This window comes from Pinus tabuliformis, chromosome 6, assembly GCF_031772625.1.
Source record: "Pinus tabuliformis cultivar Carrire ecotype Pingquan chromosome 6, CPIR1, whole genome shotgun sequence".
Lineage (NCBI taxonomy): Eukaryota > Viridiplantae > Streptophyta > Pinopsida > Pinales > Pinaceae > Pinus > Pinus tabuliformis.
This window is the reverse complement of record NC_142292.1, coordinates 680,877,992-680,950,080: the sequence shown is the minus strand read 5'-3', so window position 1 is coordinate 680,950,080 and position 72,089 is coordinate 680,877,992. Positions and strand designations below refer to the sequence as shown.

Here is a 72,089-nt window from a genome sequence, read left to right as displayed (position 1 = left end):
TATATCTGCAAATGCAAAACAATTTTGTTACTTTATCGTAATAACATCACCAACGTCGAGATTGAGCTCATGCCTCAACTGCTATGGATACAAGCCCACCCAAGGTCATTCATGAGATGTTTGTAAAACAATCAGCCAGACAATTCCAAAAATATTTGTGTCCACATTACCTATTGCAGTGCCATTTAATATTCCCAATCAGACATTAGGTTTTTCCTGTGCATTGAAACCCATTCATCAGTTGTTTTATTTTTATCGCAGCATTTTTTTTAAATCATAGCAATGGTTAACTTAATTAATAAATAGCTTTTGCGGCAATATCTTCTTTGGCAGGCTTCATAATTTTGATCCTTGAATGTTATCCTACGTTACAATCTCGTCTTGTGGAAAGAGAGTTCTCACGCAGTATGTCAAAGCTTACGCATGCTTACATTGACGAACAAATAGCCTTCTGGAATAGATCTGATACATTTCACAAATTTGAGGAAACATTCAGGATACTAATATCATGCTCATAGCTACAATTTTTATAATTTGAACTCTAAATAAATCTGATATTAACATATCCAATTTGCTCCCCCTTATTTAGATGAACAACCCATGCAAAGGAGGAACAATAACATCCCAACGGAAACAAGAAGGATAATGGTTCTAGTGCTATATCTCACTGCACAGAAATCATAATTACAGGAATTAATTGTAGATGTTGAGAGTCCCATCCATGACCATGGTGTGGATATAGAGCAATTTTGTCCCATCCATATAATCAAGGCTATAGATGAATATCCAGACTCTCTATGGTTCTTGTATTGAAGCATGTGAAATGAGAGCCAACAAGAGCTCATACAGTTTCCACAATTTTTGGGACAACGATATAATCAACCCACAATGAAAATAAAACAAGGCTCTGGTGAATCATAGTATTCAAGATAAGCAGCTCGGTGAGACTGAGAAATGATGTTATGCTATGTTATTTGAGACTGAAATTAAACATGAATTCTGATATGTGATAAACTTTATTTGTTGAGATTTACGTATAGGAGATTATGCTGAACTTCAATTGAAAAGACAGAGTGAGCAGAGAGTGGGTTTATTTTGATCTTACATAGATGGCCTGCCAAGGATGGTAAACCCAAGTCACGGCCGAGGTGGATACAAGATCACCAAAGAACATGCATCCCAGACGTGTCTGAGTAGGTTGAAACTCTAGATGACCAACTTAGTCTGTAAAGTCGAACATAAAATAAAGATAAAGATAGACATTGTGTATAATCTGAAGCTTAAAATGACCATGGTGTGGATAAATAGGAATTTTGTCCCATCAATATAATCAAGGTTATGATGAATAACCGTGTTCATACTCTCTGAGTCTCTATGGTTCTTGTATTGAAGCATGTGAAAGGAAAGCAAACAGGAGCTAATACAGTTTCCACAATTTTTGGGACAATGGAATAATCAGCACAGAAATGAATTCAAAACAAAAAGGCACTGATGAATCAGAGCATTCAACAAAAGTAACTCGGTGAGACTGACAAATGATTTTACGTTATGTTCCTTCAGACTGAAATTAAACATGCATTCTGATATGTGACAAGCTTCGATTTGCCAGCAATATTTGTTGAGAAAGGTATTCAGGAAATTATGCTGAACTTTCAATTGAAAAGACAGAGCAAGCAGATAAAGTGGATTTATATTGATCCTACATAGATGGTCTACCAAGCATAGGTAACCAAGTTATGGGTGAGGTGGATACAAGATCGTCACCAAAGAATATGCATCCCCATCTCGTCCTCCACCAAAAATACAGTGACATCTCTTGATGAGGCATTGCTTTGCCCATTGAGATGGAAGACTCACCATACCACTGACATACCCAAAACACCATCCATGAGTGCAGGGAGCTTTTCTGAAGATCCCCGCTGGTCATATTCACACCTGTCATATCACCTCAATTTATTTTTATGCCCACCATGACCAGTGAGGTCTTCAACTGAAACACCTTTTCCATTTTCTTTTCCTACATCCCCATACCAGGGAGGAGGGGTCTATCAGGCCTTGTTAAAATATGAAGTCACATTTTCGTTATCTATTATCAGATTCCATAATTCAATAATTTTCACAGTTCTAAAAGTTGTTTTAAATAAATGATTTCCACTTTAAAGTTTACACAAACAAATTAATTAAAAGAAGCATCACATACCCAAAACAACAGAATTTGCTGTCAACCAAGTTTGAGTGCTTAGCCAGACCCAAACAAAGTCTCTAACGAGGACTCCTATAAACGACCTATGATCGGCATACTCAAACATTGAGAAGCTCGTTTATGGTTGTGATTATGGACACTCCCTGCCTGCACAGCAGCACACGGAAGATCCTTGTGTGGCACCAAGGAATATTTCTTTGGCTTGTACAAGGGATGTGGTCCCTGCACAGAAGACATAGCCCTCTCATGTTGTCTCAAACTGCAAAATCCATGATAGATTGACTTGAGGAAATAATAAGTGTCCACTGATAACCGAAAAATCTGAGAATGCAGAGAATGAAATACATCAAACTGCAAAACCCAAGATAGAATGACTCAAGGAAATAATAAGTGTCGACTTATAACCGAAAAAACTGAGAATGCAGAGGGTCAAATACATTTATTACAGTAACTCAAGTAACTTAAAAAAGTGCCTAAGACATCCAAAAAAATAAAAATGCAAAAAGGGAACAGAACATACAACAAATGCAGTACATGATGTAGATGCTAACTAGTAGATAAAAAACTTCCATATGTATCAAATGGGTCCTGTCAATATCCATGATTTCTACCTCAAATATCCTGAATATCTAGAAATTCAGAATGCTAATTGCCAGATTGGAATGCATGCATAAACAAGCAGAGATAAGATGCAAGCAAGCAATGCATGGGCTACTAACCCAAAATGCAGAGCCAACTCTGACATTCGGCAGGCTAATAACTTGGCTTATTTAAAAATCAGAGTTTCAACAAATTTAGGGAACATAAACTTGGAAAAGTACCGGTGATTGCGAGCAAGTGTGATGTGCCTGGTACCAGCCCAAAATGCAAAATTAACATTGAGACTGAGAAAGCTCATAAGTTGGCTTATTAGAAAATCTGGGAACATAAACTCAAAAACATAAGGAAACACAAATTCGCTAAAATATTGATCATTGTCTAGCAGGCTAACTTGGCAGAAAATAGGGAGCATAAATCAGGGAATGAAACAAAATTCAGCAAAGAATCGTTAGGTTAACTAGGCTTATTAAAAAAATTCGGGAACATAATATCAGGGAATGAAACAGAATTCAGCAAAGTACTGCACATCATCAGCAAGTGGAAGAAGTACGCTACCTTAACTACGCATTGTATGAATTCTTCTGCAATCTATTCAAATTAGTAAAATGAAATAAGCAATGCCGAGACTGACCTAAGCTACATACCTTGGCACAACTAGTGCGTGGAGAGCATCACACCGGAACCAAGTGAGGTCACTACCACGGTCCACATCCAAAAAAATTACATAATAACGTAATGCATCCTGCAATTCCACCACATTCAGTTGCATATTCTAATAAAAACCATGAATTCAGAACAACAATGATGCATTGGAAATATCAGAATTAGTTCAAGTTCTCTTTGGCCAGTCTAACTAGGAGATGATTTTGACTTTTTTAGAAAGGGAAAAAAAAAAAAAAAAAATTGAATCTTATTATCTTAAATTTAATCAGATATCAAGTTATATATTAAAAACACATTTTAAATAGTAAAAATAAGCATTTTAAAAACAATATTACATGTTCTTTAATGAATATTACATGTTGCCAACTGAAATACCAGTAAGATTGTATTTGTGATGCTTCCACAGTAGGTGCAAAGTTGTCATTGTAAGATTAAAGTTTGGTTTATTGTTTGAAAAGACTGAAACATCTGACTATCAGCTTTTCAAGTTATCAGATTCAAAGTCGACGATCAGGTTCTCAAGTTATCAGATTCAAAGTATAGTATTTCTTATGGACCTGTTTGAACTTTCAAACTTCTTTACAACGTCCATTTAAGCCTCTGAACACTTGAATTAGCAGGTACAATTTTATTTAATTAATAAAAAAATAATATGTTTAATTTTTTATATTTAGAAAAAATATCATAAAAAAATCTAGAAATCTTTAGTAATTCACACAGTTACTTAAACAATATTTACGCACGATTACAGCCAACCAAGAAACTTATCAAAAGTCAAATTTGATAAATAAGAAAATAAAAAGATACTCTTCTGGAGATATTACTATTGGGCATGAATCAATGTATCTATTTGCGAGATACAGTTTTATGTAAAAGTTATCCATTGTGGGAACATATATAATTACAAACTTTCTGAATCTTTAGAAATATTTGCACACAAGTAAAACAGCAGGTGATATAGTTTCATATATTTGCATTCTGGTGATATAGTTTCATATCACCAGAATCAATTTTAAAGCACCAGAATCAATTTTAAAATTTAATATCTGAATTCAGAAAACACGGTGGCGGTCAAACTAATGATGGCCGGATTAAACCTACGGAGGAAACCACGACTGTACTGATTACAAACTAAATTACAAACATGCTGATTAGATTCATCAGCATGCAAAAATTACAAAGATTACCGACGGTAGTCAAAAAAATTAATTTAACATGCAGGATGCAGAGTTTAACGAAAAATTAGTGTGGATTTAAATGAAAAATTAATTTAATATGCAGGATGCAGGAGGTTTAATGAAAAAATAAATCTAATATAAACAATATTTAAAAATAAGAACTAAATTAAAACAACCTGTCTGTACCTATAAATTTAATATAAGCATGGTTAAAATGGGTTAATAAAAACTAAATTAAAACACATCTGTGCGTACCTAGAGTTGTAACTTGGGGTAGGGTTTGACCAGTGGTAACATTAGCCAGAATAGAACAGAGCTCACGTCTATGACGGTAGGAGAAAAGGCAAGAGACGCAGACCTTCTACTGATTTATCAGTAAAGGAGAAAAATGAGGGATTGGGTAGCAATGAGGGTAATCTAATGTAATTCTAAGAGCAGCTGGCAGTGTGCAGAGCGGGACTACTCATTTCTTTTGGTCACAGATTCGACTCGAAACCTTTGGTTCAGTTCTTGGAATGGTTTGTTGATCACGTGTGGGGGCACTCAAAACCCATCGAGATAGCGGTCACGTCCGTCTTCAAGAATCGCACAAACGAGGCACAAGACGAAGAAGAAGAAAGAAGTAAGAATGAGGCTGAGGTTCAGATAATCACCCAATTGGAAATTCAAGAAGATTTGATAGGAAGACACAGATATTAAAAGACAGCTCCTAGAGAATGAGATTGATCACCCAATTGGAAATTCAACCAGATTTGATAAAAAGACGGAGACCCAAGAGACGAAGAAGACGGAAAATGATATGCAAATCCAAGTCAATGAAAAAGGACATGGCAATGTGCCCTGTAATGCTTGCAGGTGGAGTAAACACTGCTCAGAACCCAGCAGCCGAGGTGGGGGCCGAGGATACTAGATCTCATGACCTCAAGTTTTCCGAGAATGGTTCCCAGCTTGACCTCAAACTTCTCAATAATGGTTTCCATCTTTCCAATATGCATCAAGAAAAAGCTTGAATTTAAGGAAATTAATGAAGATGGTAGTACGGGGCTGAAAAGGCCATATTACAAGTGCACCCATCTGCAATAAGTTTTTCATTCCTATTAGCCAAAGCAAGACAAGTAGAGCAGAGCAGAACATGCAGTTAAACTTAAAGAGGAAGCAAATTAATGAACCGGGAGTTTAACTGATAAACACAGGGTAAACAGGCTTCTTAAATTAATTAAGAAATAAGCTAGCTAAATCAGGGTTAATCTAATAGAAGAAAAACAGTAATTCTCAAGGACGGCGACTTATACTCACATAGTTCTGTTAAACGCAAAACTTGATTTAACGATGATGCAATATGGTTAATAGAAAATCAAATAGGTTAAACACCCAGAATTTGGGGTTAACGAGAAGCTATATTTAGTAAACCTAGTTAAATCACAGAGGAAAAGAGCTAGAGCCATCTCTGCATCCCCGAAGTTATACATTGGAATAGGGTTTGAACAGAGATGGAACCATTTCTTTTTTTCAGTAAGAGAGATGGAACCATTTCTACATAACTGGAATTGTACATTGAAACAGGGTTTGAACAATACCAACAACAAATAAAACAAAGTTCAAATGTCAAATGACGATTTCTATAGTAACAACAAATAAAATGGCGATTGCTATCTTCCCCATACCAAAGGAAATTTTAGTACAAAAGGAAGTAGATAATAAAGAAATTGCTCCTCATAACAGAGATCAGATGAAATAATAGCAACAAATAAAACAGAGTTCAAATGTGGCGGTTGCTATATTCATTACAAGGAAATTTTAATGTAAGCAACAACAAATAAAACAGAGTTCAAATCCTGCGGTTGCAACTTGCAATATCGCAAGGAAATTTCAATGTAAATGGAAAGAAAGTAGATAATAAAGAAATTGCGTCTCATACCAGAGATATACCTGAATGTCAGAAACCTTGAGTAACTCCAGGGATGAACCAAATCCAATTGCCCTGACCTTGAAGTTGTTTTCTCCAAGAAATGTTAAAAAACGAATTCCCTCTTCCTCCTCTCTCGCATAAACCCACAAAACTCAAACACTGAAAAATTCAAACACCATACAACACAGAGACTCAAACACACAGACAAACCCAAACACCACGCCACACAGAGACAACCAAACTCGCAGACATAGTAAGCCAAACACCATTCCACTCAGAAACAGCCAACCTCGCAGACATAATAGACCATAGATAGAAGAAGCACACAGAGACATCCAAACCCCAAAAACATAGCAGGCCGTGGATAAAGGAGGGAGGAGGAGAAAATATGTTTGAAATTTTGCGAGATTGAATCTATATATATAGACTTTCTTTCAACGGATACTTGAACCATCCATTACAGCTTATCTTATTCGACGTCAAATGAGTCCGCTTACCAAGTCTCCACGTTTGATTCTTGCCTTTTTTTTTCAGTGCTTTATATTTTTTCCCTGGATACTTTCTATTTAGATTTATGCTTTTTGAGCTTTTCTATTGCCTTTTAAGTTTAGGTTTGTGTTTTTTAACTCGATTTTCACTTTTAATTATTATTTTAGTTTGTCCAGGGTGGGCCACAAGTCTTGCATAGAGGTCACTAAAGTGGAGATCATTTTTTTCTTAATGGTAATTAAAATTGGCTGAGCATAAAATTTAAGTTTTTGTTTACTAACGAGCTGCATTGCTAATTAGCTAACTTTCATAAATTTGTAAAGTAGCTTTTAATAATTATAAGAAGTTAATAGAATAAAATGAATTAGCTTATCAGTTTTAAATATATATAGTTAATTAATTATTTAAATATATACAGTTAATTAATTATGTAGTAAGGATTTTTAATAAAGAACAATTTTTGAGCATCAAGGGATTCTTTTTTAATATAATGATGTTTTTTTATTTGATGCATTTTTTTCTAAAATGTGGCATTGTTATGTGATTTTTAGTCGTCTAAAGAGGTTAGGATTTTGCTCTGAAAACAATGAAAATTCTAGTAGGATTTTGAAGAAATCTGGCAATTTTTTTTTGGAAATCTTTGTTATAGCTATCAAGCTCCAGGATTTTGGGTCCCCAAGGGTTTTGGATGGTGTTGAATCCATTTCCACCATTAAAAAAAAAAAAAAAAAAATGATTTTTTTCTACTAGATTCCAACGAGAACACTAGATTCCAACGAGAATTTCATCGTCCGGATGTAATTGGGGCCTTGGTAGACAAGGCCTGTGATTTCATGGTTTACTATAACAATCTTCTACGTCTTTTTATTTGATGCCTTCCTCTTCTAGAAAGTGATATTGTTATGTGAATGGTTTACAAGAACAATCTTCTATGTCTTTTAGATATATAATTAGGTGTTTCATAATGGTGCATTTTAAACATGTAATTCTATGTTCAATAATGGTGGGATGAGGCATTTTGGAAATTTGTCACTTAATTTTATTATTACAAAGTATAAAATTGTAATATTACATTCCATGATATGTGTTGGTTGCATATAAACATAAAAGATTGTCAAGAGACCAATTGATCTAGCACTAATAAAACCTATTCTTGCTCCCATATGCTTCACAAATACATTAAAAAACATAAATTATCTACATACATTATCACCATATCTATGTCATTGAAAAAGACCATATAAGTACCTTCCTATAATTCTATTATCCAAAAAGTAAGAGAAAAATTCTAAAGCATTATAATAATGGGTAAGGATGGTTTTTGTAGACATACTTTCTTTGATATTCTTTAGCTTCATAAATCGAGCGTTGGATGTGATCCCTTATTTGGATAAAAGAATTTCCACTAAGTTTAGCTCATGATATATGTGTTAAAAAAACAGTAACTACAAAAGAAATCCTACATCTCTAATTTTTAACTTGTTCCATCTGTGCTTTGAATTTCAAGTTTCCATATACCAATGTATCTATTTTCTATCAAATATGAAAATCATTCATTAAGTATCCACATGTAGAATGTGAATGTTAATGGCGACATAACATTTTGATATTTGATATAAATGGTTGCTTATTTTATGTTAGATACCAATTGCCTTGTAGTTATCTTTCTTTATGGGTAGGCATCCTATTGTGATTAGATTTCTATTTAGATTAAGTACTTTATGTAATTGAATATACTTAATTTTAGGTTGCTTCTGAGCCTGTATTGACATTGTTCAATAAGATGTTGTAGTACAAGTTATCTAAAAAGCATCCCTTTATCTACAAAATCATTTCCTTACAATGTTGTTAGAGAATCAAGATTTTATTCAAGTGCCAAAATTGATTTAGATTCTTAATTTTATTTTCAATTGATAAATTACTCTTATATTCTGCATTCTTTTTCCTTGTTGGGCATATCTTATGCAAATCTCACTACATCAAGATGTGTATAGTAAGTTTTGGTTTAACCCAACTATGTTAGCATAACCTCCCTTGCTTATGACTTATTGTCCCTCTCCCATTAGAATAATCCTAATTTAGTCTACATATTTATTAATTAATTTAATTATCATGGTTTCCTTGTGTTTATCAATTAATCCCTCCAATTCATTAGTTTGTTCTCCTAAAGACTAGCATCTTCATTAATTTTCTTAGAATTGGGCTTCTTATAATACATTTCCAAATTCAGGAACCATTTTTGGGAAGCTTGAGATCACCTAATCTAGGATCCTCATCATTCACTTGGAATTCTGTGTTTTGAGAAGTGGTTTCTCCACTTGCAAGCATTAAAAGGAAATTTGGTATGCCTTCTTCCTATTTAAGCTGGATTGCATACCACCTTTGGTCTCTTGAATCACTTTACCCTCCTCCAATTATTAAACCTATATAAATTTCTACTTCGGTGATCAATCTCAATCTCAATATCACTCACACTTATTTCTTGTTCTTCGTCTTGGGTTTCATGTCTTCTGTTTTTTCAGTGAAAATATCTTATAATGAAGTGGTCCACTATTTGCAAGTTTCACTCTCGGCGAGTGTCTGTGTGTGTGTATCATGCCCGGTCCTTTTGTTATTAGTAAATTATTAATAGTAATTTCTAGGAAAAGCTAATGTATTTCATGTAGAATTTAGAGTTTTTTTTTTAATATAAGGGGAAAATATATATATTGACAATTAATCACCTTAAACTTTGAAAAATTGTTGGACACCTAATCCTCAATGGGTTAGTGTGGAAGCCGAATGGACAAAAGGAGTCCAAGAGACCTTGGGATGTGAAACCCAACGGTCACTACATGTACTATAAATGTAAACCATTTGTTAATAAAATTGTACTGCATGTTTTATCTTTCATATTTTCTCTTGCTGCCCATGTGTGTTTAACATGGTATCAGAGTGGGCGAATTCTGGCCCTGCTCATATTTGAGTCACTGTTTACTTGTGGCCTTTTGTTGTGTTTCTCTCACCAGACCTATGCAGTGACCATTAATGTTATGTGGGTCGTGAACTCTCGGTGCAGTGATATTGCTAGTTGATTAATTCATGCGCTGGTGTTGAAGGCCGTGCAAAAAAAACGTTGAGAGTTAAGAGTCCTGGCGTGTTGGCTCTGCCATCCCTGACATTCCTGACCTCTGAAATCTGCAGGTCTCTATTTTTGGTCTCTGGCTATCCCGTCTGTCTATAAAACGTTTGCTGTTCATAAACGTTTGCTCTCTGAACATACATTGAATTAGAGCCTGGGCGCCCAAAGCCTGTCAGCGCTACTCATCCTCACCGGATTAAAAGTTGTCAGACCTGTCACTCTATCATTGTTTAAACTCTAACGCTCCACTGCTAGTGACTGAGACCCATTTCGTTGTTCTGGACCTGCATTGTTATCACAACTCTGCAATAAATAAATGTGTTGAACGTTGTCACATTTAGTATTTGAACGCTGCCCAGAATGGTAGCAGAGCCGTTTGATGAACGCCCAGAATGGTACGTTACGCTGCCCGTTAATGTTGTCCCATCGGTATATGTTGAATGCTAATGGTAGCCGAGGCAAAGTCAAAGACAACCTCCACTCAAAGGTCGGATTTCTGTTGTTTAATTATTTTATTCCAGTGCAAAACGCTGATAAATAAAGAGGTCGATACTCCAGAAGCTGTTCCCACTTCTTAATTTATTGTGTATGGTGCATATTAGTTTTCTGATGCAATTGCCAATCGATTCTCAGAAGAATTGCCCGTTTTCATCTTTGAAATTCTCCAAAAACGTGGCAGAGAGAAGTCTGAAAGTTCTGCGCTCCTCCAAATGTTTTTTTATCATCGATTATCAAACCTCTGTCCATCCATGTCAATAGCCCACACATTTAGAAATCAGAATTAGTTTCTTTCTTTCTTTCAAACCGCACTTCACATTCCTTTCGTAACACTGAGAAGCTTTGAGTTTTTTGCTGATTTAAGAAATTTTAAAGGCACTAGACGCTTCCCCCGGTCGTTGTGCGGCTTCTTATCAAGTATCTCCGTCTGACTGAGAACGAATGGCGAGTAATTGGGATTCAGTAACGTCGCGGTTGGATGCACTATGATATTCACCACCCTGAACCACAGATTTGGCTATTCAGAGGGCCATTAAATCACCGTGTCTATTACGTCGAAATATTCTTGGATAAAGACGACTCAATATATATATAGATACACCGTCCATGGATACGAATCAACACATCTCGACTGCGCTTGCGCCCACTGTACATCTGTATGTTTCGATGTAGGCGATGACTGCTAGCTGTGGTCGTGCACTAATGCAAATTAATCAAGGGTGTCTAGGAATAGACGATTTTGCAGTGCCCTTTTCAATTTTCGAGTCTCTTGTACCACTGGGTGCCACTGTAGATTGGGCGGAGACCTGATTTGTCAAATTGGAAAGAGGAACACGTCTCCTAGACTGCTGAATAGGCAGAACAGTGCGACTTCGCGATCCGACATTGAGAGAGGCTCTCTTTGGATGCGCGTCGTCCTTCTTTGGAATCTCTGTCGTCGTCCGCGATACCCCGGTTGCTGCAACTGAGTGATTTTCACGGGATTTTAATCTTTGACTTTCCTCTAGTGTATACGCTGCCTCCTTCTGGTGTGGTGAGCGTGGAAACTCTTATCAGGCTAAGAGAAAATATGTTCGTGATTCGTGCAAGGATGATGAGTATTCATTAGTAGCTCTTGGTCAGAAGAAGAAGCATTTCGGCGGATCCAAAATTTCCCACCGAAATCCTTAACACCAAGAAATATTAATAGCGAATGGTGTGAGCGTTGGCTGACTGTGTTCAATCATGCATTGTGGTATCATGTGTTGCTTTGGTGCGTTAATAAACTGTGGCTTTACTACTTCCGCAAGATATTCTCTATATGACTTGTGTTGCATTGTGGCGTGACCGGTTTTTTGTGAGTGGTAGTGATAGAGAAGGTCATGGTTCGGCTTCTTATTGGTTTCGACCGTCGACTAGTGAGTGGACTGCAATTGATGTCAGGGAAGGTTTTGGTGATTGTCTGAATGTGGGTGCTGTGACCGTGGAAATCTGAATATTCTCTGCTCTTCAAAATGATTTATTTTCAGTATCATGAGGAGTTTTTTGGTTATTCTGCAGTTTGGGTATAAGAGCATTATATTTGGTATTTGCTAATATTTTTCTCACATATCGACATCTACATCGGGGAAGGCAAAGGATCTTTGTTGTTGAGGATCGAAGGGTTGATCATTGAACTCAAAAACTACGAACTGTGGCATTGAATATATTTGGTTGCCGCTTATATATATGCAACGTTGAAAACTCCTGCAGCTTACAGTGACTAAGCCTTGGTATGCTATATTTTCTTCTTGAAAATCATATGTATATATAGTGGATCAATAATATACCATGTGATGGGCATATGAGGTATGAATGTGTGGTATTATATGATATGAAAGCATCCTATGTGTTGGTCATTTTTCTTGTCGATTCATGCTCCTTATACGGCATTGATTACTTTATGTTATTTCAAATGTGTTGGAATATGATACTTATATAACCAAACACAACTGAAATCGAGAGCCATCACTATTTTTAAAGACAAGTGCAATCTTTTGAAGACAAGTGCAATCTGTTGTAAAATCCAATTGTATTGACATATTGCGAGTGAGTGTTGATTTTTCTCTACAAGTTGTGATCAGTTTCAAGTGCAATTTTGACAATGAATAAAATATCCAGAATTGGTGAAGTATTGGAGTCCTTAAAAACTCTGATACATTCCTCTGATCATGGTACAATAAGAATAATAAAAGCTTCTCTTGTTGACATTAGAACCCGTTTGCATAATGTACAAGAGAATATTGAGTTTTTGCAGCTTGAGACAAAACTACAGCAAGAAGAATTAAAACAGAGGAGTCATCATTCTGAACCTGTTTCTGTTCAGAAGATTGAAACAGACTCCCATAAACAACAAGTCAATAATGTTACTATTCATTCAAATAAAGCAGCAGTTGTACATGCAGATGCAGAAACTCAGTCTGCACTTCCCAAGCCTATCATCAGACCTTGGGAACAACTTGTCCACAACAAGCACAGAACTGGTCTTGGATATGACAAGGACTTGTCCTTTCATATTCCAGACTATGCCAAGCCCATTCAGTTTCAGAGTGCTGGATTCATTCATGACAGTTCACCTCCAGCTGTTCCAGATTCTGCCCCTCTTCCACAGCAACAACAACAACAACAGATCATGAAATGCCAACACTGTGACCGAGTTGGCCATTTGAAAGATCACTGTTTTGATCTTCATCCATGTAAGCATTGTCATTAAACCGTCATTCTTCACATAATGCTTCAGAAACAAACGCCCTGCAAGAACAAAGATTCATCTTGGATGGATCGGTTCTTGGCAATGGGCATCAACAGCCAAGAAGATATTCAAATCACATGTCAGAACTTGTTCCAGAGTATTGAACAGTCTTGCAGTTGAGTTTTCTCCATCATCTCACCTTGTATCTAACAGGGGGGGAAATGATGGTCATCTACAAGCTTCAAAGTCACATCAAGCGAAACTGAGCCACAACCTGCCATATCAGATTCATAGTTGTAGCCAGAAGAAAAGATGCCCTTGAACATGCCTTCAGTTGGCAATCTGGGACACTTCCTCTAGCAAAAGACTTTAGCTTCTTGCCAGTTTTGGAAGAATTCCAGGAACACAATTGAGAACACTTCCTCTAGCAGAAGACTCCAGCTTCTTGCCAGTTTTGGGAGAGTTCCAGGAATTGCATTAAGCATTCCAGAGTTGTTGGTCATCCTTAAACCATCACAGGTTGAGACTTCCCTTTTCAGGTTGAAGTTCTCCCTTTTATGCGAGGTGAGGCCTCCCTTTCATGGTTGAAGGTTTCCCTCTTTAAAACAATAGGATCACTTCCTCTAGTAGAAGACTTCAGCTTCTTGCCAGTTTTGGAAGAGTTCCGGGAACTGCACTAAGCGTTCCAGTGTTGGTGGTCATCCTTAAACCACCGCCCTTTATACCAACATTTCAGAGAGCACATTCAGCCTAGTGTCGCCATGCATTTTTGCACATTTTGTATTACAGCTCTCTTCTTGGACTCATACATAACCCTTCAGATTAAGGGGGGAATGTTGGACACCTAATCCTCAATGGATTAGTGTGGAAGCCGAATGGACAAAAGGAGTCCAAGAGACCTTGGGATGTGAGACCCAACGGTCACTACATGTACTATAAATGTAAACCATTTGTTAATAAAATTGTACTGCATGTTTTATCTTTCATATTTTCTCTTGCTGCCCATGTGCGTTTAACAAAAATAAAAAAAGAATGTTAGTAAAGTAAATTTAATTAAATGAAAACATATTTGCAAAATGTTATTTTTTCAAGTACATATACACTTGTTAGTGTATTATATGTTGAAAATTTTCTTTTGAAACTGGTAGGTGGAAAAAAAGGTTTACTAGAAGTGGCTAATAGCATTGAATCTCGTGTGCTAAAAAGATAAATTCCAATATAGATTTTGGCTCAACTTAAATTAGAAGACAACTATTTTTTGCAACATAATTGACTCTATACTTGCACTTACATTGGAAAATGCATTTCACTATCTAGAACTTTCAAATTTTCTAAACAAAAATTATGTTTATTTTAGTATTGTGAGAGGTCTTGAATACTACATTAAAGTGATATATGGAGTTATTTTTATGGTCCTAACATAGGTATATTTCATGTACTTTCATTTAATTGCATTTAGCAACCCTAGTTAAACCATGGAGAGGAAGAAAGCCATATCCATCCTTGCATCCATAGACTTGTAGATTGTAGCAGGTTTTGAACTATAGCTAGAATAGAGCTCAAGTTGTAATTCCTATCATCCAAAATAGAACAATGCTAAATATTTTTCATAATAGAAGATAAAGATATTGCTTCTCATAATAGAAGATAATGGGAAATAATAATAAAATGTACTTGAAGATAGAAACCCTTTAAACTCTAGGAAATTATCCAAATCCAGTTGTTCTCAGTATATTTATTATTCTTAATACTTTAATTAACTAGATTATTTCCCTTATTATGTACTAGTTTATTCCATATATTTATTTATGCTAGTACAATTTAATTTGTTTTTCTCTCTAAGGTGCATAAATTATACAAATGTTTTCTTCAGTAAATTATCATTCAATGTCAAGTTAATTATCTTTGATACTTTTTAAATATACTTTTTTTCACTATAAGATTTAATAATTCATAAGTGATACCAGGGGTGTTATGTTTCTCATACCTCACAAAAATGACCTTATTGTATTTCCAAGGGTACCATGATTTGTATGCCCTTCAAGTATCTAACTTTTCATGGTGGGGAAATGGTGCAACAATGGGGATCCCATTAAATCATATTTGTTGTCATTTGTTACCAAACTAGTAGTTACTAAGGAATAATAATATCACTTTATTATGCACCCCTCGACTAATCCTCGTGAGCGACAAAATTTGTGGCCTACCCTTATATGAAAAAATGAAACTTTCAAGTAAAAGTGTAGGATTTTAATCACAGATGCAAAATCTAGGCATGAAAAACTGCCAGACTAACTACTTGCAAAGCAAGAGAAGAGAGTGAGAATTTGCTATAAAATCCACTAAATAACAAAAGAGAAATTTTGAATTAATCAAGACACATGAGTTGAATAATTGATGATATATTAATGTTGTATATGACCTCATTATATAACCTCTCCAGGAGGCAAAAAAAATCGAACTAAGTTAGGATTTTAAGAGAATGCACTCAAGTAACTACAAAAGTGCTTTCCCCTGTTGGCAAGTAAGTTAAACTTGGACCAAGAGCCCCGAAATGAGAAAAGTATCCGAAATGGAATGAACTAGAAGCAAGTGGAGTTAGAAATCACTTAGAACTAATTAATAACTCACTCATGAAAAAAAAAAACTTAGTTAAACTCCAAAATTAGAACTGAAGGTCAACTAACAAGGAAATGAGAGAGAAAAATGGTGGCTAATGGCTAAAAAATAGGCAAGAATAATACATTCACAATAGGGAGTCTTATGCATGATGGAATGCACATTAATTAAGTGGAATTAGCCATGTCATCTCTAACTAATGTCTAGTTAGTACCACATGTTGTTCTAGGTGACACCTCCTGCTAAAAATAAAAAATCTTTAAAATAGAATGTACCAAATGATAGGGAATATCTAGTAGTGTCTGAAAAGTGGTCATATGTGCCCCTAATGGTATGGAAGAGGTTATGATTATGGCCATAGTGTAGGCCTTGATGAACTACTGAGTGCAATGCACCCCAACACTACCTCTTCTCCTGAAGCACAACCAACGAGTATACTAGTCAATGAGTCCTAGCATTTTTAGCAATGTTAGGTGCTCATGTACAACATAAATAAGAGAAAGTAGGGAAAGAGTGAAAACCCAATGGGAAGAAATCCCCCCATTAAAATAAGAGGTGTGATATCAAAAAGTTCAACCACTAAGTAGTTGTGTCCTTCACTCCTAAATGTTGTCGCAGAGCTATGAACCTCTGCAAAGTGACACTCTTAGTGAATATGTCTACAATTTTTTCAGAAGAAGGAAAATACTACATGTGTATGAATCCTATAGGGTTCAACTCTCTGATGTAGTGCATGTGAAACTCAATGTGCCTGGTCTATTGTCTCTAAATTGGTTCTCTGCAAAAAATGTGTGTACTCTAGTTATCCAACTATATCATTGTAGGAAGTTGAACATGTAAATCAAACTCTGCTAGAAAGTGCTACAACTAAATGGTTTGGATAACAATGTTCACTGCACTATTCTACCTTTGTCGAAGAAAGAGCAATAGTTGCCTACTTCTTACTTAACCAACATATGGGATCAAAACCAAGATAGAAAACAAAACCTAATGTGGACTTGCGGTTTATGCTATCATCATCCCAATCTGAGTCCATATAACCACCAAGATCCAAGGAGGATCATGATACAAACTATAACCCATAGCTTGTAGTGCCCCTAACATATCTAAGAATCCTCTTAGCTTCTTTCTAGTGTGTTGTAACATCATTTGTAATACCCTTTCCAGTTTATGATGTAAATATATGTACCTTGATATTAGGCTGTCAAGCTGGAGTGATTTTGTGGGCCTACGTGCCCATGTATTTATGTTATATATATTTTTGGCTAGTGTGCCCAGGCATATATGCCAATTTTGGTTATGTGGCCAAAGCACCAAAGTTGTAATTTCATGAAACTAATGTACATAATTTTTATAACAAAATAATATAAATAGTTTGGTTGTCGAGCCCACTCCACAATAAAAAGTTTGGGGGGTTGTACAACTCCATAGACATGTTGGGATAAAACATATTCTTACTCCCCATGTGCTTCACAAATACATTAAAAAACATAAATTGTAATACATGCATCATCATCATATCTATGTTATTGAAAAAGATCATATAAGTATATTCTTATAATTCTATCATCCAAAAAGTTAGAGAAAAATTCCAAAGCATTATAAAAATGGGTAAGGATGATTTTTCTAGAGATACTTTCTTTGATATTCTTTAGCTTCATAAATCCAGTGTTGGATGTGACCCCTTATTTGAATAAAAGAATTGCCACTGAGTTTAGCTCATGATATATATGTTCAAAATTAGTAACTACAAAAGAAAGCCCACATCTCCAATTTTTAACTTGGTCCATTTGTGCTTTCAATTTCAAGTTTTCGTATACCAATGTATCTATTTTCTATCAAATATGAATATCGTTCGTTAAGTATTGACGTTTAGAATGTGAATATTAATTGCGACATAACATCATTATATTTGATATAAATGGCTGCTTCTTTTATGTTTGATACCAATTTCCTTGTAGTTACCTTTCTTTATTGGCAGACATCCTATTGTGAATAGATTTCTATTTAGATTAAGTACTTTATGTAATTGAATATACTTTAATTTTAGGTTGCTACTGAGCTTAGATTGACATTGTTCAAGAAAATATTGTAGTACAAGTTCTCTAAAAAGCATTCCTTTATCTACAAAATTATTTCCTTACAATTTTGTCAAAGAATCAAGATTTCATTCAAATGCCAAAATTGATTTAGATTCTTCATTTTATTTTCAATTGACAAATTACTCTAATATTTTGCATTCTTGTTCCTTGTTGGGAATAGCTTATGCAAATCTCACTACATCATGATTTTTATATTAAGTTTTAGTTTAACCCGACTATGTTAGTATAAATTTCCTTGCTTCTAACTTATTGTCCCTCTCCCATTAGAATAATCCTAATTTAGTTTACATGTTTATTAATTAATTTAATTATCATGGTTTCCTTGTGTTTATCAGTTAATCCCTCTAGTTCATTAGTTTGTTCTCATAAAGACTAACATCTCCATTAATTTTCTTAGAATTAGGCTTCTTATAATACATTTCCAAATTCAGGAACCATTTTTTGGAAGCTTGAGATCACCTAATCTAGGATCCTCATCACTCACCTAGAATTGTGTGCTTTGAGGAGTCACTACTCCACTTGCACGCATTAAAAGGAAAATTGGTATGCCTTCTTATTATTTAAGCTGGATCTCATACCACCTTTGGACCCTCTTTTTGGTTTCTAGAATCACTTTACCTTCTTCCACTTATCAAACCTGCTTGAATTTGTACTTGGGTGATCAATCTCAATCTCAACATCACTCACACTTCTTTCTTATTCTTCGTCTTAGGTTTCATGTCTTGTGATTTTTCAGTGAAAATGTCTTATAATGAAGTGGTCCACTACTCGCAAGTTTCACTCCCACCAAGTGTGTGTGTGTGTGTCTATATATATATATATATATATATATATATATATATATATATATCCTGCCCATTTCTTTTTTTATAAGTAAATTACTAATAGTAATTTCTAGGAAAGCTAATGTATTTCATGTACAATTTATAGTTTTTTATTTTAATATAAGGGGAAAATACCTATACTCACAATTAATCACCTTAAACTTTGAAAAATAAAAAAGAATGTTAATAAAGTAACTTTAATTAAATGAAAACATATTTGCAAAATGTTATTTTTTCGAGTATATATACACTTGTTAGTCTATTATATGTTGAATATTTTCTTTTGAAATTGGTAGGTGGAAAAGAAGGTTTACTAGAAGTGATTGATAGCATTGAATCTCTTGTACCAAAAATATAAATTCCAGTATAGATTTTGGCACAACTTAAACTAGCAGGCACCTTTCTTTGGTACATGATTGACTCTATACTTGCACTTACATTGGAAAATGTTTTTCACTACTTAGAACTTTTCAAATTGTATAAACAAAAATTGTCTTTGGTTTTATTATTGTGAGAGGTCTTTAATACTACATTAAAATGATATATGGAGTTCTTTTCATGGTCCTAGCATAGGTATATTTACATGTACTTTAATTTAATTGAATTTAGAAACCCTAGTTAAACTATCAAGAGGAAGAAAGCCAAATCCATCCTTGCATACATAGACTTGTAGATTGGAGCAAGATTTGAACTATAGCTAGAATAGAGCTCAAGTGGTAATTCCTATCATCGAGAATTGAACAATGTTAAATATTTTTCATAGTAGAAGATAAAGATATTGCTACTCATAATAGAAGATAATGGGAAATAACAATAAAATGTACTTGAAGATAGAAACCCTTGAGCAACTCTAGAAAATTCTCCAAATCCAGTTGTCCTCAGTATATTTATTCTTCCTAATACTTTAAATAACTAGATTATTTCCCTTGTCAAGTACCACTAGCACAATCGGTTGAGGATGGGCCTCATCAGCAAGGCGACTCAAGATCAAACCTCACGAGGGGTGGTTGTTCCCTGTGCTAGGGGGAGGAGACATGCTAAAAAATCTAGTAAGCTTAGGGTTGGTGTGGCCTAGGCTGAGTCCGATCCCCAAGTGACTTTGATGGATTAGATGCCCCTAGGTTGCGACTCCTCTAGCCACAGGTCAAGCCTGGAGGATCACAGACAACTTGACAAACCAAAAAAACTAGATTATTTCCCTTATTATGTACCATTTTATTCCATATATTTATTTATGCTACTACAATTTAATTTATTTTTCTCTCTAAGCTACATAAGTTATAAAAATATTATCTTCAATAAATTATCTTGCAATGTCAATTTAATTATCTTTGATACTTTTCAATTTTACTTGTGTTCACTATAACATTTAACAATTACCAAGGATGTTATGTTTCTCAAACCTCACAAAACTTACCTTATTATATTTCCAAGGGTACCATGATTTGTATTCCCTTCAAATATCTAACTTTTCCTGGTGGGGAAATGGTGAAACAATGCAGATCCCATTAAATAATATTTGTTGTTATTTGTTACAAGACTAGTAGTTACTAAGGAATAATAATATCACTTTACTGTGCACCCCTCAATTAATCCTCATGAGAGAAAGTTTTTGGCCTACCCTTATATGAAAAAATGTAACTTTCAATTAAAAGTGTATGATTTTAATCATAGATGAAAAATATAGGCTTGAAAAACTATTAGACTAACTAATTGCAAAGCAAGAGAAGAGAGTGAAAAATTGCTATAATATCCACTAAATAACCAAAGGGAAATTTTGAATTACTCAAGACACATGAGTTGAATAATTGATGATATATTAATGTTGTATATGACCTCATTATATAACCTCTCTAGGAGGAAAAAAAATTCTAACTAATTTGGGATTCCAAGAGCAAGCACTCAAGTAACTACAAAAGCACTTTCCCTAGTTAGCAAGTAAGTTAAGTTTAGACTGAGAGCCCCGAAATTGGAAAAATATCTAAAATGGAATGAAATATAAGTGGAGTTGGAAATCACTTAGAACTAATTAATAACTCACTCATGCAAAAAAACTTAGTTAAACTCCAAATATATAATCTTAGTCGTCAACTTTTAGTTGTATTCACCATCGTTGGTCTATTAGAGGGGGCCGACAATCAAATATATATATATATATATATATATATATATATATATATATATATATATATATATATATATTGGTTTTTTTTGTATGTCATGGACAAATATCGTGTTATCTATAGGCCAAGGGGCATGAGAAATGCGGGAAATTACGCCATCTATTTTCCCTAAGTTGCATATTTTATATGTTGTTTAAATTTTCAAATACACATATGTCGATTTCATAATAATTTTCAGACACACACACGCACACACACACACACACAGATATATATATATATATATATATATATATATATATATATATATATACAATGTCATGGGATGTATTTACATATAAAATTTTCGAATATAACAGTTGTCAGAGGTTGTGCATGTGAATTGATATATCAATTGAGTTTATATATGTAGCGTGCATGGGCCGTGGAGAATATGTTTAAATGAATGCATATAAATATATGTTTTATTTATATTTAGATGATGTATTTAATATATATATCTATATCTATATATATGTTGCGAGTAGATGAGTGCAATGAGACATGGGATAAATAGAGGACCCCTTGAGTATATATATGCCACTTGGGAGTTGGAAAGGAGAGGACATATGTGTTGGACATCAAACTAACCAATGCATGCTGGCTATGTTCCTAAAAGTATGGGTTATTGCCCAATAAGAACAAAGTGGGCACAATAATAAAACATTAAATTTAATTTTTAGTATAATAATGAAGAATTTGATCATGTAACAATAGATAAAGAGGAAGTGAGAGTAACATAACTTCAAATAAGCATATTTTTGTGCTTAGAGGTCAGAATTTGGCCCGTCAATAGTCAAAAGAAAGGGAATTCTGAGCAAAATACATCTTGATGGATAAGGAATTAGATTTAGTGGTAGGAAATCCCCACAAATTGAGACAAAAGTCGTTGGAGATTTAGAAAGAATAAATTGAGCCCAATTAAAATTTATGGAAGGTATAATTTCTCGCTTAGGTGTCGAAATATTGCAAGTAAAAAGTCAACAAAAGTTATTGGAAAACAGAATAGGTAGGTGGCCTTGGAATTTTAATTTGAGCAAAACTTTCAAATAATATATTTAAGGAAGTATATAGGTCAAGAAGACAACCGAAACCACGACAATGAAGAAGCGGGAGATGTGTCAGACATCAACAGTTCAAAAGAGAAGATTGGAGAAGTGGGTGTTAGTATGAAGGATGACAGGATGAAATAAAATGGTGGCGGAATGAGTAGGCCGAAAAATGGTGGACTAGAGGAGACTATGAGAAGTCTCAAGTTGAAGGTTCTCAGTTTTAAGGAAGACTATGTTAGACTGGTAAAAGAGTAGCAACAACAAAGTTAGACTTAGATTTTGTAGTATTAAGAAAGTTTAGCAGGAACTAGGCCAATAATTTGAGTCTAGGAAAAATCAAAACGCTGAAAGAAACTTTGATAAATGAGGTGTTGGAAGTGTGTGAAAAGTTAAGAATGATGACCATCAATATTTATATTCGGAAAGGAGGTCACAGAAGAGAGATTATACCATGTCGAACATTGACAACATTTTTAGTGCATCGTCTGTGAGAAGATCTAGAAAGATAACGTATCATAGGGACAACTTATAGGCGGAGTTGAAAATGTTAAAATCCCCAACCTTTAATGAAGAACACGAAAAGTGTAGAGAAGTGAAGGCCTTGTTACTAGAGATGCAAAGATATTTGCAATTATTTAATTAGTCTTCAAATATGGAAGCTTGAATCACTATATACCATATGAAAGGCGTGGCTCGCCTTTGGTGGGAGTAACTTAAGGAAGTGAAACAATTGGATCAAAAAGGGTTTACTTGGTGGAAATTTAAGGAATAATTTAAAAGGAAGTATTTATCTTAACATTATTATGAAAAGAAAATATAGGAAATTTTTGAATTGAAGTTGGGAAATATGACTACAGAGGAATATGGTCAAAATCTCATGGAGCTGTTAAGATATATCGGTGTTATTAAAGATGATAAGATAAAAATCTATAGATATGTTCATGTGGTTCCATCATTCTATGCATATTGGCTTATATTTGATGAGTCGAAAATCTTGGATGTGATCATGACGAAGGCTAAGCAATTATATGAGCATAACAGAAATAAAACAACTATACAAAAATCATGGGACAATAAGAAGAAGAGTTTCATGGAACAAAGAAAGGAGGGTTTTAAACCCTCACCCTTAAGGAATAACCCAAAGTGAAATAGAAGTCAACTCCAGTTACTAGTGAGCCCAGGGGTAGTGACTTTTCAGGTAAGAAACCCTCGGTTCAACCTACAAGATGTTGGGGTTGTTGGGGATATTGTAAATTTCAAGAATGCTCTTAGAAAGATGGAATCAAGAAGATGATGGAAAGTATGCAGACAGTTCATACAATGGAACATGTGGGTAGAAGCATGTCCAAATCAATGTTACGCTGGATAACATGCATGCAGAACATGAGGCACACATGATTGAAATTGATGGTATGTTACATAATTGGCTTATTATTATTTTTATTGAATCATGAGCTAACCATAGTTATGTCCACTAAAATTTAGTGGAGAATTTAATCTGGAAAAGACCAAACACCAAAAGGCATGGCTAGTTCAATTAGCTACAGGAGTGAAGAGAAGAGTTATAGAACTAGTGAAATAATGTCTGACTAGCATGCGATTGAATACTAAGGCTGATCTTAATGTAATTTCCTTAGGATCACATGATTTCCTGATCGGTATGGATTGGCTGGAGAAGAATCAGACAATTCTAAATTTTTATAATAAACATTTTACCTATATTGACGATGAAGGTTTGTAGAGGCAGGTCGAAGGAGTCCCTAGACTAATATCTATCAAAGAGATATCAACTCTACAGTTAAGAAAGAATTCTAAGAAAGGATGTTGGATTTTTGTAGTTCGTTTGGAGGAACCCATTAGGTATCAACAAGCTAATTTGGAAGATTATTCTGTGCTCTAGTCCTATTCGTTAAGAAAAGGGATGGAACATTGTGATTATGTGTGGATTTTCGACAACCAAATAAGATAACTATCAAGAATAAATATCCATTGACGAAGATTAGATGATCTTTTTTATCAACTTCAAGGAGCTAAGGTTTTTTCCAAGATTGAATCGAGGTTAGGATATCGCCAATTGTGAATTAAGGAAGAGGATATCAGTAAGACAAATTTCCAAACTCGTTATGTACATTATGAATTTGTAGTAGTTCCTTTTGGATTAACCAATGCACCAAGTTTTTTAATGCATTTGATGAAACGAGTCATCCATGAATATTTGAATAAGTTTGTAATTGTTTTCCTATACAACATATTAGAGTACTCTAAATCTGAGGAGGAGCATGACTAGCATTTGGGGTTGGTGCTACACGTGCTCTAAGAAAACCAGTTGTATGCTAAGATTAGTAAGTGCTCTTTCTATCAGAAGCATATTCATTATTTGGGCCTTATTACTTTGGAGGATGGGATAATTGTAGATCCATAAAATATTAAGGCCATTAAGGAATGACCAATACTAAAAAATGTTATGGAATTTAGGTCTTTCACGGGCCTAGCTAGTTAGTACAAAAGATTCATTGAAGGACTTTTTAGGATTTTCCATCCCATCATTTCGTTGCAGAGAAAGGGCATTAAATTTGAATGGAACTTTGATTGTGAGAAATCCTTTCAACATTTAAAGGCTTTGTTAACAACTGCTCTTATATTGAAGATTGTGGATCCAAATGAAGATTTTATGGTATGCACTTATGCATGTCGAGAAGGTTTGGGAGGAGTGCTTACGAAAAATGGACATGTGGTATGTTACGAGTCCAAGGACCATGAGAAAAATTATGTTGCACATGACCGGGAGTCGGCAGCTATCATTCCTCCTCTTAAGATGTAGATACATTATCTTTTGGGCCATAGATTTGAATTGTAGACATATCACTATGGTTTACGACATTTGTTTGAACAACTAAATCAAAATGCTCGACAGATTAGGTGGCTCAGGAATTAGATTGAAACTTCCGTACCATATGTGCCACTGGAGAGAATTTCTCCCATTAACTCATAGGGATTTTGGAATGAGCTCCACATCTTCTAAGTTCAGGAAATAAATCTTGAACTACCAATTTGATAATACTTTGATCTTTGGTTTATATTTAAGAAGGGGCTCCCAATGTTTGTTGACCTAGTCCTGCATCTTTGGCTCTTCCATTTCGGCAAACTCCCATCACCTGACGAGGGTACACTACTGAATACTAACAAGACGATCCCAGAGTATGTCTCGTCCAAAAACTAAATAAGTTTTCTTTTGGATTTATTTAATAGGTCATGCATGTTTTTTTCTTTGTGGCCTTCCACGTTCATTTTCAGAGGACAACCAGGTGTAATTTCCATGCACCAAGTGGTCATTGGAAGGTATAACCACCTTTTCATATCCAATGGAAGAGATGAGGTCTCCCATGGATCGCTCGGCTTGAAACGATAATTTATGTGTGAAATATGGACCTAGACAACTGGGTGTCCCCCATATCCCCAACGACCACGCAAACGCCAGGTCACAAGAAAAAAACCCCAAGAGGAAATACCACAGGTATCAAGGAGGATTACTGTGTATTAATTAGCATAGGACAACATGGAATAAACAATGTCGGCGCCAAGGACAAAAACATAGACACTTCAAAAAATATAAAAAGAAGCTTTAAAATCCCATAGTACATGCCAAGCCACCAACCAGTACAAAAAAACAATATTTCTACCCTATAATGTCTGATCCATGACAATCACCTTCAAATTAAAATAATTGAAATATTGGATGATCGCCCAATCACCCGGAAAAAGTAAAATGAATGAATGAATGATATTTTAATGTCCACGAGGTTGAAAATAGTCTATGGTACTACTAGTCTCCCTATTTTTTGCCTTTTGCAATTCAATCTTTTTCTTGCTCAAATTGATAATATAAAAATTTAATAATTTAACATAACATTTACTCCACCCCATGGAAGAACAATTGGGATAAGAAAACTCCCACTAAAAATGAATAACAATCACATCACCCATAACACCCAACCACCCCCACATCGATCAAAGGCCAATCCGTAAATTGAACCGATCAAAGATGGGACATGAACGTACTATAGTAATTTAAAATTTAAACTAATCTAAATTAATGGATTGAAACCTGCACCAAATCATTCTCATGTAAGAGAGGAAAAAAACTGGTAGTCGTCTTTGCACCAGAATCCAACTTCCAAATATCCCCAAGGAATATGAGAACATAATCCCATAGGATTCAAGTGTGGGAAAGGTCCCAAAGCACTGACGAAAGCCACTCCACACAATAACAGAGATTGAGAAATTACCGTGTTCACTACGACACATGGATTGAAACAACGGTGATAATAAAGATAAATATTGAATGAGACACTCAAATAAGTAGATATTGGTATCTTAATCCTTCTCAATTTCAGATGAAAAGACTAATCAAAATTAAGTGTGATTAATCACCTTAAAATACTTCTACTTCAAAGTGGTTGAATTTATTTAGCTACGTCACAACCAAATACATGAATAAATCTGTTTACCTGCAGTTCCCTCCCCTTTTCATGAAAGTCTGCTAAAATGGAGTCAACTAATTTCCGTGTTGGAATCATAAACTATTTTCTTGATACATTACTTGATTAGAATAAAAAATGAAGAATTAAGTGATTAATCTAAACAAGAAAATAAATATTGAATTTTTATTTAGGGGAGGCATCTTTCCCATGTTGGAGTTTCTAAAAGCTGAAATGTTTTCCTGTACCATTTTCTTGAACCTTTTTGGTTTTTGCAGGAAAAGGTTTCAAGAAAGGCACAATCCCCAAATCGATCTTATACCACTGTATATTTGGCTACTAAAAAATGTTAGTGAAGAGTATCGCTCTTGAAGAAAATCAAAAGATTTAAGAAGACTTGTCTGTGTTTTTTAGCTTTGGGTTGCCTTGGGTAACTTTTCCAAGTTCTGCTGCTATAGGGGAGGGAGGCCAGTAGTTGTGTGGCCTCCCTACGTGGTCCAATTTAGATACCTGGCATACACAATCAGTTTCATCAAACACGTCCATCATGTGCCTCCACGTGTTACCTTCCTGAAGTGGACCCGAACTTCAGTTTTGGCACCAATTAGGGTTTCCTTTACGATGATTAGGGAGGTAGTTGTGTGTGAGCTGTTGGTTAATGGTGAGGTGAGGGAGGGTTTATTGGTTGTTATGGCATCTTGTTTATTGCGTTGTGTTGTTTGGGTGTTGCATTGTGTTGTTCGGCTACTGTGGTGTGTTGTTCGGCTATTGTTGTGTGTTGTTCCGCTGCAGAGGTGGGGTGTGTGCGCAGTAAAGGGTTTCGACCCTTGGGAAGCATTGCATTGTTGCAGGGTTGTATGTCGCCGAATGTGGTTGGGTTTGAGATGGACATTTGTTCACAGTCTCTCACTCGCTCAACCCTGTTTGACCCGACACTGGACACCATGGTCAACTCACTGCAACAAACATTTGGATATTGGCGTCATCGTTCCCTTGTAGATTTCTTCATCCTATCAGCCATACCCGCATTTGTGTTTGTCAACACATCTATTTGCTCCGTATTCACTCCATTCGTCTTGTTTGTGTTAATCTCTGGCTTTTTGTGCCTTCTGTGGAGTATATGTGGCTTCAATTGTGGCTTTTGTGGATTAATTGGTGGCTTCTGAGGCTTAGTCTCAAAAAAATATTGGGGTTTATGCACTGGTTGGGTTTTTTGGTGGCTTGTTTGCCTTCTGTGAATGTATGGAGTATTTGTGGCTTATGTGGCTTAATTGGCAGCTTTTGTGGATTAGGTTGAATATTTTTTTGGGGTATTTGCACTGGTTGGGTTTTTCGGTTGCTTGTTTGCCTTTTGTGAATGTTTGGAGTATCTGTGGCTTCAATTCGTGGCTTCTGTGGCTTAATTGGTGGCTTATATGGCTTAGGTTGAATTTTATTTTGGGGGTTTTGCACTGGTTGGGTTTTTCAGTGGCTTGTTTGCCTTTTGTGAATGTATGGAGTATCTGTGGCATCAATTCATTTCTTATGTGGCTTAATTGGTGGCTTATGTGGTTTAGGTTAAAAAAACGTGTGGGGTTTATGCACTGGTTGGGTCTTTCAGTGGATTTTTTGCCTTCTGTGAATGTATGGAGTTTATGTGGCTTCAATTATTGGCTTATGTGGCTTAATTGGTGGATTTTGTGGCTTAGGTTAAAAAAAAATTTGGGATTTTGCACCAGTCGGGTTTTTCGGTGGCTTGTTTGCCTATTGTGAATGTATGGAGTATATGTGGCTTATGTGGCTTAGGTTGAAAAAAAATTGGAGTTTATGCACTGGTTGGGTTTTTCGGTGGCTTGTTTGCCTTCTGTGAATGTATGGAGTATCTATGGCTTCAATTTGTTGCTTCTGTGGCTTAGGTTGAAAAAAATCAAGGTTTTAGTACCATAATAATTAGTATGTATAACAATTTCTACATATTCCATTGAGTTGCTCGATCCAGTATATGCATAATAATTTTTTTGTATAACAGTATATGTTTATATAATAATTTGTTTGTATAACTGTGGCTTCTCCAGATTGAGTTGCTCAAGCCAATCTCTGCATAATAACTTGTTTGTATAACAGTCTTTGTTTGTATAATTTGTGGCTTCTCCAGATGGGGTTGTAACACATTCTAGTTTATTTGTGTTCTTACCACTTTTCTCCAAACCCTGCCTTCTATGTGTCGCACATGCTTAACTAGGAGACATACAAGATTGTGATGTGAGAGGGTTCCTCGTGGTTGGGAAATAATCTACAAAAGTGAGGTCTTGTTCTATAACTTTCTACAATGGAAAAATAGTCAATTAATTGGACTTTCATGCTGTAGGTGGTTAAATAATTGAAGTCATAATAATTTTTTTGTATCAACATCTCAGCATATTCCACTAAGTTGGAGACAATTTCTTTCTAATTATTGTTGTTGTGTACATAATCCTAAGCCTTGGCACTCTCAACATGGAATTTTTGTATGCATCATATGGATTGTCTCTTTCTTAGGGGTTTAATTGCTATGAAATCACTCTGCTATAATGGCTACCTTCATCTCTCTTTAGAGTTGCAATGAAAACCTTCAGTATTTCTTATTGGAGACAATTTATTTCTGATTACTGCTGCTGTGTACAGAATCCTGAGCCTTGGCACTGTCAACATGATTTTTTTGTATGCATCATATGGACCGTCTCTTTCTTAGGGGTTTAATTGCTATGAATTCACATTTCTATCATGGCTACGTTCATCTCTCTTTAGAGTTGCATAGAAAACCTAGACTATTTCTTAATGGAGACAATTTCTTTCTGATCACTGCTGATGTGTACAAAATCGTAAGCCTTGGCACTCTCAACATGGATTTTTTGTATGCATCATATGGACTCTCTTTATTATGGATTTAATTGCTACGAATTCACATTGCTATCATGGCTACCTTCATCTCTCTTTAGAGTTGCAACGAAAACCTTGAGTATTTCTTATTGGAGACAATTTCTTTCTAATTAGTGTTGTCGTGTACAGAATCTTGAGCCTTGGCACTCTCAGCATGGACTTTTTGTATGAATCGTATGGACCATCTCTTTCTTAGGGGTTTAATTTCTATGAATTCACAATGTTATCATGGCTACCTTCATCTCTCTTTAGAGTTGCAACGGAAACCTTGAGTATTTCTTCTTCAGTCGGAACACTAGGATATTATGTGGATACTTGAGTTGCAACATTGTATTCTACAACTACAACTCTCATAATTGTAGTTTCTTTTGGGGTTATTGAAGATTCTAGAGTTGTAATTGTGTTGTCTCATGGTGGAGTTGTAGCAACTATGGCTTCCCTAGATAGGGTTGTAACACGTTCTAATTTATTTATGTTCTTACCACTTTGCTCCAAACCCTGCCTTCTATGTGTCGCACCTTATTAACTAGGAGACATAAAAGATGGTGATATGAGAGGGTTCCTCATGGTTGGGAAATAATCTGCAAAAGTGAGGTCTTGTTCTATAGCTTTCTACAGTGGAAAAATAGTCAATTAATTGGAATTTCATGTTGTAGGTGGTTAAATAACTGAATATTATATAATTCTGCAACCTTGTGGTGGCCTTCACAAGTAATGTATTTGTGGAAAATGGTGGCCTTGCTGATGAAGATTTCATAAGAGGAAGCATAGACTCTGTCATTCCTTTAGTACCATAATAATTTGGTTGTCATCAAATTCTCTGCATATTCCACTGAGTTGCTCGAGCCAGTACTAAAATTGACACATGCATTATTTGCCTGCATCTAAGTGTCATTCATTCGCTGAACATGATAATAACAAAAATAACCTAAATTTTTGTTCTAGTTAAATTTGATTGAATTCTCAAATGGATTAACTTGCAACGATTAAATTCTTGAAGAATTTTTCGAGGCATTGCTAAATGAAATCTAGTTGGAGTGCTTATGTTATGTAACAACTAAATTATGGGTGAACTTAATAATTATGTTATGTAACTATTAGAGTGCTTATGTTATGTAACAGTTAATCATTTAGTTAGTTTCTGTTACATGTCAATTAGTTAGTTTTTGTAACATTATAAATTATGCAGGCTTTTTTGTAATCAATTAGTTTTTGTAACATTGGAATTTAGTTATTCAGTTAGTTAGTTCTTGTAACATGCCAGTGAGTTATTTTTGTAACATTATAAATTATAAACCATACTCGAAACATATTGTATATTTAACTAGTATATTAAATCATGTGTTTGTCTTTTGAACTGTATCCAAATACACATTGGAACTTGCATTGCAATAGACCAAAAAGTGATGGTAACTTCGCCCACATTACATTTTTTTTACAAACAAATAAGTCATGTCACCCCTATGATTGATGGCCTCCATTTTCTGAATTACCCAAACTTGTTGAAGTGTTTGCTTGAGCCAAGTTTCTACCATATGCTTGAGTCCAGTTTACTCCTTGTAACCATGGAGGGATTGAATCACTGAATTGTCCACTTGTGCTACTAATTCCAACACTAACTGGAGGTGGCCTATAATACATAGGATTTACCCCTGCACTGGTAGGTGTATAGGGGGTGGGTATAACCACTGGTTGATAGTGGGGGACTTGGATTTTAATGAGGTCCTGGTACGATGGTGTATGATTTGCAATGTGGTCCATCATCCTGTTTTCCTCCAACTGACTTCCAACACTTGTTGAGCTTTTCTTGCCTCCCTCTCCTGTCTTTCCAACTGTTTTTGATGTTCCTTCTCTTCCCTTGTTTTTTTGTCTTTTGAGCCTTTCCTTTGCCTGAGTTGATGTTGTTGTAATACTTGAATCTCTCTTTTTCGTGGCCAACTCCTTCTTTCTCTGTTTACATTCCCAAATTTCAAGTTTTCTATGCTCAAACTTGAACATTAGGTTCATATATTCTTCAGAGGTGAGTAATTGTGAACTCCTCTCTAACCGAAGATAATCTGTTGCTGAATGTGTTGGTGAGACCTTCACTCTCTCTACTGGTAGCTTTAGGAACCTACCAAGTATTATTTGGTTCGTTGTCACATGCTCTTGATGTCTTGATACTTGCCTTTCAACCTCAGGGAAACCTAATTAAACCCCATTGTTGACCTCATTTGGTACTTCATTTTGAATAGACTCTTCTTCCAGTGATTCATTGTCCACAAAATAATGAACAAGTTCAATGCTCAACTCTACTGGTTGAGAAGGCATTGGCATGCTTTCATCATTGGTGGATGACACATTATGTTTGTTGTTATTCATCATGGCCTCTGCCAACCATGATGGTGGGGTTTCCTGGGTTGGCATGCTCAATTGGTCATTGTTGATTTTTGATACATTCTCATTTGAAACCACATTTGCATTATCATTTTCACGATCAACTGCCTCATTTGGAATATCACATCTAGAATTAGTAGGTGCTTCAATGGGTGTGGTAGCCTCCATGTTATTCAAAATTGGTTCATTACTGAATTGTGTCTCACATACATGTTCATCATCATAGAAGTTCCCTTGAGAAAGGGATATCATACCTTCAACAACAATAACATATTCTTTCCAATCCACATCTTCTTGGGCATCAACCTGGTCATGTAAGTCCTCTACTTTCTGACCTTCCACAACAAATGTCTGGCTACAACTAGTATCATTAATAAGAGCATCAACATTCAGTGGCCAAATTTCAGTCCTCCTAAATCCAGCCTTGATATTTAAATGCTTTACTTGCAAGCTCAACTAACTAATGTTTTTTTTACCTCTACCCCTTCATTCTTTTCCATCCATGAAGCTCTGCCCTAAAATAGTTCTTTAAAGGCCCAAACACGCCAACATCAAGGATTTACAATATGTGAGTGGTATGAGATGGCAGCGTTAATAGTTCAATTCCCAAATGGTTGGCCTCCTTGATTGTCTGCACATCCATGTGGCTTCCATGGCCATATAAAATTAGTAGGTGTCTACTTTGAGGCGAGCCACCACCTGGCACATATGCAACAAAGTGAAAAATCCAATTCAAGAAGATTTCCTTTGGCATCCATGCATGAGGATGCGTAGCCATGCATGCACCTAGTTCACAAATATGTATATAGTTTTAAGTTGCATTTTTCCTTTGAATAAATAAAAACCTGGGATTGAAGAACCAGTTGTTACCTTAACACAACAAAGTATAATTGTCCACTCCCTGCTCTAGGCAAAATTTTTGGCACATTTCTGCTCCCTCTCTTGGCAATTACTCACATGCCACAATTCCTTCCAGCCTATAAGCCTATTTCGTCATAGTTATAGATGTGGTTTGGGGCATAAGAGTGTTTCTCATATGTTCAGGAAAGGGTGTCATAAAACTTAGACACAATTACAGGGCATAAATTTCAATCTCTTTCTCTGTCAAGGCCCTCCCCTGTTCTTAAGACAAGGTGTGGATGTCTTTATTTAAATGCACTCCATTAAAACTTCCCAAGAAACCCATCTTTGAAGGGGTTTGGCCTCTCCTGACAGATTTGAGCTACTGTGGATTTGAGTTGTATCAATTCTAACACATGTCCCATTTGGGCCATCTCCTTACACGACACAACCACCTTGGCCTCCCCCTCTTCATTCATAACAATAACAGGCCCTCTACGCTTTCTATGAGTTAGCCCATTAATCCAATAATGTATTCTTGAGGCTACGATTCCATGTTTTTTTTGCAAATGCACGTACTGAATATCCCCTGAACTCTATGCCATCAATTGCACCTAGCATGTCTTCCTTTTTCCACCCTCTTATGGCACTGATCTTCTTCGTTGAGCTTGCACCTTGTATTGTGGTTGAGGGTGGTGTTTTGGTAGATGGATGGACAGTAGGATTTTCCACCACATGGGCATTATCAACGTCATTGCATGGAGCATTGACATCATCGACCGTTTCCTCTTCCAATGAAGTGCATCGCAATTGGGCACCCTTGGTCCCTCACCTCCTCCTATTCCTTATACGATCTGCAATTGAAACTCGTGGCATGGATGCAACAACATGCACATTGTTAAAACTTATTTCTATGGGTGGAAGTTGTTTCAACAATAGAAACTCAGTGTTATTTGAATAAGAAATTAAAATATGAAAAGGGTAATCAATAATTGCAACATGCATAATAGAAACCTAGTCTTATTTATTTCCGGAAATTTAAATATGAATAGGTTAATCAATACTTGCAACCTGCATATATTTGAATAAGAAATTTATGTGTTTGCATCAACTTGAATCTCCATCCACAAATATCATACGTATGTGTTTGATAGAAATATCAGGCCTATGTGTTTGAAAGAAATATCAAGCCTAAATTTAGCTTGAATATAATCATGTACCCTGAGCAAGACATCAAATCCATAATATCCCATCCCGACCAACCTAAAAAAAAGGGAAGGGTACTGAAAATTGTTTCCTTACAAATGCTAGGAATAGGTGTTGGTTAATTGAAATAAGTTTTAAATTCATTTGTTGTTAAGGTCACTGAAAAAGGTGACTAAAAGTTGCATTGTTTGACCATATCTTAAAACACTCCAGTTCTCTACATTGTCAGCTACAACTGCTTCCAATTCTGCAATTGTGCCACGAGTTACGCTACTAACATGCTGACTCTCTCTTTGGATAGATTGTAATGGAAATCTCCTTTGATTTGATTCAGAATGATTAGTTTTTTGATACATTGTAATGGAAATCTCCTTGATTTGATTCAGAATGATTAGTCTTCTGAGATGTAGAAGTTTTAGAGGGGATTACCCATAACAATTGCCACCATGCCTCCTTTAAAATGATAACTAAAGCCATGACATCTTGCAATGGAAGAGGCTTTTGTTGCTCATACGGAACTGAATTTCTTAGCAACTGTGAAGATGTCTCCTCCATTGTAACTACCTTATGTTCATTTTCCATTTGTGTCTCAACTAATTGATAGCTAACATACTACAATGTCCTTTTAAAATAGACCAGAAACTTCCAAGCCATTTTGAAATAGATTTATTCATTTTTTCTTAGAGGCATGACATGACCAAACATCCACATTATTGCATACAAGCTACCAAATTGCTGTGATTTAGGAAAGATCATGCGTATGTGTTTTGACTCATATGCTCTCATATTTTTGTCTCTGTTGTCTTTGTTGGACATGATTAATTTTGTCTCTGTTGCCTCAGATGTTATGGTTTTTTGTATGCAATTTCACACAAAGAAGTCGATTTTCTTTTACAATTTATAATTTATGGTATTCTCTAGTTTATGGCTATTATGACGCAACCTTAAAATTCCTGAAAAAAACAACAACAACAAAAAATCTCTAAACATAGTTAAAAAAAAAAAAAACATAAAGAGAGTGAAACAAGCCTAAAAACAATACCTATAAACCAAAAAACCCTAACAGAAGAGAAAAAATGAAAATATGAGCATGTAGAGGTGCTTCTTGGGCTGGAGAAGATGTTGTAACAATCATTAATATGAAACCATAGTTTTTTGTTGCACTGTGAAACAATAAACCTTGGCAATATGTCAATGTTATGATGCCAGAGATATCCTTATCTCAGATTGTGGCTTGCAATGATCGTGGGAAAGAAAAATGCATGGAGTAGAGAAAATGAGCGAATTTGGCCCCTATGATGGGTATCAAAGACAAACTTGCGAGTTTGACTCTATTGATGAAAAACACCTTTCGTAAACTATCTAATCCATACTCAGAAGACATGTTTCACTGCCTTGTACATTAGACTTTCGCATTATCGCAAGACTGCATTATACATTAGACTTTCGCATTATGCAAGATTGGACTTCAACATTATTTTGACAAAATTATCAAGCCTATGTGTTTTGACTTAGATGCTTTAGTATTTTTGTCTCTGTTGTCTTTGTTTTGCCATGATTAATTTTTTGTCTCTATTGACTCATATGCTACGATTTTTTGTTTGCAATTTCACACACAAAAGTTGAATTTCCCACACAGAAGCTAATTTGCACGTTAGGCATGATTAATTTGTTCTTTGTTGATTCCGATGCTATAGATTTTTGTCTGCAATTTTACACACATAAGCTAATTTGCACACACAATTTTTTCATGTGTTAAACTAATGGAAGATTAAAGATAACCAAAAGAAATAAAGGAGAAAAAGTGAAGTTTATACTGTAAATTAATGGAAGATTTAAAAAACAAAAAGAAAATACTTGAATTATTCAATCTTCATTACAATGTGCATAGTCTCTAATGGAGTGAATTCAGCTGCAGATGAGTAGAATGAAAGTTTATGAAGCAATTGTGAGGTGGTTTTATAGATTTTTGTTGTTGAATTTGATTGGAAGAGAAGATTGACATCGATTTCTTTTTTCCAAATTTAAAAGTGTGTTGTGGATTGATTTAGATGTGTCATCCAATCGCTGATAAACTCTTATGGTTGATCCTTGTGATTTGTTTTGTGTTTTCTTGTGTTTAATTCTTAAATCCTGTGTGTTTGTGCCATTTATTGCTTTGAGCAAGTTCCACTGATGAACATTTATGCAGTTAGTGTAGATAGCAATGAACTTTGGTCATAGTTTTTCCAATTTATATTTATGGGGGTTGGGGATAGTATGTGATGGAAGTTTTGCTTTTTAATTTTGTCTTGTTTTCTAAATCTGATCAAAAGGTACTTGGGACAAGATGTTTTGTCAAATTGTGATACTAAAGGCTAGTGTTGGACAGTTGTAAGCCCAATCAATATATGGATCCATTTTGGACATATTTGAATACCTTATATAACTTAATATGATCTATTTATGTTTTAATTTTCGAAGTTTTTTGTCATGTTTTGATGGCTATGTGGGACCAGTAATATAACAACCACTGGTGGTCCCTGCACAACAATAAAAGCATCTCCCCTTTCTTAAAAGATTAATTGCTCTTATGAGCTATTAAATGTAATTCAAGTATGCGTTTGTCGCTATATTCTTTTACTAAAGAAAGACTACTTGGTATTAATAAGTTGTTCAATGCAAATTGTACTTTTATATGTATTTTTTGTGCTCTATCATAACTAATTGTACACATATAATTTTTGTATTTTTTATTTTATATATTAAAAGAATTTTGATTGTAACTCACAAAGTTTTAAGTTTTTCATTTCTAATTATTTCTTTACAGATAATTTTTATATTTTTTACATATATTACAAAAATATTTTAATTGTAATTCAAAAATTTTAGGTTTTTCATTTCTAATTATTTCCTTTATGATTTACAGGTTTAAAATCTGAAAAGGGAAAGAAAAGATTAGTTGGGAAATATAATCAATATCTCTAATATCTACACGCTGGTTAGTGTCATACATAAGTATGGGTGTGAAAACCAAACATATATTAAACATCATTAAATATGGGTGCAATATATCATCTAAGCAACCTAACCAATCTCTTTCTCTTTCATTTTATTTTGTTTATTGAGGAGGTAAAAGAAATAAAGGTAAAAAGTTTCTCTTTATTCAACTCCAAAACATGAGCATCACTGGTTGTGCTTTTATCAGAGGGAATAACAAGACACAAAGAAGAGGAAGCAAGCAGTGATGTAGTAGTACTAGGTATAAATGATGAAAGATTTCTAAAATACAAGTTTATTTCATCACTAGGTATAAATGATGAAAGATTTCTAAAATACAAGTTTATTAAAAAATGTAGATGTAACTATTCAGCTTATTTGAAAAATAAAAAATGCAATTTAGGTTATACTCATGAAAAGTTAGTTATCAACTCTTAGTTCTCTGTATCTCTTTCATGCACAAATTTATATGGAAACTAATTACTACATAATTATATGAAAAATTAAAAAATGCAGTAAATATTGTAGAATAAGATTGGCAGATAAAATATGGAAAAGTTTCCGAACTTGGGATCCCTTTCCCAATCTGTATGAGCCCAGCCCATCTGGTTTTTCTCATTGTCATAAACAACAAGGTGCCCTTGCAAAGATATATCTGCAAATGCAAAACAATTTTGTTACTTTATCGTAATAACATCACCAGCATATTACGATAAAGCTCATGCCTCAACTGCTATGGATACAAGCCCACCCAAGGTCATTCATGAGATCTTTGTAAAACAATCAGCCAGACAATTCCAAAAATATTTGTGTCCACATTACCTATTGCAGTGCCATTTAATATTCCCAATCAGACATTAGGTTTTTCCTGTGCATTGAAACCCATTCATCAGTTGTTTTATTTTTATCGCAGCATTTTTTTTTAAATCATAGCAATGGTTAACTTAATTAATAAATAGCTTTTGCGGCAACATAAGTTAACTTACTCAATAAATAGCTTTTGCGGCAATATCTTCCTTGGCAGGCTTCATAATTTTGATCCATGAATGTTATCCTACGTTACAATCTCGTCTTGTGGAAAGAGAGTTCTCACGCAGTATGTCAAAGCTTACGCATGCTTACATTGACGAACAAATAGCCTTCTGGAATAGATCTGATACATTTCACAAATTTGAGGAAACATTCAGGATACTAATATCATGCTCATAGCTACAATTTTTATAATTTGAACTCTAAATAAATCTGATATTAACATATCCAATTTGCTCCTCCTTATTTAGATGAACAACCCATGCAAAGGAGGAACAATAACTTCCCAACGGAAACAAGAAGGATAATGGTTCTAGTGCTATATCTCAGTGCACAGAAATCATAATTACAGGAATTAATTGTAGATGTTGAGAGTCCCATCCATGACCATGGTGTGGATATAGAGCAATTTTGTCCCATCCATATAATCAAGGGGCTATAGATGAATAGCCTTATCCAGACTCTCTATGGTTCTTGTATTGAAGCATGTGAAATGAGAGCAAACAAGAGCTCATACAGTTTCCACAATTTCTGGGACAACGATATAATCAACCCAAAATGAATTCTAAACAAGAAGGCTCTGGTGAATCATAGTATTCAAGATAAGCAGCTCGGTGAGACTGAGAAATGATGTTATGCTATGTTATTTGAGACTGAAATTAAACATGAATTCTGATATGTGAAAACTTTATTTGTTGAGATTTGCGTCTAGGAGATTATGCTGAACTTCAATTGAAAAGACAGAGTGAGCGGACAGTGGATTTATTTTGATCTTACATAGATGGCTTGCCAAGGATGGTAAACCCAAGTCACGGCCGAGGTGGATACAAGATCACCAAAGAACATGCATCCCAGACGTGTCTGAGTAGGTTGAAACTCTGGATGACCAACTTAGTCTGTAAAGTCGAACATAAAATAAAGATAAAGATAGACATTGTGTATAATCTGAAGCTTAAAATGACCATGGTGTGGATAAATAGGAATTTTGTCCCATCAATATAATCAAGGTTATGATGAATAACCGTGTTCATACTCTCTGAGTCTCTATGGTTCTTGTATTGAAGCATGTGAAAGGAGACAAACAGGAGCTAATACAGTTTCCACAATTTTTGGGACAATGGAATAATCAGCACAGAAATGAATTCAAAACAAAAAGGCACTGATGAATCAGAGCATTCAAGAAAAGTAACTCGGTGAGACTGACAAATGATTTTACGTTATGTTCCTTGAGACTGAAATTAAACATGCATTCTGACATGTGACAAACTTCGATTTGCTAGCAATATTTGTTGAGAAAGGTATTCAGGAAATTATGCTGAACTTTCAATTGAAAAGACAGAGCAAGCAGATAAAGTGGATTTATTTTGATCCTACATAGATGGTCTACCAAGCATAGGTAACCAAGTTATGGCTGAGGTGGATACAAGATCGTCACCAAAGAACATGCATCCCCCATTTCGTCCTCCACCAAAAATACAGTGACATCTTTTGATGAGGCATTGCTTTGCCCATTGAGATGGAAGACTCGCCATAGCACTGACATACCCAAAACACCATCCATGAGTGCAAGGAGCTTTTCTGAAGATCCCCGCTGATCATATTCACACCTGTCATATCACCTCAATTTATTTTTACGCCCACCATGACCAGTGAGGTCTTCACCTGAAACACCTTTTCCATTTTCTTTTCCTACATCCCCATACCAGGGAGGAGGGGTCTATCAGGCCTTGTTAAAATATGTAGTGACATTTTCGTTATCAGATTCCATAATTCAATAATTTTCACAGTTCTAAAAGTTGTTTTAAATAAATGATTTCCACTTTAAAGTTTACACAAACAAATTAATTAAAAGAAGCATCACATACCCAAAACAACAGAATTTGCTGTCAACCAAGTTTGAGTGCTTAGCCAGACCCAAACAAAGTCTCTAACAAGGACTCCTATAAACGAACTATGATCGGCATACTCAAACTTTGAGAAGCTCGTTTATGGTTGTGATTATGGACACTCCCTGCCTGCACAGCAGCACACGGAAGATCCTTGTGTGGCAGCAAGGAATATTTCTTTGGCTTGTACAAGGGATGTGGTCCCTGCACAGAAGACATAGCCCTCTCATGTTGTGTCAAACTGCAAAATCCAAGATAGATTGACCTGAGGAAATAATAAGTGTCCACTAATAACCGAAAAAACTGAGAATGCAGAGAATCAAATACATCAAACTGCAAAACCCAAGATAGAATGACTCAAGGAAATAATAAGTGTCACTTATAACCAAAAAAACTGAGAATGCAGAGGGTCAAATACATTTATTACAGTAACTCAAGTAACTTAAAAAAGTGCCTAAGACATCCAAAAGATAGAAATGCAAAAAGGGAACAGAACATACAACAAATGCAGTCCATGATGTAGATGCTAACAAGTAGATAAAAAACTTCCATATGTATCAAATGGGTCCTGTCAATATCCATGATTTCTACCTCAAATATCCTGAATATCTAGAAATTCAGAGTGCTAATTGCCAGATTGGAATGCATGCATAAACAGCAGAGATAAGATGCAAGCAAGCAATGCATGGGCTACTAACCCAAAATGCAGAGCCAACTCTGACATTCGGCAGGCTAATAACTTGGCTTATTTAAAAATCAGAGTTTCAACAAATTTAGGGAACATAAACTTGGAAAAATACCGGTGATTGCTAGCAAGTGTGATGTGCCTGGTACCAACCCAAAATGCAAAATTAACATTGAGAGTGAGAAAGCTCATAAGTTGGCTTATTAGAAAATCTGGGAACATAAACTCAAAAACATAAGGAAACACAAATTCGCTAAAATATTGATCATTGTCTAGCAGGCTAACTTGGCATATTAAAAAAAATAGGGAGCATAAATCAGGGAATGAAACAAAATTCAGCAAAGAATCGCTAGGCTAACTAGGCTTATTAAAAAAATTTGGGAACATAATATCAGGGAATGAAACAGAATTCAGCAAAGTACTGCACATCATCAGCAAGTCGAAGAGGTATGCTACCTTAACTATGCATTGTATGAATTCTTCTGCAATCTATTCAAATTAGTAAAATGAAATAAGCAATGCCGAGACTGACCTAAGCTGCATACCTTGGCACAACTAGTGCGTGGAGAACATCACTACCACGGTCCACATCCAAAAAAATACGGCTTTGGAGGAATCCCATCATACATAATAACGTAATACATCCTGCAATTCCACCACATTCAGTTGCATATTCTAATAAAAACCATGAATTCAGAACAACAATGATGTATTGGAAATATCAGAATTAGTTCAAGTTCTCTTTGGCCAGTCTAACTAGGAGAGGATTTTGACTTTTTTTTAAGAAAAAAAAAAATGAATGTTATTATCTTAAATTTAATCAGATATCAAGTTATGTGGTTTTATTTATTTATATATTAAAAATAAATTTTAAATAATAAAAATAAGCAATTTAAAAACAATATTACATGTTCTTTAATGAATATTACATGTTGCCAAATGAAATACCAGTAAGATTGTATTTGTGCTGCTTCCACAGTAGGTGCAAAGTTGTCATCGTCAGATTAAAGTTTGGTTTATTGCTTGAAAAGACTGAAACATCTGACTATCAGCTTTTGAAGTTATCAGATTCAAAGTCGACGATCAGGTTCTCAAGTTATCAGATTCAAAGTATAGTATTTCTTATGGACCTGTTTGAACTTTCAAACTTCTTTACAACGTCCATTTAAGCCTCTGAACACTTGAATCAGCAGGTACAATTTTATTTAAAAATTAAACATAGCAGTCATATATATGACTATTTTAAGTGAATTAATTTCTGATTTATTTTTAGGTTGGTAGGATTTGACATAGTCTCATGAATTTGTAATTAGGATTTTTAATTCTTAGTTATTCATCGCCATGTTTACAATTCACTATTAAGTATAATCCGTTTATTTCAACATGTACTGAATTTAATAAAAGCTCTAACTACAATTTCATGCGCAGGCGGTGTTCAACAGAGGCTCTAACAATGTATAATATAGAATTGGCAACATTGACATATTGGAGCCCTAATGTGAATATATTTCATCATTCCAGATAGGCAAGCCGAGGAAAACACTCTAATCAGTGAGGCTTAGCAAATAGTGTTTAGAATGGAAACGTTGGCTTAGCAAATAGTGTTTAGAATGGAAACGTTGCTAGCTGCCACAGAAAATTTGAGAGAGGATTTTGCTCTATATACCAGATAACATAGTCTAATAAAACATCTTCTCACATCTTCTCTTGACAATTTTCCAGTAATCGAAACGGTTATAGGATTCTCATTAGAAATTCTTACTTGTGCCCAAAAGTAGATTAGCTTTCCCTGTCTTGGATTCACTAGCACTGTTCAGGATATAGTAGCTTAGCTTCCACTGCCTCGGATTCGCTAGCAATGTTCACGTAAACAAAATTGATACCTCATTTGGCCATATTGCTCAACTCCATGTCTAGAATAAACTGGCAGCAAGGACTAGAATAAACAAGTCTTGCTTTTCTATTGTAGAAATAGTGAACTTAGTTCACCCTTGCCACATTTCTTTCAACCCTCAATTATATACTCAAATAAGGCAGCATAAACTGTGAACAATGCTTTCTCTTTTTCTCAACCCGTCTCTACAGGCACTTCCTACAAAGCTATCAAACCACTTTCCACTAATTGTAACGTTGTAACTTGTCAGTCATTGTGCTCCAAATTGCTAAAAAGAAGCACCACCATTGGTAGTACATGATGGTCATAACTCATTATAGCTAAGTGCCTTTGTACCTAACAATGACCCTGTAACACTAAAAGTCCATAGACTAGATGCAGAGCCAAAGGGCACAATAAATGTCCATAGACTAGATGCAGAGCCAAAGGGCATTGACTGCATGCAGAACCTATTGTGTTGGAATCACGAACTTTCAAGAATAATATAAACGAAAAGGAAAAACTGGATATACATATGAATGTATTCCTAGTGCCAGACAATTGTTGGGATTAGTTAACAGCAAGAGATGGTTCTTTCTCAAGAATATTATCTTTAGACACTTCCCTCAGACTCTCCAGATTATTAGGTTCTTTACATTTGATGGCCTCGACAGGATGGAATGAGATAACAGTAGGAGATTGCTCTTTCTCAGGAGTAGCTTCTTTAGGCACTTCCCTGGGGCTCTCCTTACTTTCGATGGAATCACCAAGTTGTGTGTCTATTAAGTTCCTTATTTTCAATGGCCTCGCCAGGTTTTGTGTCTATTACTTTTGATGGCCTCACAAGGTCGTGTGTCTATTGATTCTTCTGAGCCATCTTTAGTTTTTTCCCATTCTCGTTGAAGCATTTGTTTGATCCCGTTGTTTTGCTTCTTTGTCTTCATTGCATCGACATAGTCTCAACTATTTTCTTAGCGTTATTAACAGTTACATCCACAATAGCCTTTAGCTCATGCACTTCTGTAATCTCATTTGAGTTTTCGCTTATATTGGTGTCATTTTTAACATTATTTACAACTTCGATGTCGACGTTGTGAAAAGAGTAGTTTCAGTGATCTTGCAACAGAAAATGGCGAAGAAGGAAGCACTGAATGAAATTGGCAGCCCACCGGAAATTGTCGGGCACTTGGGGAAAGTTCCCAACTCCTTGACCAGAATCCAATCCAAGAAAGCACTGAATGAAATTGGTGGCCCACCGGAAATTGTTGGGCACTTCCGGAAAGTTCCCAACTTCTCGACTAGAATCTAATCCCATTGCCATTGAATACCATCACTTATTATTATTTATAATTATTAATATCCTTTGTATTGGGTTGGGTATGGATTTGTGCTAATTATTTAAAAAAGACGAAGGTAATGATAGGTAATATACCAATAAATAATAAATTATAACGCCGAACCTTTTAAATCAGAGGGTTAAGTGGTTAAAGTTTTTGTTTTAATTATTTTTAAACTAATATTTTATTTAAAAAATATCATAAAAAATCCAGAAATCTTTAGTAATTCACACAGTTACTTGAACAATATTTACGCACGATTACAGGCAACCAAGAAACTTATCAAAAGTCAAATTTGATAAATAAGAAAATAAAAAGATACTCTTCTGGAGATATTAGTATTGGGCATGAATCAATGTATCTATTTGCGAGATACAGTATTATGTAAAAGTTATGTTTAGAAATATTTGCACACAATTAAACCTACGGAGGAAACCACGACTGTACTGATTACAAACTAAATTACAAACATGCTGATTAGATTCATCAGCATGCAAAAATTACAAAGATTACCGACGGTAGTCAAAAAAATGAATTTAACATGCAGGATGCAGAGTTTAACGAAAAATTAGTGTGGATTTAAATGAAAAATTAATTTAATATGCAGGATGCAGGAGGTTTAATGAAAAAATAAATCTAATATAAACAATATTTAAAAATAAGAACTAAATTAAAAAAATCTGTCTGTACCTATAAATTTAATATAAGCATGGTTAAAATGGGTTAATAAAAACTAAATTAAAACACATCTGTGCGTACCTAGAGTTGTAACTTGGGGTAGGGTTTGACCAGTGGTAACATTAGCCAGAATAGAACAGAGCTCACGTCTATGACGGTAGGAGAAAAGGCAAGAGACGCAGACCTTCTACTGATTTATCAGTAAAGGAGAAAAATGAGGGATTGGGTAGCAATGAGGGTAATCTAATGTAATTCTAAGAGCAGCTGGCAGTGTGCAGAGCGGGACTACTCATTTCTTTTGGTCACAGATTCGACTCGCAACCTTTGGTTCAGTTCTTGGAATGGTTTGTTGATCACGTGTGGGGGCACTCAAAACCCATCGAGATAGCAGTCACGTCCGTCTTCAAGAATCGCACAAACGAGGCACAAGACGAAGAAGAAGAAAGAAGTAAGAATGAGGCTGAGGTTCAGATAATCACCCAATTGGAAATTCAAGAAGATTTGATAAGAAGACACAGATATTAAAAGACAGCTCCTAGAGAATGAGATTGATCACCCAATTGGAAATTCAACCAGATTTGATAAAAAGACGGAGACCCCAGAGACGAAGAAGACGGAAAATGATATGCAAATCCAAGTCAATGAAAAAGGACATGGCAATGTGCCCTGTAATGCTTGCAGGTGGAGTAAACACTGCTCAGAACCCAGCAGCCGAGGTGGGGGGGCGAGGATACTAGATCTCATGACCTCAAGTTTTCCGAGAATGGTTCCCAGCTTGACCCTCAAGCTTCTCAATAATGGTTTCCATCTTTCCAATATGCATCAAGAAAAAGCCTGAATTTAAGGAAATTAATGAAGATGGTAGTACGGGGCTGAAAAGGCCATATTACAAGTGCACCCATCTGCAATAAGTTTTTCATTCCTATTAGCCAAAGCAAGACAAGTAGAGCAGAGCAGAACATGCAGCTAAACTTAAAGAAGAAGCAAATTAATGAACCGGGAGTTTAACTGATAAACACAGGGTAAACAGGCTTCTTAAATTAATTAAGAAATAAGCTAGCTAAATCAGGGTTAATCTAATAGAAGAAAAACAGTAATCCTCAAGGACGGCGACTTATACTCACATAGTTCTGTTAAACGCAAAACTTGATTTAACGATGATGCAATATGGTTAATAGAAAATCAAATAGGTTAAACACCCAGAATTTGGGGTTAACGAGAAGCTATATTTAGTAAACCTAGTTAAATCACAGAGGAAAAGAGCTAGAGCCATCTCTGCATCCCCGAATGTATAGATCTGCATCCCCGAAGTAATAGAAAATCAAATAGGTTAAACACCCAGAATTTGGGGTTAACGAGAAGCTATATTTAGTAAACCTAGTTAAATCACAGAGGAAAAGAGCTAGAGCCATCTCTGCATCCCCGAATGTATAGATCTGCATCCCCGAAGTTATACATTGGAATAGGGTTTGAACAGAGATGGAACCATTTCTTTTTTTCAGTAGTAAGAGAGATGGAACCATTTCTACATAACTGGAATTGTACATTGAAGCAGGGTTTGAACAATACCAACAACAAATAAAACAAAGTTCAAATGTCAAATGACGATTTCTATAGTAACAACAAATAAAATGGCGATTGCTATCTTCCCCATACCAAAGGAAATTTTAGTACAAAAGGAAGTAGATAATAAAGAAATTGCTCCTCATAACAGAGATCAGATGAAATAATAGCAACAAATAAAACAGAGTTCAAATGTGGCGGTTGCTATCTTCATTACAAGGAAATTTTAATGTAAGCAACAACAAATAAAACAGAGTTCAAATCTGGCGGTTGCAACTTGCAATATCGCAAGGAAATTTCAATGTAAATGGAAAGAAAGTAGATAATAAAGAAATTGCGTCTCATACCAGAGATATACCTGAATGTCAGAAACCTTAAGTAACTCCAGGGATGAACCAAATCCAATTGCCCTGACCTTGAAGTTGTTTTCTCCAAGAAATGTTAAAAAACGAATTCCCTCTTCCTCCTCTCTCGCATAAACCCACAAAACTCAAACACTGAAAAATTCAAACACCATACAACACAGAGACTCAAACACACGGACAAACCCAAACACCACACCACACAGAGACAACCAAACTCGCAGACATAGTAAGCCAAACACACAGACAAACCCAAACACCACACCACACAGAGACAACCAAACTCGCAGACATAGTAAGCCAAACACCATTCCACACAGAAACAGCCAACCTCGCAGACATAATAGACCATAGATAGAAGAAGCACACAGAGACATCCAAACCCCAAAAACATAGCAGGCCGTGGATAAAGGAGGGAGGAGGAGAAAATATGTTTGAAATTTTGTGAGATTGAATCTATATATATAGACTTTCTTTCAACGGATACTTGAACCATCCATTACAGCTTATCTTATTCGATGTCAAATGAGTCCGCTTACCAAGTCTCCACGTTTGATTCTTGCCTTTTTTTTCAGTGCTTTATATTTTTTTCCTGGATACTTTCTATTTAGATTTATGCTTTTTGAGCTTTTCTATTGCCTTTTAAGTTTAGGTTTGTGTTTTTTACCTCGATTTTCACTTTTAATTATTATTTTAGTTTGTCCAGGGTGGGTCAAAAGTCTTGCATAGAGGTCACTAAAGTGGAGATCATTTTTTTCCCAGTGGTAATTAAAATGGGCTGAGCATAAAATTTGAGTTTTTGTTTACTAACGACCTGCATTGCTTAGTTAACTTTCATAAATTTGTAGAGTAGCTTTTAATAATTATAAAATGAACTAGCTTATTAGTTTTAAATATATATAGTTAATTAATTATTTAAATATATATAGTTAATTAATTATGTAGTAAGGATTTTTAATATAGAACAATTTTTGAGCATCAAGGGATTCTTTTTTAATATAATGATGTTGTTTTTTATTTGATGCATTTTTTTCTAAAAGGTGGCATTGTTATGTGATTTTTAGTCGTCTAAAGAGGTTAGGATTTTGCTCTAAAAACAATGAAAATTCTAGTAGGATTTTGAAGAAATCTCGCAATTTTTTTTTGGAAATCTTTGTTATAGCTATCAAGCTCCAGGATTTTGGGTCCCTAGGGGTTTTGGATGGTGTTGAATCCATTTCCACCATTAAAAAAAAAAAAATGATTTTTTTCTACTAGATTCCAACGAGAATTTCATCGTCCGGATGTAATTGGGGCCTTGGTAGACAAGGCTTGTGATTTCATGGTTTACTATAACAATCTTCGATGTCTTTTTATTTGATGCCTTCCTCTTCTAGAAAGTGTTATTGTTATGTGAATGGTTTACAAGAACAATCTTCTATGTCTTTTAGATATATGATTAGGTGTTTCATAATGGTGCATTTTAAATATGTAATTCTATGTTCAATAATGGTGGGATGAGGCATTTTGGAAATTTGTCACTTAATTTTATTATTACAAAGTATAAAATTGTAATATTACATTCCATGATATGTGTTGGTTGCATATAAACATAAAAGATTGTCAATAGACCAATTGATCTAGCACTAATAAAACCTATTCTTGCTCCCATATGCTTCACAAATACATTAAAAAACATAAATTATCTACATACATTATCACCATATCTATGTCATTGAAAAGACCATATAAGTACCTTCCTATAATTCTATTATCCAAAAAGTAAGAGAAAAATTCTAAAGCATTATAAAAATGGGTAAGGATGGTTTTTGTAGACATACTTTCTTTGATATTCTTTAGCTTCATAAATCCAGCATTGGATGTGATCCCTTATTTGGATAAAAGAATTTCCACTAAGTTTAGCTCATGATATATGTGTTAAAAAAACAGTAACTACAAAAGAAATCCTACATCTCTAATTTTTAACTTGTTCCATCTGTGCTTTGAATTTCAAGTTTCCATATACCAATATATCTATTTTCTATCAAATATGATAATCATTCATTAAGTATCCACATGTAGAATGTGAATGTTAATGGCAACATAACATTTTGATATTTGATATAAATGGTTGCTTATTTTATGTTAGATACCAATTTCCTTGTAGTTATCTTTCTTTATGGGTACAATAAGATGTTGTAGTACAAGTTATCTAAAAAGCATCCCTTTATCTACAAAATCATTTCCTTACAATGTTGTCAGAGAATCAAGATTTTATTCAAGTGCCAAAATTGATTTAGATTCTTAATTTTATTTTCAATTGATAAATTACTCTTATATTCTGCATTCTTTTTCCTTGTTGGGCATATCTTATGCAAATCTCACTACATCAAGATGTGTATAGTAAGTTTTGGTTTAACCCAACTATGTTAGCATAACCTCCCTTGCTTATGACTTATTGTCCCTCTCCCATTAGAATAATCCTAATTTAGTCTACATATTTATTAATTAATTTAATTATCATGGTTTCCTTGTGTTTATCAATTAATCCCTCCAATTCATTAGTTTGTTCTCCTAAAGACTAGCATCTTCATTAATTTTCTTAGAATTGGGCTTCTTATAATACATTTCCAAATTCAGGAACCATTTTTGGGAAGCTTGAGATCACCTAATCTAGGATCCTCATCATTCACTTGGAATTGTGTGTTTTGAGAAGTGGTTTCTCCACTTGCAAGCATTAAAAGGAAATTTGGTATGCCTTCTTCCTATTTAAGCTGGATTGCATACCACCTTTGGTCTCTTGAATCACTTTACCCTCCTCCAATTATTAAACCTATATAAATTTCTACTTGGGTGATCAATCACAATCTCAACATCACTCACACTTATTTCTTGTTCTTCGTCTTGGGTTTCATGTCTTCTATTTTTTCAGTGAAAATATCTTATAATGAAGTGGTCCACTATTTGCAAGTTTCACTCTCGCCGAGTGTCTGTGTGTGTGTATCATGCCCGGTCCTTTTGTTATTAGTAAATTATTAATAGTAATTTCTAGGAAAAGCTAATGTATTTCATGTAGAATTTAGAGTTTTTTTTTAATATAAGGGGAAAATATATATATTGACAATTAATCACCTTAAACTTTGAAAAATTGTTGGACACCTAATCCTCAATGGGTTAGTGTGGAAGCCGAATGGAAAAAAGGAGTCCAAGAGACCTTGGGATGTGAGATCCAACGGTCACTACATGTACTATAAATATAAACCATTTGTTAATAAAATTGTACTGCATGTTTTATCTTTCATATTTTCTCTTGCTGCCCATGTGTGTTTAACATGGTATCAAAGCGGGCGAATTCTGGCCCTGCTCATATTTGAGTCACTATTTACTTGTGGCCTTTTGTTGTGTTTCTCTCACCAGACCCATGCAGTGACCATTAATGTTATGTGGGTCGTGAACTCTCGGTGCAGTGATATTGCTAGTTGATTAATTCATGCGCTGCTGTTGAAGGCCGTACAAAAAAAACGTTGAGAGTTAAGAGTCCTGGCGTGTTGGCTCTGCCATCCCTGACATTCCTGACCTCTGAAATCTGCAGGTCTCTATTTTTGGTCTCTAGCTATCCTGTCTGTCTATAAAACGTTTGCTGTTCATAAACATTTGCTCTCTGAACATACATTGAATTAGAGCCTGGGCGCTCAAATCCTGTCAGCGCTACTCATCCTCACCGGATTAAAAGTTGTCAGACCTGTCACTCTATCATTGTTTAAACTCTAACGCTCCACTGCTAGTGACTGAGACCCATTTCGTTGTTCTGGACCTGCATTGTTATCACAGCTCTGCAATAAATAAATGTGTTGAACACTGTCACATTTAGTATTTGAACGCTGCCCAGAATGGTAGCAGAGCCGTTTGATGAACGCCCAGAATGATACGTTACGTTGCCCGTTAATGTTTTCCCATCGGTATATGTTGAATGCTAATGGTAGCCGAGGCAAAGTCAAAGACAACCTCCACTCAAAGGTCGGATTTCTGCTGTTTAATTATTTTATTCTAGTGCAAAACGCTGATAAATAAAGAGGTCGATACTCCAGAAGTTGTTCCCACTTCTTAATTTATTGTGTATGGTGCATATTAGTTTTCTGATGCAATTGCCAATCAATTCTCAAAAGAATTGCCTGTTTTCATCTTTGAAATTCTCCAAAAACGTGGCAGAGAGAAGTCTGAAAGTTCTGCGCTCCTCCAAATGTTTTTTTATCATCGATTATCAAACCTCTGTCCATTCATTTCAATAGCCCACACATTTAGAAATCAGAATTAGTTTCTTTCTTTCTTTCGAACTGCACTTCACATTCCTTTCGTAACACTGAGAAGCTTTGAGTTTTTTGCTGATTGAAGAAATTTTAAAGGCACTAGACGCTTCCCCCGGTCGTTGTGCGGCTTCTTATCAAGGATCTCCTTTTGACTGAGAACGAATGGCGAGTAATTGGGATTCAGTAACGTCGCGGTTGGATGCACTATGATATTCACCACCCTAAACCACAGATTTGGCTATTCAGAGGGCCATTAAATCACCGTGTCTATTACGTCGAAATATTCTTGGATAAAGACGACTCTATATATATAGATACACCGTCCATGGATATGAATCAACACATCTCGACTGCGCTTGCGCCCACTGTACATTTGTATGTTTCGATGTAGGCAATGACTGCTAGCTGTGGTTGTGCACTAATGCAAATTAATCAAGGGTGTCTAGGAATAGACGATTTTGCAGTGCCCTTTTCAATTTCCGAGTCTCTTGTACCACTGGGTGCCACTGTAGATTGGGCGGAGACCTGATTTGTCAAATTGGAAAGAGGAACACATCTCCTAGACTGCTGAATAGGCAGAACAGTGCGACTTTGCGATCTGACATTGAGAGAGTCTCTCTTTGGATGCGCGTCATCCTTCTTTGGAATCTCTGTCATCGTCCGCGATACCCTGTTTGCTGCAACTGAGTGATTTTCACGGGATTTTAATCTTTGACTTTCCTCTAGTGTATACGTTGCCTCCTTCTGGTGTTGTGAGCGTGGAAACTCTTATCAGGCTAAGAGAAAATATGTTCATGATTCGTGCAAGGATGATGAGTATTCATTAGTAGCTCTTGGTCAGAAGAAGAAGCATTTCGGCGGATCCAAAATTTCCCACCGAAATCCTTAACACCAAGAAATATTAATAGCGAATGGTGTGAGCGTTGGCTGACTGTGTTCAATCATGCATTGTGGTATCATGTGTTGCTTTGGTGCGTTAATAAACTGTGGCTTTACTACTTCCGCAAGATATTCTCTATATGACTTGTGTTGCATTGTGGCGCGACCGGTTTTTTGTGAGTGGTAGTGATGGAGAAGGTCATGGTTCGGTTTCTTATTGGTTTCGACCGTCGACTGGTGAGTGGACTGCAATTGATGTCAGGGAAGGTTTTGGTGATTGTCTGAATGTGGGTGCTGTGACCGTGGAAATCTGCTCTTCAAAATGATTTATTTTCAGTATCATGAGGAGTTTTTTGGTTATTCTACAGTTTGGGTATAAGAGAATTATAATTGGTATTTGCTAATATTTTTCTCACATATCGACATCTACATCGGGGAAGAAAAAGGTTCTTTGTTGTTGAGGATTGAAGGGTTGATCATTGAACTCAAAAACTACGAACTGTGGCATTGAATATATTTGGTTGCCGCTTATATATATGCAACGTTGAAAACTCCTGCAGCTTACAGCTACTAAGCCTTGGTATGCTATATTTTCTTCTTGAAAATCATATGTATATATAGTGGATCAATAATATACCATGTGATGGGCATATGAGGTATGAATGTGTGGTATTATATGATATGAAAGCATCCTATGCATTGGTCATTTTTCTTGTCGATTCATGCTCCTTATACGGCATTGATTACTTTATGTTATTTCAAATGTGTTGGAATATGATACTTATATAACCAAACACAACTGAAATCGAGAGCCATCACTAATTTTAAAGACAAGTGCAATCTTTTGAAGAAAAGTGCAATCTGTTGTAAAATCCAATTGTATTGACATATTGCGAGTGAGTGTTGATTTTTCTCTACAAGTTGTGATCAGTTTCAAGTGCAATTTTGACAATGAATAAAATATCCAGAATTGGTGAAGTATTGGAGTTCTTAAAAACTATGGTACATTCCTCTGATCATGGTACAGTAAGAATAAGAAAAGCTTCTCTTATTGACATTAGAACCTGTTTGCATAATGTACAAGAGAATATTGAGTTTTTGCAGCTTGAGACAAAACTACAGCAAGAAGAATTAAAACAGAGAAGTCATCATTCTGAACCTGTTTCTGTTTAGAAGATTGAAACAGACTCCCATAAACAACAAGTCAATAATGTTACTATTCATTCAAATAAAGTAGCAGTTGTACATGTAGATGTAGAAACTCAGTCTGCACTTCCCAAGCCTATCATCAGACCTTGGGAACAGCTTGTCCACAACAAGCACATAACTGGTCTTGGATATGAAAAGGACTTGTCCTTTCATATTCTAGACTATGCCAAGCCCATTCAGTTTCAGAGTGTTGGATTCATTCACGACAGTTCACCTCCAGCTGTTCCAGATTCTGCCCCTCTTCCACAGCAACAACAAAAACAACAGATCGTGAAATGCCAACACTGTGACCGAGTTGGCCATTTGAAAGATCACTGTTTTGATCTTCATCCATGTAAGCATTGTCATAAAACCAGTCATTCTTCACACAGATGCTTCAGAAACAAACACCCTGCAAGAACAAAGATTCATCTTGGATGGATCGCTTCTTGGCAATGGGCATCAACAGCCAAGAAGATATTCAAATCACATGTCAGAACTTGTTCCAGAGTATTGAACAGTCTTGCAGTTGAGTTTTCTCCATCATCTCACCTTGTATCTGACAGGGGGGGAAATGATGGTCATCTACAAGCTTCAAAGTCACATCAAGCGAAACTGAGCCACAACCTGCCATATCAGATTCAGAGTTGTAGCCAGAAGAAAAGATGCCCCTGAACATGCCTTCAGTTGGCAATATGGGACACTTCCTCTAGCAGAAGACTTTAGCTTCTTGCCAGTTTTGGAAGAATTCCAGGAACACAATTGAGAACACTTCCTCTAGCAGAAGACTCCAGCTTCTTGCCAGTTTTGGAAGAGTTCCAGGAATTGCATTAAGCATTCCAGAGTTGTTGGTCATCCTTAAACCATCACAGGTTGAGACTTCCCTTTTCAGGTTGAAGTTCTCCCTTTTATGCGAGGTGAGGCCTCCCTTTCATGGTTGAAGGTTTCCCTCTTTAAAACAATAGGATCACTTCCTCTAGCAGAAGACTTCAGCTTCTTGCCAGTTTTGGAAGAGTTCCGGGAACCACACTAAGCATTCCAGTGTTGGTGGTCATCCTTAAACCACCGCCCTTTATACCAACATTTCAGAGAGCACATTCAGCCTAGTGCTGCCATGCATTTTTGCACATTTTATATTACAGCTCTCTTCTTCGACTCATACATAACCCTTCGAATTAAGGGGGGGAATGTTGGACACCTAATCCTCAATGGGTTAGGTTGGAAGCCGAATGGACAAAAGGAGTATAAGAGACCTTGGGATGTGAAACCCAACGGTCACTACATGTACCATAAATGTAAACCATTTGTTAATAAAATTGTACTGCATGTTTTATCTTTCATATTTTCTCTTGCTGCCCATGTGTGTTTAATAAAAATAAAAAAAGAATGTTAGTAAAGTAAATTTAATTAAATGAAAACATATTTGCAAAATGTTATTTTTTCAAGCACATATACACTTGTTAGTGTATTATATGTTGAAACTCGTGTACTAAAAAGATAAATTCCAATATAGATTTTGGCTCAACTTAAATTAGAAGACAACTATTTTTTGCAACATCATTGACTCTATAGTTGCACTTACATTGGAAAATGTATTTCACTATCTAGAACTTTCAAATTTTCTAAACAAAAATTATGTTTATTTTAGTATTGTGAGAGGTCTTGAATACTACATTAAAGTGATATATGGAGTTATTTTTATGGTCCTAACATAGGTATATTTCATGTACTTTCATTTAATTGCATTTAGCAACCCTAGTTAAATTATGGAGATGAAGAAAGCCATATCCATCCTTGCATACATAGACTTGTAGATTGTAGCAGGGTTTGAACTATAGCTAGAATAGAGCTCAAGTTGTAATTCCTATCATCCAAAATAGAACAATGCTAAATATTCTTCATAATAGAAGATAAAGATATTGCTTCTCATAATAGAAGATAATGGGAAATAATAATAAAATGTACTTGAAGATAGAAACCCTTTAAACTATAGGAAATTATCCAAATCGAGTTGTTCTCAGTATATTTATTATTCTTAATACTTTAATTAACTAGATTACTTCCCTTATTATGTACTAGTTTATTCCATATATTTATTTATGCTAGTACAATTTAATTTGTTTTTCTCTCTAAGGTGCATAAATTATACAAATGTTTTCTTCAGTAAATTATCATTCAATGTCAAGTTAATTATCTTTGATACTTTTTAAATATACTTTTTTTCACTATAAGATTTAATAATTCATAAGTGATACCAGGGGTGTTATGTTTCTCATACCTCACAAAAATTACCTTATTGTATTTCTAAGGGTACCATGATTTGTATGCCCTTCAAGTATCTAAATTTTCATGGTGGGGAAATGGTGCAACATGGGGATCCCATTAAATCATATTTGTTGTCATTTGTTACCAGACTAGTAGTTACTAAGGAATAATAATATCACTTTATTATGCACCCCTCGACTAATCCTCGTGAGCGACAAAATTTTTGGCCTACCCTTATATGACAAAATGAAACTTTCAAGTAAAAGTGTAGGATTTTAATCACAGATGCAAAATCTAGGCATGAAAAACTGCCAGACTAACTACTTGCAAAGCAAGAGAAGAGAGCGAGAATTTGCTATAAAATCCACTAAATAACAAAAGAGAAATTTCGAATTAATCAAGACACGTGAGTTGAATAATTGATGATATATTAATGTTGTATATGACCTCATTATATAACTCTCTAGGAGGCAAAAAAAATCGAACTAAGTTAGGATTTTAAGAGAATGCACTCAAGTAACTACAAAAGTGCTTTCCCCTGTTGGCAAGTAAGTTAAACTTGGACCAAGAGCCCCGAAATGAGAAAAGTATCCGAAATGGAATGAACTAGAAGCAAGTGGAGTTAGAAATCACTTAGAACTAATTAATAACTCACTCATGAAAAAAAAACTTAGTTAAACTCCAAAATTATAATTGAAGGTCAACTAACAAGGAAATGAGAGAGAAAAATGGTGGCTAATAACTAAAAAATAGGCAAGAATAATACATTCACAATAGGGAGTCTTATGCATGATGGAATGCACATTAATGAAGTGGAATTAGCCATGTCATCTCTAACTAATGTCTAGTTAGTACCACATGTTGTTCTAGGTGACACCTCCTGCTAAAAATAAAAAATCTTAAAAGTAGAATGTACCAAATGATAGGGAATATCTAGTAGTGTCTGAAGAGTGGTCATATGTGCCCCTAATAGTATGGAAGAGGTTATGATTATGGCCATAGTGTAGGCCTTGATGAACTACTGAGTGCAATGCACCCCAACACTACCTCTTCTCCTGAAGCACAACCAACGAGTATACTAGTCAATGAGTCCTAGCACTTTTAGCAATGTTAGGTGCTCATGTACAACATAAATAAGAGAAAGTAGGGAAAGAGTGAAAACCCAATGGGAAGAAATCCCCCCATTAAAATAATAGGTGTGATATCAAAAAGTTCAACCACTAATTAGTTGTGTCCTTCACTCCTAAATGTTGTCGCAGAGCTATGCACCTCTGCAAAGTGACACTCTTAGTGAATATGTCTACAATTTTTTCAGAAGAAGGAAAATACTACATTTGTATGAATCCTATAGGGTTCAACTCTCTTATGTAGTGCATGTGAAACTCAATGTGCCTCGTATATTGTCTCTAAATTGGTTCTCTGCAAAAAATATGTGTACTCTAGTTATCCAACTATATCATTGTAGGAAGTTGAACATGTAAATCAAACTCTGCTAGAAAGTGCTACAGCTAAATGGTTTGGATAACAATGTTCACTACACTATTCTACCTTTGTCGAAGAAAGAGCAATAGTTGCCTACTTCTTACTTAACCAACATATGGGATCAAAACCAAGATAGAAAACAAAACCTAATGTGGACTTGCGGTTTATGCTATCATCATCCCAATCTGAGTCCATATAACCAGCAAGATCCAAGGACGATCATGATGCAAACTATAACCCATAGCTTGTAGTGCCCCTAACATATCTAAGAATCCTCTTAACTTCTTTCTAGTGTGTTGTAACATCATTTGTAATACCCTTTCCAGTTTATGATGTAAATATATGTACCTTGATATTAGGCTGTCAAGCCGGAGTCATTTTGTGGGCCTACGTGCCCATGTATTTATGTTATATATATTTTTTGGCCAGTGTGCCCAAGCATATATGCCAATTTTGGTTATGTGGCCAAAGCACCAAAGTTGTAATTTGATGTAACTAATGTACATAATTTTTATAACAAAATAATATAAATAGTTTGGTTGTGGAGCCCACTCCACAATAAAAAGTTTGGGGGGTTGTACAACTCCATAGACATGTTGGGACAAAACCTATTCTTACTCCCCATGTGCTTCACAAATACATTAAGAAAACATAACTTGTAATACATGCATCATCATCATATCTATGTTATTGAAAAAGATCATATAAGTATATTCCTATAATTCTATTATCCAAAAAGTTAGAGAAAAATTCTAAAGCATTATAAAAATGGGCAAGGATGATTTTTGTAAAGAATATTCTTTAGCTTCATAAATCCAATGTTGGATGTGACCCCTTATTTGAATAAAAGAATTGCCACTGAGTTTAGCTCATGATATATATGTTCAAAATTAGTAACTATAAAAGAAAGCCCACATCTCCAATTTTTAACTTGGTCCATTTGTGCTTTCAATTTCAAGTTTTTGTATACCAATGTATCTATTTTCTATCAAATATGAATATTGTTCATTAAGTATTGACGTTTAGAATGTGAATATTAATTGCAACATAACATCTTTATATTTGATATAAATGGTTGCTTCTTTTATGTTTGATACCAATTTCCTTGTAGTTATCTTTCTTTATTGGCAGACATCCTATTGTGAATAGATTTCTATTTAGATTAACTACTTTATGTAATTGAATATACTTAATTTTAGGTTGCTACTGAGCTTAGATTGACATTGTTCAAGAAAATATTGTAGTACAAGTTCTCTAAAAAGCATTCCTTTATCTACAAAATCATTTCCTTACAATTTTGTCAAAGAATCAAGATTTCATTCAAATGCCAAAATTGATTTAGATTCTTCATTTTATTTTCAATTGACAAATTACTCTAATATTTTGCATTCTTGTTCCTTGTTGGGAATATCTTATGTAAATCTCACTACATCATGATTTTTATATTAAGTTTTGGTTTAACCCAACAATGTTAGTATAAATTTCCTTGCTTCTGACTTATTGTCCCTCTCCCATTAGAATAATCCTAATTTAGTTTACATGTTCATTAATTAATTTAATTATCATGGTTTCCTTGTGTTTATCAGTTAATCCCTCTAGTTCATTAGTTTGTTCTCATAAAGACTAACATTTTTAATTTTGTGGAAAAACCTGTGAACAGTTTTGAAACCAACGTTTCGGACTAGCTTAGTGAGTCCATCATCATTAAGACTAACATCTCCATTAATATTCTTAGAATTAGGCTTCTTATAATACATTTCCAAATTCAGGAACCATTTTTTGGAAGCTTGAGATCACCTAATCTAGGATCCTCATCACTCATGTAGAATTTTGTGCTTTGAGGAGTGACTACTCCACTTGCATGTGTTAAAAGGAAAATTGGTATGCCTTCTTATTATTTAAGCTGGATTTCATACCACCTTTGGACCCTCTTTTTGGTTTCTAGAATCACTTTACCTTCTTCCACTTATCAAACCTGCTTGAATTTCTACTTGGGTGATCAATCTCAATCTCAACATCACTCACACTTCTTTCTTATTCTTCGTCTTAGGTTTCATGTCTTGTGATATTTCAGTGAAAATGTCTTATAATGAAGTGGTCCACTACTCGAAAGTTTCACTCCCACCAAGTGTGTGTGTGAGCGTGTGTGTGTGTGTGTATATATATATATATATATATATATATATATATATATATATATATATATATATATCCTGCCCATTTCTTTTTTTATAAGTAAATTATTAATAGTAATTTCTAAGAAAGCTAATGTATTTCATGTACAATTTATAGGTTTTTATTTTAATATAAGGGGAAAATATTTATACTCACAATTAATCACCTTAAACTTTGAAAAATAAAAAAGAATGTTAATAAAGTAAATTTAGTTAAATGAAAAAATATTTGCAAAATGTTATTTTTTCGAGTATATATACACTTGTTAGTCTATTATATGTTGAATATTTTCTTTTGAAATTGGTAGGTGGAAAAGAAGGTTTACTAGAAGTGGTTGATAGCATTGAATCTCTTGTACCAAAAATATAAATTCCAGTATAGATTTTGGCTCAACTTAAACTAGCAGGCACCTTTCTTTGGTACATGATTGACTCTATACTTGCACTTACAGTGGAAACTGTATTTCACTACTTAGAACTTTTCAAATTGTATAAACAAAAATTGTCTTTGGTTTCATTATTGTGAGAGGTCTTTAATACTACATTAAAATGATATATGGAGTTATTTTCATGGTCCTAGCATAGGTATATTTACATGTACTTTAATTTAATTGAATTTACAAACCCTAGTTAAACTATCAAGAGGAGGAAAGCCAAATCCATCCTTGCATACATAGACTTGTAGATTGGAGCAAGATTTGAACTTTAGCTAGAATAGAGCTCAAGTGGTAATTCCTATCATCGAGAATTGAACAATGTTAAATATTTTTCATAGTAGAAGATAAAGATATTGCTACTCATAATAAAAGATAATGGGAAATAACAATAAAATGTACTTGAAGATAGAAACCCTTGAGCAACTCTAAGAAATTCTCCAAATCCAGTTGTCCTCAGTATATTTATTCTTTCTAATACTTTAAATAACTAGATTATTTCCCTTGTCAAGTCCCACTAGCACAATCGGTTGAGGATGGGCCTCATCAGCAAGGCGACCCAAGATCAAACCTCACGAGGGGTGGTTGTGCCCTATGCTAGGGGGAGGAGACATGCTAAAAAATCTAGTCAGCTTAGGGTTGGTGTGGCCCAGGCTGAGTGCGATCCCCAAGTGACTTTGATGGCTTAGATGCCCCTAGGTTGTGACTCCTCGAGCCACAGGTCAAGCCTGGAGGATCACATGCAACTTGACAAACCAAATAAACTAGATTATTTCCCTTATTATGTACCATTTTATTCCATATATTTATTTATGCTACTACAATTTAATTTATTTTTCTCTCTAAGCTACATAAGTTATAAAAATATTATCTTTAATAAATTATCTTGCAATGTCAATTTAATTATCTTTGATACTTTTCAATTTTACTTGTGTTCACTATAACATTTAACAATTCATAAGTGATATCAAGGATGTTATGTTTCTCAAACCTCACAAAAATTACCTTATTGTATTTCCAAGGGTACCATGATTTGTATGCCCTTCAAATATCTAACTTTTCCTGGTGGGGAAATGGTGAAACAATGCAGATCCCATTAAATAATATTTGTTGTTATTTGTTACAAGACTAATAGTTACTAAGGAATAATAATATCACTTTATTGCACACGGCTCAATTAATCCTCATGAGAGACAAAGTTTTTGGCCTACCCTTATATGAAAAAATGCAACTTTCAAGTAAAAGTGTATGATTTTAATCATAGATGAAAAATATAGGCATGAAAAACTATTAGACTAACTACTTGCAAAGCAAGAGAAGAGAGTGAAAAATTGCTATAATATCCACTAAATAACCAAAGGGAAATTTTGAATTACTCAAGACACATGAGTTGAATAATTGATGATATATTAATGTTGTATATGACCTCATTATATAACCTCTCTAGGAGGAAAAAAAATTCTAACTAATTTGGGATTCCAAGAGCAAGCACTCAAGTAACTACAAAAGCACTTTCTCTAGTTAGCAAGTAAGTTAAATTTAGACTGAGAGCCCCGAAATTAGAAAAATATCTAAAATGGAATGAAATATAAGTAAGTGGAGTTAGAAATCACTTAGAACTAATTAATAACTCACTCATGCAAAAAAACTTAGTTAAACTCCAAAAATAGGACTAAAGGTTAACTAACAAGGAAATGAGAGAGAAAAATGGTGGCTAATAGCTAAAATTAGGCAGGAATTGTACATTCACAATAGGGAACCTTATGCATGAGGGAATGCACATTAATGAAGTGGAATTAGCCATTTCATATCCAACCAATGTCTAGTCAGTACGACATGTTGTTCTAGGTGACACCTCCTCCTAAAAATAAAAAATCTTAAAAACAGAATGTCCCAAATGATAGGGAATATCTAGTGGTGAATGAGAAGTGGTCATATGTGCCCCTAATAGTATGGACGGTGTTTTGATTTTGGCCATATTGTAGGTTTTGATGAACTATTGAGTGCAATGCACCCCAACACTACATCTTCTCCTGAAGCACAACCAGGGAGTATAATAGTCAATGAGTCCTAGAATTTTTAGCTATGTTAGGTGCTCATGTACAACATAGATAAGGGAAAGTGGGGAAAGATGGAAAACCCAATGGGAAGAAGTCCCCCCCTTAAAATAAGAGATGTGATATCAAAAAGTTCAACCACTAAGTAGTTGTGTCCTTCACTCCTAAACGTTGTTGCAGAGCTATGAACCTCTGCAAAGTGACACTCTTGGTGAATATGTTTACAATTTGTTCAGAAGAAGGAAAATACTACATGTATATGAATCCTACAAGGTTCAACTCTCTGATGTAGTGCATGTGAGAATCAATGTGCTTGGTCTATTGTCTCTAAATTAGTTCTCTACAAAAAATATGTGTACTCTAACTATCCAACTATATTATTGTAGGAAGTTAAACCTATACATCAAACTTGGCTAGGAAGTGTTACAACCAAATGGTTTGAGTAACAATGTTCACCACATGATTCTACCTTCGTCTAAGAAAGAACAATAGTTTCCTGCTTCTTACTTAACCAACATATGGGACCAAAACCAAGATAGAAATCAAAACCTCATCCGTACGTGTGATTTATGTTATCATTAGCCCAATCTGAGTCCATATAGCCAACAAGATCCAAGGAGGATCATGCTGCAAACTATAAGGCATAGCTTGTAGTGCCCCTAACATATATAAGAATCCTCTTAGCTTCGTTATAGTGTGTTGTAACATCACATGTAATACCCTTGCTAGTTTATGATGTAAATATATGTACCTTGATATTAGGTTGTCACGGGGGAGTCATTTTCCGAGCCTACATAACCATGTATTTATGTTATATATATTTTGGGGGCAGCGTGCCTAGGCATATATGCCAATACTTGTTATGTAGTCAGAGAACCAAAGTTGTAATTTGATGTAACTAATGTACATAATTTTTATAACAAAATAATATAAATAGGTTGGTTACACAGCCCACTCCACAACAAAAAGTGTGGGGGGTTGTACAACTCCATAACTCCATAGACAGGCAATGAGGTGTCTGGTGACAAGTGCTAGTGGTGATTGGGAAACTTTGGCCCACATGGCTTCAATGTGCCACATGGTTGAGAGAAGCCATGCAGTTATATGAAATATATATATACTTGTGTAGAGGCATCATGATTATCATATGAGTTAATTATGGTTGTACAACTCCATGGACAAACAATGAGATGTTTGGTGACAATTGTTGGTGGTCATGAGGACACCTAGTGACCACATGGCTTCAATGTGCCACATGGCTAAGAGAGGCCATATAGTTATGAGCAATATATATATACTTGCCTATAGGCATCGTGATTATTATCATGATGACTACTATGATTATGATGACTATTCAGAGGATGGTTTGGAATTTGGTCCTGAGTAACCAGTTGGTGAACCCTGAGCTTGGGATTTAATACCAGATAAGAGTTGTTATGGTTTATGGTTTGGAGGGTGCCGAAATAGCCTTGACGCAACATGACTGTTGGGTTGAAACCTTGGCCATTGAGATACAATTGTTTATGGTTTATCATTGCTTGTGGATTTCCAACCTTGGCTCAGGGGTGACTTATGGTTAATATCCATGAACCACATGGTCTATGGCAAGGTGGAATGTGGAGAGCTTGTAGCGAGTTTCCCTTTTCTTCAAGATAAGTGTTCCTGTTAATGTTGTGTGATTTATGGAATTAAATTCTTGTATTTATTCATATATTTCGTTGCACATTGATGTGCTATACTTATTGTTATATGTTGTTATGGTTGATTATGCTTTGTTGAAAAATCTAGTTGGGGTTTTATGTTAATATACTCAAATCTTTTCAATTATTAGTCATATCTGTTGTGCAATATTTTAGTTATGGTTCATATGCTTTAAAAGTAAGCACTGCAATTGTATTCATGAAAACCAAGTACTTCCACACTTAGAGATCACTGTAGTAAAAATGGGGTTCTTGATTCTAAAGATAAATCATGTATTTGCAAGTGTTTTGGTTAATATAGTGTTTCCCAATAGGAGGCTTGGGATGTTACAATGTGGTATCATAGCACAATTTACAACATTTGGCTTGATTGGGCCACAACTAGAGACGAAGTTGGAAAATTTAGGTTGTTCACCAATTATTTGACAAAATTTGAATTGGTGAAAGTGATTAAAAATTACCTGGAAAAGAGCATTGGTGCCCATATACGATTTAGTAAGTCGAATTATTGCAAAGAGAGTAAAGATTTCAAGGAAAGGCTCATCAATTTTTAGCCTCGGAAGGCTATATTTATGTGCACGATATTACCTTATGTGTGATAAGGGGAAGCAATTATTTATATATATAATTATTTATATTTAAATTGGTATGCCTTCTTATTATTTAATGAAGTGGAATTAGCCATGTCATCTCTAACTAATGTCTAGTTAGTACCACATGTTGTTCTAGGTGACACCTCCTGCTAAAAATAAAAAATCTTAAAAATAGAATGTACCAAATGATAGGGAATATCTAGTAGTGTCTGAAAAGTGGTCATATGTGCCCCTAATAGTATGGAAGAGGATATGATTATGGCCATAGTGTAGGCCTTGATGAACTACTGAGTGCAATGCACCCCAACACTACCTCTTCTCCTGAAGCACAACCAACGAGTATACTAGTCAATGAGTCCTAGCATTTTTAGCAATGTTAGGTGCTCATGTACAACATAAATAAGAGAAAGTAGGGAAAGAGTGAAAACCCAATGGGAAGAAATCCCCCCATTAAAATAAGAGGTGTGATATGAAAAAGTTCAACCACTAAGTAGTTATGTCCTTCACTCCTAAATGTTGTCGCAGAGCTATGAACCTCTGCAAAGTGACACTCTTAGTGAATATGTCTACAATTTTTTCAGAAGAAGGAAAATACTACATGTGTATGAATCCTGTAGGGTTCAACTCTCTGATGTAGTGCATGTGAAACTCAATGTGCCTGGTCTATTGTCTCTAAATTGGTTCTCTGCAAAAAATGTATGTACTCTAGTTATCCAACTATATCATTGTAGGAAGTTGAACATGTAAATCAAACTCTGCTAGAAAGTGCTACAACTAAATGGTTTGGATAACAATGTTCACTGCACTATTCTACCTTTGTCAAAGAAAGAGAAATAGTTGCCTACTTCTTACTTAACCAACATATGGGATCAAAACCAAGATAGAAAACAAAACCTAATGTGGACTTGCGGTTTATGCTATCATCATCCCAATCTGAGTCCATATAACCACCAAGATCCAAGGAGGATCATGATGCAAACTATAACCCATAGCTTGTAGTGCCCCTAACATATCTAAGAATCCTCTTAGCTTCTTTCTAGTGTGTTGTAACATCATTTGTAATACCCTTTCCAGTTTATGATGTAAATATATGTACCTTGATATTAGGCTGTCAAGTCGGAGTCATTTTGTGGGCCTACATGCCCATGTATTTATGTTATATATATTTTTTGGCTAGTGTGGCCAGGCATATATGCCAATTTTGATTATGTGGCCAAAGCACCAAAGTTGTAATTTGATGTAACTAATGTACATAATTTTCATAACAAAATAATATAAATAGTTTGGTTGTGGAGCCCACTCCACAATAAAAAGTTTGGGGGGTTGTACAACTCCATAGACATGGTGGGATAAAACCTATTCTTACTCCCCATGTGCTTCACAAATACATTAAAAAAACATAAATTGTAATACATGCATCATCATCATATCTATGTTATTGAAAAAGATCATATAAGTATATTCTTATAATTCTATAATCCAACAAGTTAGAGAAAAATTCTAAAGCATTATAAAAATGGGTAAGGATGATTTTTCTAGAGATACTTTCTTTGATATTCTTTAGCTTCATAAATCCAATGTTGGATGTGACCCCTTATTTGAATAAAAGAATTGCCACTGAGTTTAGCTCATGATATATATGTTCAAAATTAGTAACTACAAAAGAAAGCCCACATCTCCAATTTTTAACTTGGTCCATTTGTGCTTTCAATTTCAAGTTTTCGCATACCAATGTATCTATTTTCTATCAAATATGAATATCGTTCATTAAGTATTGGCGTTTAGAATGTGAATATTAATTGCGACATAACATCATTATATTTGATATAAATGGTTGCTTCTTTTATGTTTGATACCAATTTCCTTGTAGTTATCTTTCTTTATTGGTAGACATCCTATTGTGAATAGATTTCTATTTAGATTAAGTACTTTATGTATTTGAATATACTTAATTTTAGGTTGCTATTGAGCTTAGATTGACATTGTTCAAGAAAATATTGTAGTACAAGTTCCCTAAAAAGCATTCCTTTATCTACAAAATCATTTCCTTACAATTTTGTCAAAGAATCAAGATTTCATTCAAATGCCAAAATTGATTTAGATTCTTCATTATATTTTCAATTGACAAATTACTCTAATATTTTGCATTCTTGTTCCTTGTTGGGAATATCTTATGCAAATCTCACTACATCATGATTTTTATATTAAGTTTTGGTTTAACCCGACTATGTTAGTATAAATTTCCTTGCTTCTGACTTATTGTCCCTCTCCCATTAGAATAATCCTAATTTAGTTTACATGTTTATTAATTAATTTAATTATCATGGTTTCCTTGTGTTTATCAGTTAATCCCTCTAGTTCATTAGTTTGTTCTCATAAAGACTAACATCTCCATTAATTTTCTTAGAATTAGGCTTCTTATAATACATTTCCAAATTCAGGAACCATTTTTTGGAAGCTTGAGATCACCTAATCTAGGATCCTCATCACTCACCTAGAATTGTGTGCTTTGAGGATTCACTACTCCACTTGCACGCATTAAAAGGAAAATTGGTATGCCTTCTTATTATTTAAGCTGGACCTCATACCACCTTTGGACCCTCTTTTTGGTTTCTAGAATCACTTTACCTTCTTCCACTTATCAAACCTGCTTGAATTTCTACTTGGGTGATCAATCTCAATCTCAACATCACTCACACTTCTTTCTTATTCTTTGTCTTAGGTTTCATGTCTTGTGATTTTTCAGTGAAAATCTTATAATGAAGTGGTCCACTACTCGCATGTTTCACTCCCACCAAGTGTGTGTGTGAGCGTGTGTGTGTCTATATATATCCTGCCCATTTCTTTTTTTATAAGTAAATTATTAATAGTTATTTCTAGGAAAGCTAATGTATATATATATATATATCCTGCCCATTTCTTTTTTTATAAGTAAATTATTAATAGTTATTTCTAGGAAAGCTAATGTATTTCATGTACAATTTATAGTTTTTTATTTTAATATAAGGGGAAAATATCTATACTCACAATTAATCACCTTAAACTTTGAAAAATAAAAAAGAATGTTAATAAAGTAAATTTAATTAAATGAAAACATATTTGCAAAATGTTATTTTTTCGAGTATATATACACTTGTTAGTCTATTATATGTTGAATATTTTCTTTTGAAATTGGTAGGTGAAAAAGAAGGTTTACTAGAAGTGGTTGATAGCATTGAATCTCTTGTACCAAAAATATAAATTCCAGTATAGATTTTGGCTCAACTTAAACTAGCAGGCACCTTTCTTTGGTACATGATTGACTCTATACTTGCACTTACATTGGAAAATGTATTTCACTACTTAGAACTTTTCAAATTGTATAAACAAAAATTGTCTTTGGTTTTATTATTGTGAGAGGTCTTTAATACTACATTAAAATGATATATGGAGTTCTTTTCATGGTCCTAGCATAGGTATATTTACATGTACTTTAATTTAATTGAATTTAGAAACCCTAGTTAAACTATCAAGAGGAAGAAAGCCAAATCCATCCTTGCATACATAGACTTGTAGATTGGAGCAAGATTTGAACTATAGCTAGAATAGAGCTCAAGTGGTAATTCCTATCATCGAGAATTGAACAATGTTAAATATTTTTCATAGTAGAAGATAAAGATATTGCTACTCATAATAGAAGATAATGGGAAATAACAATAAAATGTACTTGAAGATAGAAACCCTTGAGCAACTCTAGGAAATTCTCCAAATCCAGTTGTCCTCAGTATATTTATTCTTCCTAATACTTTAAATAACTAGATTATTTCCCTTGTCAAGTCCCACTAGCACAATTGGTTGAGGATGGGCCTCATCAGCAAGGCGACCCAAGATCAAACCTCATGAGGGGTGGTTGTGCCCTGTGCTAGGGGGAGGAGACATGCTAAAAAATCTAGTCAGCTTAGGGTTGGTGTGGCCCAGGCTGAGTCCGATCCTCGAGTGACTTTGATGGCTTAGATGCCCCTAGGTTGCGACTCCTCGAGCCACAGGTCAAGCCTGGAGGATCACAGACAACTTGACAAACCAAAAAAACTAGATTATTTCCCTTATTATGTACCATTTTATTCCATATATTTATTTATGCTACTACAATTTAATTTCTTTTTCTCTCTAAGCTACATAAGTTATAAAAATATTATCTTCAATAAATTATCTTGCAATGTCAATTTAATTATCTTTGATACTTTTCAATTTTACTTGTGTTCGCTATAACATTTAACAATTCATAAGTGATACCAAGGATGTTATGTTTCTCAAACCTCACAAAAATTACCTTATTGTATTTCCAAGGGTACCATGATTTGTATGCCCTTCAAATATCTAACTTTTCTTGGTGGGGAAATGGTGAAACAATGCAGATCCCATTAAATAATATTTGTTGTTATTTGTTACAAGACTAGTAGTTACTAAGGAATAATAATATCACTTTACTGTGCACCCCTCAATTAATCCTCATGAGAGACAAAGTTTTTGGCCTACCCTTATATGAAAAAATGCAACTTTCAAGTAAAAGTGTATGATTTTAATCATAGATGAAAAATATAGGCTTGAAAAACTATTAGACTAACTACTTGCTATAATATCCACTAAATAACCAAAGGGAAATTTTGAATTACTCAAGACACATGAGTTGAATAATTGATGATATATTAATGTTGTATATGACCTCATTATATAACCTCTCTAGGAGGAAAAAAAATTCTAACTAATTTGGGATTCCAAGAGCAAGCACTCAAGTAACTACAAAAGCACTTTCCCTAGTTAGCAAGTAAGTTAAGTTTAGACTGAGAGCCCCGAAATTAGAAAAATATCTAAAATGGAATGAAATATAAGTAAGTGGAGTTAGAAATCACTTAGAACTAATTAATAACTCACTCATGCAAAAAAACTTAGTTAAACTCCAAATATTTAATCTTAGTCGTCAACTTTTAGTTGTATTCACCATTGTTGGTCTATCAGAGGGGGCCGACAATCAAATATATATATATATATATTGGTTTTTTTTGTATGTCATGGACAAATATCGTGTTATCTATAGGCCACGGGGCATGAGAAATGCGGGAAATTACGCCATCTATTTTCCCTAAGTTGCATATTTTATATGTTGTTTAAATTTTCAAATACACATATGTCGATTTGATAATAATTTTCACACACACCCACACACACACACACACACATATATATATACAATGTCGTGGGATGTATTTACATATAAAAGTTTCGAATGTAACAGTGGTCAGAGGTTGTGCATGTGAATTGATATATCATTTGATTTTATATATGTAGCATGCATGGGCCGTGGAGAATAAGTTTAAATGAATGCATATAAATATATGTTTTATTTATATTTAGATGATGTATTTAATATATATATCTATATCTATATATATGTTGCGAGTAGATTTGTGCAATGAGACATGGGATAAATAGAGGACCCCTTGATTATATATATCTATATATATATATATGCCACTTGGGAGTTGGAAAGGAGAGGACCTATGTGTTGGACATCAAACTAACCAATGCATGTTGGCTATGTTCCTAAAACTATGGGTTATTGCCCAATAAGAACAAAGTGGGCACAATAATAAAACATTAAATTTAATTTTTAGTATAATAATGAAGAATTTGATCATGTAACAATAGAGAAAGAGGAAGTGAGAGTAACAGAACTTCAAATAAGCATATTTTTGTGCTTAGAGGTCAAAATTTGGCCCGTCAATAGTCAAAAGAAAGGGAATTCTGAGCAGAATACATCTTGATGGATAAGGAATTAGATTTAGTGGTAGGAAATCCCCAGAAATTGAGACAAAAGTTGTTGGAGATTTAGAAAGAATAAATTGAGCCCAATTAAAATTTATGGAAGGCATAATTTCTCGCTTAGGTGTCGAAATATTGCAAGTAAAAAGTCAACAAAAGTTATTGGAAAACAGAATAGGTTGGTGGCCTTGGAATTTTAATTTGAGCAAAACTTTCAAATAATATATTTAAGGAAGTATATAGGTCAAGAAGACAACCGAAACCACAAGAATGAAGAAGTGGGAGATGTGTTAAACATCAACAGTTCAAAAGAGAAGGTTGGAGAAGTGGGTGTTAGTATGAAGGATGACAGGATGAAATAAAATGGTGGCGGAATGAGGCCGAAAAATGGTGGACTAGAGGAGACTATGAGAAGTCTCAAGTTGAAGGTTCTCAGTTTTAAGGAGGACAATGTTAGACTGGTAAAAGAGTAGCAACAACAAAGTTAGACTTAGATTTTGTAGTATTAAGAAAGTTTAGCAGGAACTAGACCAATAATTTGAGTCTAGGAAAAATCAAAACGCTGAAAGCAACTTTGATAAATGAGGTGTTGGAAGTGCGTGAAAAGTTAAGAATGATGACCATCAATATTTATATTCGGAAAGGAGGTCACATAAGAGAGATTATACCATGTCGAACATTGACAACATTTTTAGTGCATCGCCTGTGAGAAGATCTAGAAAGATAACGTATCATAGGGACAACTTATAGGCGGAGTTGAAAATGTTTAAACCCCCCGACTTTAATGAAGAACACGAAAAGTGTAGAGAAGTGAAGGCCTAGTTACTAGAGATGCAAATATATTTGCAATTATTTAATTAGTCTTCAAATATGGAAGCTTGAATCACTATATACCATATGAAAGGTGAGGCTCGCCTTTGGTGGGAACAACTTAAGGAAGTGAAACAATTGGATCAAAAAGGGTTTACTTGGTGGAAATTTAAGGAATAATTTAAAAGGAAGTATTTATCTTAACATTATTATGAAAAGAAGATATAGGAAATTTTCGAAATGAAGTTGGGAAATATGACTACAGAGGAATATGGTCAAAAACTCATGGAGCTGCTAAGATATATCGGTGTTATTAAAGATGATAAGATAAAAATCTAGAGATATGTTCATGTGGTTCCATCATTCTATGCATATTGGCTTATATTTGATGAGTCGAAAATCTTGGATGCGATCATCACGAAGGCTAAGCAATTATATGAGCATAACAGAAATAAAACAACTATACAAAAATCATGGGACAATAAGAAGAAGAGTTTCATGGAACAAAGAAAGGAGGGTTTTAGACCCTCACCCTTAAGGAATAACCCCAAGTGAAATAGAAGTCAACTCCAGTTACTAGTGAGCCCAGGGGTAGTGACTTTTCAGGTAAGAAACCCTCGGTTCAACCTACAAGATGTTGGGGTTGTTGGGGATATCATAAATTTCAAGAATGCTCTTATAAAGATGGAATCAAGAAGATGATGGAAAGTATGTAGACAGTTGATACAATGGAACATGTGGGTAGAAGCATGTCCAAATCAATGTTACGCTGGATAACATGCACGTGGAACATGAGGCACACATGATTGAAATTGATGGTATGTTACATAATTGGCTTATTATTATTTTTATTGAATCATGAGCTAACCATAGTTATGTCCACGAAAATTTAGTGGAGAATTTAATCTGGAAAAGACCAAGCACCAAAAGGCATGGCTAGTTCAATTAGCTACAGGAGTGAAGAGAAGAGTTATAGAACTAGTGAAATAATGTCTGACTGGCATGCGACTGAATACTAAGGCTTATCTTAATGTAATTTCCTTAGGATCACATGATTTCTTGATCGGTATGGATTGGCTGGAGAAGAATCACACAATTCTGAATTTTTATAATAAACATTTTACCTATATTGATGATGAAGGTTTGTAGAGGTAGGTCGAAGGAGTCCCTAGACTAATATCTATCAGAGAGATATCAACTGTACAGTTAACTAAGAATTCTAAGAAAGGATATTGGATTTTTGTAGTTCATTTGGAGGAACCCATTAGGTATCAACAAGCTAATTTGGAAGATTATTCTGTGCTCTAGTCCTATTCGTTAAGAAAAAGGATGGAACATTGTGATTATGTGTGGATTTTCGACAACCAAATAAGATAACTATCAAGAATAAATATCCATTGACGAAGATTAGATGATCTTTTTTATCAACTTCAAGGAGCTAAGGTTTTTTCCAAGATTGACTCGAGGTTAGGATATCGCCAATTGTGAATTAAGAAAGAGGATATCAATAAGACAAATTTCCAAACTCGTTATGTACATTATGAATTTATAGTAGTTCCTTTTGGATTAACCAATGCACCAAGTTGTTTAATGTATTTGATGAATCGAGTCATCCATGAATATTTGAATAAGTTTGTAATTGTTTTCCTATACAACATATTAGAGTTCTCTAAATTTGAGGAGGAGCATGAGTAGCATTTGGGGTTGGTGCTACACGTGCTCTAAGAAAACCAGTTGTATGCTAAGATTAGTAAGTGCTCTTTCTATCAGAAGCATATTCATTATTTGGGCCTTATTACTTTGGAGGATGGGATAATTGTAGATCCGTAAAATATTAAGGCCATTAAGGAATGACCAATACTAAAAAATGTTATGGAATTTAGGTCTTTCACGGGCCTAGCTAGTTAGTACAAAACATTCATTGAAGGACATTTTAGGATTTTCCATGCCATCATTTCATTGCAGAGAAAGGGCATTAAATTTGAATGGAACTTTGATTGTGAGAAATCCTTTCAACATTTAAAGGCTTTGTTAACAACTGCTCTGATATTGAAGATTGTGGATCCAAATGAAGATTTTATGGTATGCACTTATGCATGTCG

The 72,089-nt window shown here is 34.8% G+C and overlaps 1 pseudogene; it reads right to left on the bottom strand.

Annotated features, from left to right (window-relative positions):
* Nucleotides 1–42,310: 42,310 nt before the first annotated feature.
* On the bottom strand, nucleotides 42,311–43,701 carry LOC149260483 (uncharacterized; annotated as a pseudogene).
* Between the last annotated feature and the right edge of the window lie 28,388 nt (nucleotides 43,702–72,089).